Raw genomic sequence first — 70803 nt, forward strand, 5'->3', positions numbered from 1 at the left:
CCAATTCGTTGTAGTTCTCCCAGTTGCTTCTTTAGTTCTGCCAATTCAGAGGCTGCCATCCTATAGGGTCTCTTGGCTATAGGAGAGGTTCCAGGGACAAGATCGATGACAAACTCTATATCCCTATCTGGTGGCATTCCGGGAAGTTCTTCAGGGAAAACATTTGGGTATTCGTTTACTACCGGGACTTCTTCCAAGGACTTGGCTTCCATGCTAAACACCATCGGGTCTGATCCACTTCCCCGGGTATGGCAGGTCACCCGTACTCCTTATGGGTTCGTTAGGTGTACCCCCTTGTCAGCACAACCTATGAGACCATTATGCAGGCTTAACCAGTCCATTCCAAGGACCACGTCTATTCCCTTAGACTTAAGTACTACTAGGTCTGCTAGAAATTCTACCCCACTTAAATTGATCCTTACCCGTAGACAACCTAGTTGATACTTGATGTCACCTCCAGGCGTCCGGGTCAATAGGGGTGTTTTTAGTAGTACTGTAGGTATATTGTGCTTTTCCACAAAACTTGAGTATATGAACGAGTGTGATGCTCCAGAATCAAATAGTACTATTGCAAGAGCTGAGCTGACTAGATACTCACCGAGCACTACGCCCTGAGCTCCTTGAGCCTCCTGCACGTTGATGTGGTTGACGTGGGCTCGTCCAAATGACTACTGGGCCTGCCTCATCTGCTGATTGTTGTTGTTGGTGTTGTTGTTGTTGCGGATGGGCACTCGGTTGGCACCTGACAGAACCTTGGTCCATTCACAGAGTTGCAGAAGGCTGAGGCTGCCGGCTTGTTGTTGGCATATGAGCAGTTAGCAATGAAATGTCCTGTCTCTCGGCAGTTGAAACAGGCACTAGCATTGCTGTTGGTGGTGGTGACTTGGCTGGCATTGCTCTGCGGGGCCTTCATGGTGTTCTGGCTCCTAAACTGTGTGTTAGGGGCTTGGGATCCAGTCACTTGTGATTGGGTCCTATATTGCATTGGGGCCTGAGATCTTGGTGCAGTGTAGCTGAAGATTCTTGGTTTCTGAAAGCGGTCCTGTTGGCGGGCCTTGCTTTCCAGAAATTTGCGCTTGTTATCCTTCCTTTCTTCAGCTTTGGCTCTTTCTGTGAGAATGGCCTTATTCATCAGAGTATTGAAGTCTGGGTATATCTGAGGGGTATGCAAGGTTCGGAGTTCTGGGCTCAATCCCTTCTTGAACATGTCCTGCTTCTTTTTGTCATTGTCCACTTCCTCTGGTGCATATCGGGCCAGCTCCATGAACTGGTAGGTGTACTCTTCTACTGACATGCTTCCTTACTGTAGTGCGTGGAACTCATCCGCCTTGCACTTCATGGTGGCCGAGGGGATATGATAGCGGCGGAACTCCTTCACAAATTTCTTCCAAGTGATGGTGGAGGCATTTTCGGCCGCGGCGCAGTAATTCTCCCACCAGGCTAAGGCAGTCCCGGTGAGTTGGTTGGCTGCCAGAAGAACTTTGTCTCAATCTTGGCATTCGAACGGCTCGAGTATCCTCTGGATCACACGTAGCCAGTCGTCTGCATCCAAGGGGTTGCTGGATCCGGCAAAGGTGGGTGGCTTGGTCCTCAGAAAAGCTGTCAGCTTGTCATTCATGGTCTGCTCTCGTGGCCGCTTGTTGACGAGGCATTGGCCAGTGTTTCCATTATGAGGGTCTGGTTGTGTATTATCTGTGCCAGGTCCCCGAGAGGTGGTGGTGGTGGCAGTGGCACTTCTCCTTGATTTTCTCCTCCGTTCTGGCTCACTTCCTGTTCTTCCTAAGGAGGGTTCTGCCCATTAGACTGTACTCCTGCATCAACGGTTGCAGGGGTCCGGTTGCGGGAGGCCCTCGTACCGCTTCGGGAAGCCATCTGTAGATTGAGTAGAGTTTTTGTGAGATTAGAATTAGAATTAAGTGATGTTTAAGTTGTCTAATTTGTATTTTTGAAAAGGCAGAATCTACCTTCTGCCGAAAAGCACACAAACTAACAACAAGCACACAAGCTAGCAAGCAACAAGCACAAACAACTTTATTACTACGAGGGGGTACAACACGGGGCAAGGCCAAACGCATACTACACGTCTGGGTATAGGGTCACATTTAAGGGTACAACTTAAGCCAGAGGGGCTGGGAGGGTACAACACTAGGGTGGCGTCAAGCATTCTACTCGCGGGGCGAGCCTTCTTCTGGGGCGTAGTGTGCGAGTAGTCCTTGCTCGCTATCCTCTAGGTTTCCATTTTCCCGGGGTTGCGTAGTAGCCTCTCTTTCAACGGCGGCAGTAGACCCTTCAGGGTTCTCAAGTGGGGCTTGTGGGGTTCTCAAGAGTGGTCCCCATCCTATGATGGGCGTCCCGAGTAGAACATGGTTTTCCCCAATTGCCGGAACTGGTGTCCCACTTCTGGTCTATTTTTGCATACGCCGGTCCCGGGCCTGCCTGAGGCTCTCCTAGGCAACCGCTTCGCTGCTGACCGCGGCTGCGGCTCTTGCCTCGGCTTGGGCTGCCCGTATCTGTTGCAGTCTCACTGCGAGCTCTGCTTGTTCGGCTCGATGGGTCTGCTCCCACAGGATGCTGGCTTGCTCGTCAAAGAGCTGATCCAAGGAGGCTAGGTAGGTAGCCACTTGGTATAGGGGGTCTTCTTCATGGCGGCGCCGTTCCAGGCTTGTCATACGAGCTTCCCAAACTGGGGTTCTGATGGTCGGCGGGAAGAACCTCATTGGTGTGGGGGCGAGGTGCCTTTCAAAAATCCGGCATAGATAACGGAGCACCTTCCTGACGGCCAAGGGATAGGTGTCTTGGTGCCTAAACCCTGTGGCGGTCACTCGCCATGGCTGGATGTCGGGGTAGCGGTCACTTCTGGCGATGACCAGGATCACCCTACAGCGGAGGGTACCATGGTGCTCATACTCTCTGCTGTAGTACCTTGGGCGTTCCGTAACACCAAGGCTTTCCAGGGCATTGATCAAGAGGCTGGGGAAGCCAGGTGCAGCTTGGCAATTGCCCTGGGTCCAACCTTCCTCAGCCATCTGAAAACAAAGATAGGGTGAATAAATTTTGCACAAGTATTTGGGTACAAAGGGGACAGATGGTACTTATTATTACAACATGGAGGGGTACAGTTTCCATGGATACATGATTATTAGGATAGGGTTCTAGCTTGGAGTGCTACTCCTATCAAGGGGACTCTTCCTAGATTTGGATAGGGCGCTTCTTTGGTGGAAGACACTGATCCATCTCATCATCTTCGGTCTGAGTACCTCTATCCCAATGGGTTTCTTCGGGTTCTTCCTCTATCCACCCACCTATTCCTCTGCGAGCCTCGTATTCTTGCCATTGGGCTTGGAGAGCGGCTAGGGAATACTCGGCGCGTGCGGCTCTTGTCCGTTGTTCCTCCAGTTCTTGGGTTGCCTTTTCTGCCCTGTGAATTTGGTGCTTCAGTTGTGCTGCCTGTTCGCGGTAAAATTCATCCAAGCCGGTGAGGTAGATGGATAGGTGGGAGACCGTATCTTCTAGGTCTTCTTCTTCTCTTCCAAGTCCTCTCATTCGAGCAATCCATGAGCGTCCTCTTCCTCCAGTAGGCGGAAAAAATCCCATAGAAGTCCGCTGAAGATGATGCTTATAGACCACATGCAGACATCGCAGGGCTTTACGGGCGGCCTTTCGGTAGGTGTTAGGGAAGCAAAAGCCAGTGGTGGAGATGAACCAGGGGTCCACGTCAAGGTAGCGGGTGCTCTTTCCCACGAAAATCATCATGTCGCACCGAAGAGTGCCCCTGGAGTCGTACTCCCAGTAGACGTACTCTGGTGGGTCCACAACTCCGACGCGTTCCAGGCTGAGTATCAATAACTTAGGAAAGCCGGACTCTGCGTGGCAGATTCCGCCACTCCATTTATTGTCAGCCATCTGGAACAGGGCAAAAATCAGCGGTGAGTGTTTGTGTGAAAGAAGGAATAAGAAAGGAAAAGCCCTATTGTGGAAAGACTCGAAAACGGGGTCTCGGTCCTAGGGTCACGTCCTACGGCCAACCTACGGCTCTGATACCACCTGAAGCGTCCCCTCATAAGAGAGGACCTAAAAGTGATACAATATCAGTCCCAGGAGGCTGATAACACTTTTATTACATCAGATGGTACATCACCGTACAACTCTACGCGGAAGTGGGCAGTGAAGCGCCACTATCGCGAGGATAACAACTAACACCCACACAACGATATTAACTACGAAGAGGGAGTCATCAGAGTCTTGCGCCATACGGAACTTCCTACGGGTGACCCTATCCACAGGCAAGGTTGGGTGCAGGACGGACTCCTACTCAACGTCTTCGGGAACAAAGTCGGGATCTTCCTCTGTAAAAATTAAGAATGGGGTGAGTACAAATGTACTCAGCAAGTCCAACCACACCCACGGAGGGGGTATAAATAGAATATAATGCGCAGGATAAATCAAGGATAAGGCTAGGGTTTAATTTGCGGAAAGCTAATTTTTATGCAACGGTTTATTTGAAAGAAACGGGTTTTCAAAGCCATTATCTTGCACTGAGTAGCATGTAGGGTTGATCCACACAGGATCTCAGTTTTAAGTTGCTATCGGACTCCTCATCCGCCGTAGCACACGGCACAGCTGCCGGACACTTTTCCAAAACAACTCACGCCAACCCATCCAATCCCAGAAGAAACACTAGTTATGTGACCACACCGTAACTCGCCCAGTATCGTGGGCACGGCTATTTGAATAGATTCTTAACTCTGCAGAGGTGTGCAACTTTACCCACAAGCGGGGTACCGCAACTCGATCACCTTAGTGTCGACGCAGATCCCAACAAAGCCATTACCCACCTTAGCTAGACCTGACTAGCCATCACGGGATCCACGAAGGGGTCATTGACCTATCACAGAGGTTTTAACCGGGGCATAAGTCACACAGAGCTAATCCCTTCTCCTTGATCACCCATTGCTCTCAGCTCTCCTGATGGCTATCAGACTAACTAGTGGGGTTTATGCTAAGCTGTTGCCCATACAACGGTCGAGTGGTTTGCACGATAGTGGAGTTAGGTGAGATGACACACCAACTCGGTCCTTAATTGTGATAAGATGGATATCTCTCTTTCTTGCTCAACCACACAGGCACGAGCACACCATTTGGCAATTCACACAGAAGTGCCATCCATCCTGTCTAAACTTATCTTTCGAAAATTCCACATTTTGCCTTTTCCACACACACTCACGCATTTTCTTTATAAAACAAGTTGTACCGTGTATAAGGTCCTAAGCGTTCTAGCAGCGATTAACGTCCAAACAAATCACATTCAGACATTAATCTAGGTGGTCAAGGAATGGTTATAACAAATCAAAGGGTGGCTATCCAACCATGTTTTCAGCAGGCAAAACATATGCAATTTTATAAAACAGGCCAATAGGTTGTGTTTATAAAAACTAGGACAAAATATGCATTAAAGGGCGGGATTGAACTTGTCGTTTTCAAATCCTTCCGGGAAGTCCTGATCGATGTACTGTCCTTCGGGATCGGGGTCGCGGAACTGGTCCTCGTTCACTTGCTGCTCGTCGACGGGCTCTTCCTCGTCCACACCGTGATCTACGACGTATACAAACAAACACACAATCAAGAAAAAGAAATAAAGGTTTTATCGTTGAGCTCGAATCAGAGAAAATTAAGATATGGAGATAGGAATAATATTTTTGGGAGATTTTCTAATGGCATGGCCGAAACTATTTTAGAAATGGCGTGGTAAAGTTTCGGAGTGATTGGAGGATTTTTGGCGCATGAAATGATAAGTCAAAAAGGTATTTAAGGGTTAAACCGGGGTTCAAGGAGAGGTGAAAATAGGATGAATGGATAGTATATGATTTTAGAAGAATTTAGGAAAAAGAATCAATGAAATCGGAATTTGGATGGGTGAGATATTGTAGTTGTAATATTGGATGTTTAATTAATCCTGAAAATGACTTAACATAAATAGAAGGAGCTTCACGTGATTGGCTGAGGTGTTTTGGTGCTCTGCGTGTGCTATTGGGCTGCGGTCAACAATTTTGAGGCCCACGGGCCCACTAGCAATTAACAGAGAGAAGGGAATAATGAACTGGCAACCGCCGGAGCTCTGCCGGAACGGCGCTCTCGGCTTTTGTTCGAGAATCTGAGGGCATGGGGGGAGAGAGGAGGATGAGGGGGTTCAGTTTTGGGGACTCCAGTCATGAGAAACGAAGGGGAAAGGGGTCCGCCCGGAGCAGCCATGGCTGCGGCCATTGGAGCTCGTGGGGAGCTCGGCTCAGGCAGGGAGAGCGAAGGCCGCCATTTGGGGCTAGTGGAGGAGGGTACAGAGGTGCTTACCTCGAGAGGAATTGGCTTGAGATGGGCTGGTGAGGGAGATCGACGGTGGCGTTCGTGGCTCTGTTCTTGCTCGAGGAACAGAGAAGGGGAAATCGGAGCAGGAGGAAGATGAGCTGGGCGGTTCAGCGAGCTTGGGATGGTGGCAGAGAGCAGGCTGGGGCTATTTATAGGCGAGGAGAGGCGGTGGAGCGCGGTGGAGGCCGGCCGGCGAGCTCGGCGGCCATTAATGGCGCTTGGACTCGTCGGGGCGTCGCGAAGCGGCGGCGCGATTCGTGGCGGCGGTGCAGACGACGGGACGGCTCGGGCAGAGGCCGAGCGGCGCGCCGGGCATCCCGGATGCGTAGTGTGCGTGGGGGCACAGTGGCGCGCGCGTGGCGTGTAGCGGCAGCGTGCTGCGCGTGGTGGAGGCACGGCAAGGGGGCCCTGGTTTGGCGAGCTGCACACGGAGTTGTGCAATGACGCGCGGCAAGGACAACGAGTGTGTGCTGCAGAAGCTCGGCGTCAACGAGCTCGTAGCTGAGACGACGGCAGCGTTGATGGTGCATGGCGAGCCATGGCATGTGAGCTTGCATGCGGTGTTCGTGTGTGCTGCTAGAGCTTGGAGATGAGAGGTGACAAAGGGAGGTGGCGTTTGTGCATTGCAGCACTGCCGTTAATTAGCGAGGAAGCACCAGCAGCAATATGGTTTGCATGAACGCGCTTGCATGCTGAATCGTGCATTACTCTGATGCTAGTGTGTGTGTGTGTGCGCATGCTGCTTGGCTTGCTGGCTCTCAAGTGTATTTTGCTTGAGGTCTGAACGTGGGAATAGACAGAAAGGAGAGATAGCAAGAGAGATTGTATTAGGAGGAAGAGGATTGGTGCATCGATAGATTGAAGGGAGAAAATAATTAGATGGATATTAGATACAAGATGGAGCTTAAATGGTAAGAGAGTCGAGCTCAAGAGATAAATTTTGTAATATGTTTTGAAAATAAATTTTTTTTAGCGAGAGATTTTGGTTAGTGAATTTTAAAGATGTTACAAAACCACTCTAAATGGGTCTAAAACAGCCTGCCGCCGGGGGGGGGGGGTTCTGCACGGTTTACAAACATTAGGGTACGGAACATTCCTGGTTTTCAAGTTCAGGGGGGGTTATTCGAACTCGGACATAAGTTCAGGGGGGGGTCAAACGGACTTTTTCCTTGAAAAAACATCGGCTAATTCTGTTGATCAGATTGTCCCCAATGGAGACCACACTTCAAAGAATATAGCTGAACAAAAATTGAGTTTGGCTGGGGGCCAAGATGATCTCAAAATGACTGGTTCTGGCAGATCTCAAAATGTCATGCCCAGAAGCAAAGAGATGAAAAAGAAGCCAAGCTCTACTGAATTGCTCCACAAATATCAGAAAATATCCGAGCAAAATAAAAACAATCGGTTAGGAGTTGATCAAAGTAGGGATTCTTCATCACCAAGGGAAAAAGGGCATCACTGGTCATTACATTGGTCTTCATCATTTATTTTCTTGATGCATATGCCATGGAACGCATATTCAAGTATAACCAATTATAATCCATGGTTTTGGTATAATGCTTGGTTTTCATCTTACAATTATCAATATTATACTTGTGATTTACCAAGGAGCAGTAATTGGCCACATTGGACATATCAAAGTTTCAGTTGCTAGATATGCTTATGTATTCAAAGCCGAAAATAGTAGTTTCATGCATGTTGTACCTGCTAGGATTTTGTTTTGGCTACTATAGCATACATCATATGGGCGATGTATTGTTCGTCATCGTCCATGAGTAATTCTGACCATTTAGAATGTTTTATGGCACACTTTTCCATAGAACAGGGGGCATATGTTCGCACCCAAATATGGCATGACTGGGACAACTGATCAGATGTGTCCCCTAAACCGGTCAGACCAGTTTGTTCAAGTTGCTCAAAAGGCAAAATAGACCTCACCATTATACAGCTGTCTAAATGCATATGTGTAACATCCAATTTAGACTTCGGATGCGAGAGATATGGCTTTGGGAAGTTCTGCACCCCATGTAGACCAGTTCGTAGGGGCGGTCAGACCAGTTTTTGCTGTGTAATCCAAGTTGAAAGTTGTATTTTGACACAAATTTTTTTAGGATTTTGACTCCTAATGGGGAAAGACCTCCCTCTCTATAAATATAAAGTGCTATGGTCGATTGAGTGAATCCAACTCAATCGAATCTATCAAATCAATCTATCTTTATTGTTTTTACCTTTCTTCATTATTACCCTACTTTTCCAACCCTATGTGATGTTCTTATCTCGTCTCCATGGTGTGAGGGGGAGCCCTAGCTAGCCTGCAGAGCCAAGGGCAATCCAGCGTGCACTTGCCCTGACGGGGTCCCTACCGGACGAGCGTTCATTGGATCTTCATCGAGCTCCTCGGCGAAACCGGTCTGGTCAGCTTACCAAACAGGTCTGACCGGATCTTGTGGAGGCTCTGCAAGGAGCCCTCCACAAGGTGCACGTGACGTGCTTGTGTGACGGCGCGTTTTATCATGAACACACTTGTTAAACCGAACTGACCGGATCTCGTGGAGGCGCTGCAGGGAGCCCTATGCGAGGTGCACGTGGTGCGCTCTGGTGATGTAGCGTTTTAACATTAACACACTTTTTGGTGATTCCGCTGGGGAAGAAGAAGTCATCATCGACAGACATGGCCGAAGACAGATCCAAGGTCGACCCCAAGAACATCATTGATGCTCAGTACGATGACGTTCTGGAGGATCAGCGTCAAGTTTTCGAGATCAAGCTCAAGGAATTAGAAGCTGACTCTAGAAAGAGGCAGATCTCTTGTTATGGGAAGACTCAACAAGGTGTGATCGAGAAGGAGAAATTCGTCATGCCGACTTTCTCATCTACTGCTTCCTTTACTTCCACGGATGCATCTACTGAGGTAACACACAATGTGAGCGATTCATCTTCTAGTGTTATCCTCGAACAAGTTAAGAATTTGCTAGCTGAGAGGGATGTGCATTTGGTTAAATTGCTTAGTTCTAGAGAACAGGAAGCAGCAGGTAAACAACCAAAAATAACCAATGATTCCCCATCTGTTGCTAATATTGTTACATCTGAGGTTCCTATATCTCTCAACCATTGGCAGCATTACCCGTAAGCCAATCATAGTTTGGAATATTGTTGAATTATTTCGGTAGTCAAACAGTAACACCTACTAATGCACTAGTAGCTCATCCTTCATAACTTCATTTTGATCCTATTACAAGCATCCCTAGTTCGGCCAACATTCACCGAACAAATGAACTTGCCAATATTGTACCTTCATACAATCAACCGCCTGTACCCCTAGAGGTACCATAGCACCTATCGGTCCTATCATAGATGAGATGTTTGACCGATATGTTCAAAGATGGCAAGATAGACAAAGACCGGTCGGGCCGATTTATCAATCCGGTCAGACAAGTGTAGCCCAATCGGTCCGACAAGTCTCAGTGACCAGTCAGACCGGTTCCCCCCACTATTTAGTTACAAACCAACACACTGCATCTACATCCGCACAGCCAAATTCTTCAAATGATTTTCATAAAGTACTTGCTGAGTATAAGAACGATTTGGCTAAACTGATTATAGAGAATCTTAGAGTAGATGTTAGAGATAAAACTCGTACTTATCAAAAACCGTATCATATTTCTTTTGGTCGATTCAGTACCCTGCTGGAACTGCTTTTTCATGGTTTAGTTCATTATCATGGTTTAGTTCATTAGCACCTAATTCTATTAGCTCATGGGAATAATTAGAGCAGAAGTTTCTTGACCATTTCTTTTGTGGAAATTATGAGCTTAAGTTGTATCACATAACATCGGTTAAACATATACGTGATGAATCTGTTAATGATTATATTAGAAGATTTTGATACAAAAAACTAATACTTTAAATGTGAATATTGCTGGAAAAAAATTAGCAGATGGCTTGCTCTCTCACATTAAAGAAAAATTAGAGGGCTATGACTTCTTTACTGTTACTCAGGTACATCAAAGAGCTTTGGCTGTAGAAAGCCAAATAAAGAGTCTCAAGAAAGTCATAAGCATCATCGTCTTAATATGCATACTCTTGAGTGCAATTCAGATTGTTCAGACAACAAATCTAAAGAGGTTTATGTCGCTGAATTTGTATGGTCACCTAATGATAAGCCAAGCACTTATGCTTCTTTAAAGTCGATTACCACAAATCGGCATGAAGAAATTAAATTTACTTTTGATGTGTCTATGTGTGATAGGATTTTTTATGAGTTAGCAAAGCTTGAGAAGATTAAATTCTCTCACACGATTCCATCAATAGATGAGTTGAAGCGGCGTGCTTATTGTAAATTTCGTAATACTTTTTCTCATGCTACCAATGATTGCAATATTCTCCATAGACAAATACAACCGGCCATAAATGAAGGACAATTGGTTGTCCATGCAATGCAAGTTGACAAAAGTCCTTTTCCTAAAGAATTCCAAAGTGTTAATTCAGCCAAAACAATAAAAGGGAAAAATGTAATCATTGGTGAAAAAAGGCCGGAGAAGAAGGTGCTGCAAAACAAAACCCCTTGAATCACAGCGAAGGCTTTAACGCCTGGGGGGCAAAGCAAGGACGAAAAGACCGGCAACAAGTCAACTGGTCTGACTGATTCTCGGGTCGGTCTGATCGGTGCTCCGATCGGTCTAACCGGTGCAAAGACCGGTCTGACCGGTGTATCCAGACAGCCTGGAAGTTCCTCCAAGAATGCCAAGAATAAGGCAAGCCCAAAGTTTGAGGAGCTCCTGGTCAAATATGAGAAGAAAGAAGCCACTCAGAAGCAGAAGACATGGCTAAACAATGTTAAAAATGCAAACCCATCGTTGGGGCGTCGAGAGTAATCGGACTCTCATCCACATCAAGGTAATTGTGTTGTTGTGCCATATTCATTTAATGGACTGGTTGCTCCATGGTTTGGTAGTATCCTTGCTACTATGCGCCTATGGATTATAGTAGAATGCATATGCAGTTATATTTCATTCAATATCCTTGTATATATCTAAGTTGTGGTACATCGCAAAGACCGATTGTTGCTAGCAATAATCTGATCAAAAGAGATCCTAATTGCAGCAAGAAGGGTGAGAAGAACATGAAGCAAGATTTAAAGTATTTACAGCCAAGGTGGTGTCCCTTAAGCTTATCTCCCATCCAAAAGAGAAGATTACAATGGATGCGCAAGAAAGAATCAGTGAGCAATACGCGGAGGTTGTGACAGTGAGGTTAGTGACTACGAAGAAGGTATGGCAGCCGAAGCAGGTTGTTTCATCATCAACTTGAATTATATTAAAGTAATTCATGGCCGATAATTTTATTGCCCTTAGCACAAATGGCCGGCGTATTGTTAATCATCGTCCTTAGATAATTTTTGTTCAGAAGATTATTTTTTTACGCAAGCTTTACCAAAAAAAATAGGGAGGCATATGTTGGCACCCGAAAATGGCACCAAGCTAGATCAGGCTGAACAAGCCGATCTGACTGGTATATCCTAGGCAGTCTGACCGGTCTGAGTCCTGTAGCCGGTCCAGCAAGGGCCAACCGGTCAGACCGGTCTACCTAAAGTCTGAGTACAATTAAGGAATTTCATAGATTTAGATCTATAAAAGAATTTTTTGCTGGGCAATACCTTCCCACCCTATAAATATAAAGGGCCACGGCCGAGAGGACATCCTATCAATCAAAAATACATATCAATCTATTACTTTTCCTTACTTTTGTCTTTTCCAAAAGCCTAGATCTTGCAACCCGATTACTTGTTGTTCTTCCTTCGTCTCGATTAGGTTTGAATGCATTCTAGGTGGCCTGCCGATCCTAGAACAACTCTGCATGCGCTTGCCCTGGCGGGGTCCCTTCTAGGCGAGCATTCGTTGGACCTTCGCAAATTTATCCCGGCAAACCGGTCTAACCGGCCTGCTTAGGAGGCACTACAGCAAGCTCCTCATCGCGCAGCATGTTCTAGTACGTTCGTGTGTTGACTCAGAAAGGCGTCAACACTTAGTCAAGCAAGCAGTATGACTAGTGTTTTAACTTTTAAACAGCTGGCTATATTGGAGCCATATATATAGCGCTTGATGACAACTGCTATCACAAGAATATTGCACTAAATAGCGGATTATAGCGGCCAAGCAGTACCCTCCGATCCGCTGAATACTATAGCCGGCCTGCTATTAAAATTAAGTATGGGGCATGCCAACTCTTGATGATTGATGATATTTATTCACCGTGTTCTTTTGCATGGTTTCGTCTATTGAGGATTAGCCTCTAAGTGAACTTTTACAAGAGTAGTGGACTCATGAAGTCTATGATAGAGAACATTCCAGCGGTCAGTGGATTATTAGGTGTAGATCGAGTTTTCATACGAAACTCTGGAGAGATGCACACTCACAATAATGTGGTGCCAATGTCATGGATTTATTTGCTTGGCTGGAAATGTTCATGCACTTCATAGGTAGGGGTTGCAACGGTGTGCCAGGAGAACACAAGGTGCTGCAGGAACACTACTAGACATTTTCTCCTCTGACAGAGTGACGACCATGCTGCATTTGTCTATGCTCTTAAGGGACTTGGACACTTGCGATTCTACTCGTCCACCTAAGACCATTGCAATGAAATAAGTTATAAGAAACGTTAAGCTGGCCAATTCAAAGTCAGAGCTTACAATAAACTAATAACGATCAATGTTGACATCCCACGTACGAAAAAAAACAATTTTATTAGACATTTGATAAGCGGGGCTATAACACCAAGTTGCAGGAATAGCTAGTATTATTTGTTCATGCAAGTTGAGACTCTGGATGCATGTTTTCTTGTTCAATGTTCATCAGATTGTAGGATGGCTCCTCGGTCAGACCAAGGGGGGCTCATGCTATGTGTGAGTAGACAATGGAAACAGCAACTAGCTAGGTAGACATGGCGTCTCCATCTAAAACCATCTCGATCATGTCTTGGATATACATGAATAGGACATGTAAGGACGCAGATTTAGCCACGGTTTTCTCAGTCAAACTCGGTTGGTGGAGACTAGCTACGTCGCCCTCAGATATACTATTAGAATAGAAAGGTCTCGGAGCGATTGTCTCCGCACGCGATGAATTGAAGGATGTACATAGGGGAGGGGAGGGGGAGGGGGGGATGCCACATAGGGATAATATATGCATACTACTGCCTCCGTTCCAAAATATAGGTTATTTTAACTTTTCTAGATTCGTATATTTTGCTATGCAACTAGACATATGTTATATCTAGATACATAGCACACACTATGAATCTAAAAATGCCAAAACGACATACATTTTGGAACGGAGGGAGTAATTCAGAGTCCAATTTCTCCTTAAGAAAAACAACATCAGAATTTTTTTTGCAGAGATAAACAACATCAGATTTTTTTTTGCAGAGATAAACAACATGATCAGAATTTTACTACAGGTTATTACTATTGAACGTCAATTGCCAAGAATCTGATGCAATGGTCCTTCTCTTTGATGAAAAGGATCCGTCTTCCATGGTTACTGGATTACTCTCGCTGTATGTACGCACCATTATTATTACAACAGGACATGCATTGAGATTTAGGATATGTGTGGCTTTTCTTTTGCGGTTTGGAAATTCTTGCCGGTGTTGAGGAACACAAGGCTCGGTCGATTCACACGAAAGAACTTTTTTGCTGTCGTCGCAAAGGCTAAGTTTCTCACCCAAGACATCAAATCATTTGCTAAACCGTGCATGCATGGCTGAACGGTTCAGCCTTTGAACGAACGCGGGGGGGTTGCTGCTGCTACCGTTTTCATCAGAAGACAATGCAAGAGGTCAAAAAAAATCATATCTTCTCGCATGCGCGACGCAATGATATGATAACATTGGGTTTACACTTCGAGGATTGTTACGGTGCTTGAGAGGAACCAGTGGTTCCTCCCCATCAAAAATATCTGGATCGTTGATTTTAACAGCATGTGTTTTATTTTAATTAGAGATAATTTAGTCATTAGTCATCAGCGAAGATCGTACCGAGGCCGGGTACGGCCGAAACCCGTCGACCCCGTAGACCCGTCGGCCATGGCGCTGCGGCTTCGTCTCGCCCACCAGCACCCTCATCAACACTCCGCGCTGCACGGGGGCACATAGCGCAAGTGCTGCTGTCGGACTGGAACAGTGAAGCGGAGCGGACTAAGGCATGGGGGATAAGGGGCAGACCTGTGCGCAGTGCTGGAGAAGAGCAGCAGCGCCGGGACGAGGAGGACGACCCGGCCGCCGCATGGCGAGGCGGGCGGCCGCTGCGGAGTTGGCATGCCGATGGCTTCGGCGGCGGAGGTCAGCTGCCCCGACGCGGCAGCGGAATCCTCATGTCACTTGCTCTGCGCCTCCTCGGTCTCGCCCCTGTCCGTCTTATCGTCATTGATGTTGTTGTGCGGTCGAATGGCGACGACGAGCTCGCCATGGGCGCGGACGTGGGCGCAGGCGTGGCCTGCTGCGGCTGCGGCGGCGGCGGCACAAACCATCGTTTTTACTCTCCAAACATCCTCTTTAATGATTGAAAGGATATGAAAAGTACTAAAATATTTTTAAGATAATTTTTCATAAGTGGTTCCTGGCCCACCAAAAAATAGCTCTTGGTCCACATATTTAATTCTTCGTAATTGGTTCCTCCTATTTTTTAATCATTGGATTTAGATCCATCAACGGTTCATAAAATCTCCAAGCACCGTAAAATTTCTCTTACACTTTACTCTGTATGTACACTTCTCGATGGCTATTCTAGACATCGTTCTTGACTATTGACCGGTTCCGGCTTTCGGCTTTCGGCTTGTTTGATGAGATCAGTGAGTGTTTATCTGTAGGATTTTCTGATCTAGCTTGTGATCCTCTGATTCAGCTTAGGCGCGTAGAGAGTAGTCCATACATGTTTGAGAAAAGATAGAAATCTCACTGAACAGGCCAAGGGAAAATTTATCATCATGTTTCTGCAAATGTTTGAGAAAAAGAAATCGCAAATAAAGACCTAGTCCGGATGCAGACCGTCGAAACAGTCCACCGGCTGCTACTGCCGTCGTCAGGTCTGCTGCGGACGTGAAGGATCGACCGCGCCTACCACGGACCCCACGTGCTGCCGTGTCGCCAGAGCAGGAAAAACAAATCTGAACTTGTTCTGGTCTCCACGAGTCGGGTTACTGGATCGGACAATAGCTAGCCGCTGCCGCTTTCATTGAACAATTGACGCAGCTGGTGAAAGGGCACAGGCATGCATCGATGTCGACACTGAAAAAAAAAAAAGAATACTGGCCTTGCTAGTTTTCCACACTGATGTGTGATGGACTTATCGTCCAAAATCCTGCAGTCCTGGTTAGAAAGCTCGTTCGTTCCCATGTGTAGAATTTTGATCTCCTCTTTGCTGATCACTGATCAGTATACCTTTGGGTACAAATTTTCCTCTCTTGTGATTTGTGACCGCGAACTCACCAAATAGGGAGGGCAAGTCGCCCGGCCGGGCATGATGAAGGCTGGAACTGAGAAATTTTGACTCGGAAAAAAACTGAACAGGGAGACCGGAGACAGGAGGGGCCCTGTTAGCTATCTAGCTAGGCTATTGTTATTTGTTTGTTGGCAACTTTACCCAATCAGCCAATAGTCCGGCCTGTCAGGGTACCCGAGAAAATCGACCGAATTAGCAAAAATATCTTCGGTCATCTAGGACTATAGGGCAAATCAAATGAATATTCCAACGAGATCGGCAGCAGTTTGTACATTCCCTCTATCCCAAAATACAAGTTATTCTAGAAATTCTAGAATGGATTAACAAGAAGATAGAATAATCATATTTATCCCTATTTATTACCCATATTTGGTAGGAGTTGATTCTTACACTACTGGAAAAAGGCCCTTAGGCACTGGTTGAATAGGGCCTTAGGTACCGGTTGGAAACAACCGGTACCCCGCAACCGAGACCAAAGGCTCTTGGCTTTAGCACCGGGTAACACAACCGGTACCAATGGCATTCATTTTTGTCAAAAATATGCATGCGGTGGTGGCTGGGATTCGAACTTGTGACTTCTTGCGTCACGTGCACCTTTCTTACCATCTCACATATACATCACTTGTGATGAGAAGAGAGATATTTTCCTTTTGAAGTAACCCTTGGATGAGCCTTAGGTATCGGTTGGTAATACCAACCGGTACATAAGGCTCTTAAGATACCGGTTGGTGTTACCAACCGGTACCTAAGGCTCATCCATAGATACCGGTTGATGGTACCACCCGGTACTAATGTAAAAGTTACCACCCGGTACCTATGGTGAGCCTTAGGTACCGGTTGGTGTTACTAACCGGTACCTAAGGCTCATTCATAGATTCCATCAACCCCAAAAGTACCGGTATGAAGATGAACCGGTACCTATGCTAGCATAGGTACCGGTTCATTTTCATACCGGTACTTTTAGAGTGGACATTTGGCTTGTTTTCTACTAGTGTTACATGCACAAGCACTTTCTAAATAGAGTAAAATAACTTATTTTTAGAACAAATTTTGAATCATAGAATGATTTTTTTTTGGAACAGAGTAAAGTAAATTATTTTTTGAATAAATTTTGAATCATAGAATGATTTTTTAAAAAAAACGGAGCGAGGAACTGGGACAGCTGAGTAATGCTTATTGCCCGGCACGGCGGCACCTGCATTTCCCAGTACCCTCACCACAGCAAGCATTACTAGACAGTAGACACAAGCATAGACCATGGAAAATTATTGAACACCTCGAAGCCCTTGGAATTCACCACATTTTCCCTTCTTCCATGGGCAGCACGTCCAACATGTACAGCTAATTGGAAGCACTGCAGGTTTCGAGCTGCCTGAGGAACCCAAGGGAGGCATCCTCAGCATTCTCCGGCTGTGGGGTGGTGGAGGACGTCGGATCAAACTCGGCCTTCCATCCAGCGATGCACGACTTCCCCTCTTTCCCCGGACAGGGACGAAGAAGAAGGTGACGTGGTATGAAATAGGTATCATACATCTTCAGCTCACCGCGAATGGCCTCGTAGCCGATGCACCGGCCCGGCTCAACCTTCTCAGTCTTCTGAACCGATTCCTTCACAAAGTGATGGAGTAATGCAGTTAGCAGGGGTAACAGCGTGATCAGACATATGCTCTCAGTTACATGTCATTGGAAACACCTCTGAATCATTTGTGATTATTGACCTACAAGGTAGCAACTGTAACACAACTGTGTCATGTGTATTTACTCACTGAATGTTACAGGTGAAAACATATAACCCATGTACTGAAGCCTTACCAGGTCCTAGCCTGAAGAGCCTGAGGCTGCCCGGGCTGCCATCGCCTTCGAGGTACTCTGCGCCGGCGAGGCATCTCGGGGTTCACCTTGCTCAAAATCTCATTGCTGGTGTGGTGAACATCTCCCATGCCTGGCTTGCAAGGATGTTCTTTTTCCATACCGGGCGAACCCGAAATTTCATTACCCAAAAACAACGAACTTACAGCATGTCGGGGTTCACCTTGCTGACAATCTCATTGCTGGTGAACATCTCCCATGCCTGGCTTGCAGGGATGTTCAGCTGGACCTCACCCTGCAGGCTCTTCACCCTTTCTGCTCTGAGTCTCAGTGACACTCACCTGATAACTGCTAGACTAGCTGCCACTTGCTATGTCAATGCTCTGCCTGCATTCCGCTGTGCCATTCGCCTGCTCTTTTATAGTGGCACCTGAGCTGCCATTTGGCAATCGCAGAGGCTAGAGGTCTGTTCTTCTTACTGAAGAATCCATTGTTATTCAACGTCTCGAACTACACCCAAGATTTTTAGCGTCTCCTTTTATTTTCCACCATGTTCAAAGGCTACTGTGAAGAAACCTAGTATAAACAAGTAGGGGACTCGGACCCTATTTGGTTCCCAACAGTCCCTGAGCTAATTGTAGTCCCTGGACTAAAACAAAAAGTCCCTCCCTGTTTGGTTGAGGGACTAAAAGGGACTAAATATCATTAATTACAGTGATAAAAGGATCCAAATACCCTTTGCATGCATGCACTTGCATGGCCCGCATGCGCCCAGCTGCATGCGCCTCGCAATGGATGGGGTGGGGGTCGCGTTGGAATGTGTGTGTGGACCTAGGGGCATGGTGGAATAAGTCCCAAAAAAAACTCCTCTTGAGGGATTTCTCAAGTTTTAGCGTCTAACATACTTTTGGTCCCAAAAAATCCCCCCGTTTGGTTGTTTAGCCCCAAAAGTCCCAGGGACTTATGCAAAAGTTCCTCAAACCAAACAGGATCTCAAGATTTCTCTGTGCTGGCTTTGACAAGGAAAATGATTCCTGGCGGTAGTCCTTGGCTAAGTGGCTCATGTGATTTAAGACATCGAGTTGTTTTATCAAGTGAACTTGTGGCCAATTTTACAACAATGACACGATTGACACAAATACATATGAATCTCTTGACCAAATCTACCATTGTTGCAATCATATCTGTAGTCCTAGATATGGAAGACAATTAATTAATTCACGGAATGTTTTCTAATGTGGTTTTATGATTTATTAATAGTCTTATTGTGCCAACACTTCTCTGCTACATGATCTTATTTGTGCCAAAACTTCTCTGCTGCATATATGATAATTCAAAAGCTTTTTTTTTCTTCATGACTTTCCTACCCTGCTTGAAAAATTAAACTTCACACATTTTCCATGTGAACAGATTCAAGGTCATACATGCAAAGAAAGTTGCTGTTAAAATACATAAGGTACTGCTACAGCGAGATATACTCTAGATTAAACAAAAGTTCAGACCAGTTAGACATCATGAGGGAATTGTTAGATATCAAGACGTAATCAAATCTTGGTGCAAATATTATGAAACAAAAAGGAAAATCTAACAATAAGAAAGGAGCATTAAGTATATGCTCTGACCTTACTTTAAATAGGCATCAGCACTGATATCAATCCAATTTCTCATTGTACCACGGCTAATCGCCCGTGACATTTGTCAAAGTCCGGCTGATCACCCGTGACATTTGTCGAAGTCCAGCTGATCTAGATAAATAGATTTATTACCTCCTTGCAGATTAATGTTCCCTGTACAATTCTCAAATAGAATATCTCCTTTTTATTTACATGTCATATTAGTTTTTTTTTTGAAAGAAGTGAGTATGTTTGACTGCATCTATAATACCATGTAACCAAATTTATTACCTCCTTGAAGATTAATGTTCCATGTACAATTCTCAAATAGAATCTCCTTTTTATTTACATGTCATATTAGTTTTTTTTTGGAAAGAAGTGAGTATGTTTGACTGCATCTATAATACCATGTAACCAAATTTATTACCTCCTTGCAGATTAATGTTCCATGTACAATTCTCAAATAGAATATCTCCTTTTTATTTACATGTCATATTAGTTTTTTTTGGAAAGAAGTGAGTATGTTTGACTGCATCTATAATACCATGTAACCTACCAACATTAACCAAATTTATTTAAAAAATATAACATCTATAATACCATGTAACATGTAAAAAAAATATGTTTTTTTTGGAAAGAAGTGAGTATGTTTGACTGCAGATATTGGTGCAAGCTATGCGCAAATATTTAGAGTTTTGTCCGGAGCATCACATCAGCTTTTCTGAAAAGCAAGAACAGATCCAAAGTTCATTCACTTTTATAAAGTACACATAAAAAAAACGGTGATCCTGCCCAAGCTTGCTGCTTCTAACATGCAACTAGTGCAAGCCATGCGCCATATTTAGAATTTTATCCGGAGCAGACAGAAGATAGCCATGATCCATTATTGTGATCCATCATTGTGATATGTGAATCCCGATCAACCCTGCTAACGGACAGAAGATGGCATTTGTCACGACAGTTCATTGCGGATTCGCCTGATTAGGTTCTGAACATCTGTTTAGCAACTGTCACATCCACTTATATTACATGACCGCAGTACTTAAATCTAGCATTTTTCTTCAGCATCACACGTTTCCCATAGCACACAAGCTAGGATCAATTACAGTTGCTACAGTCAGGTACCGGTCACCAGCTTCAGGCTTACATACACCTAGGGAAGTGGGTTTCACCAACATAGCCCCCAGCCATTGCCCTGTGGACATTTTTCTCAAACTTGTTCGGGTCATCACGAAGAACAGCTGCTGCTTCATGGTTGAGGGGGTCCTCGTCATTAGGTTGCTGCAAGATATCCACATGATGAAAAAAAATAGTACAATTAGCTTCTGCTCCATAAAAAAAGTGCGGGAGAAACAATATCAAGAAGCAATAATACAGTCGACATAAATCATATAAGTGAAATAAACACAAACCAGCTCTCAAAATGATGCATCATATGAGATAATTATGAGTAGAAATCACAGTAACTCACCGAGAAAAGAAGATTCAAACCATACACAATGGTGTTGATGTTCAGAACAGGCTTCCAATCTTCACGCAGAATGTTCAGGCAGACATTTCCTTCCAAGTCAATATTGGGATGGTAAACCTCATATGTGATACAAATACGAAAATTAGTACAAAGAACTGTTACTCCTACAACTTAGAAGGGTGGGAAGGTAAGCAGGAATTAAGAGTGAAATATCAATAGAAATAGCCTAGTTACCTTGGTCTTACACTTGACTTTGGGAGGTTCATGAGGGTAGGCTGGAGGAACTTGGAAGGTAAAAACAAATTTACCACCTCTGAGAAAAGAATTTGTGCATTAGATGTGCACTTTAAAAGATTTATACTACAGGAAGGCAATATTGAATCCATACTGAAACTAGGGGAAAACAACAATGTTTAGAACAAAAAAAAAATATAGTACTAAGTTCACCTCCCAAAATTCTGCTTCAATTTTTGAGTAATTGCTAATCTAAGGATCAAACATCCTCCAATCCAACAAAAAACAAACTGACAGAAACAATTGCGCATAAGAGATCCTCAGTTTGCTTTGGCAGGAAACTAGGAATGCTTTGCGACTATAGGCAAAAATTAGGAGGTGTTGTGAACAGGCAAAAGATTTACATTTTACACTCACATTTATTTGCAAAACAAAGTCATACCAGAACCTATCAGCACAGCATATCATTTATCCTATTTTCTGAGTTATTTGCTCCCATGCGGAAAGGGAAAATATTCAGTGCAAACCACATCTTCAGTGGAAACGTGAAAACCCTCTACATACATATTTAGAAGTTCCCAGAAAAATACCCTGGCATCCATTTAGAAGTACCTCTCAATGCCAGCAAACCATCCATTTCCTACTTAAAAATACATACAATGCAGATTCAGATCTATCACAATTGAATCTTTGATTGAAATCTGTGTGCCAAATTAAGATAAAATGGGTAGAGTATTTCTTAATTTCCTTTTTTTCTCGAATTCACAGGAGATCTGTGCATTACTGCATTAAGGAGAAAATATTTAGAATACATACTACCCACGCACGAATCGAAAAAATCAGATCACCCTTGCCATTCAGACAAGAGATTATATGAGAAAATTATGTCAAATACAAATTCTCAGAACCACTTACACATAGTACCCTTCGTCGGGCTTAATAGTGGCCTCAAAGTTCATCAGATCATCCTTGCCATTCGGAAAAGAGATCTTGGTGGTCATGGGAAGGTTGAGTTCGGCAATATCTAACAAAAACAATGTAAAAATGACAGTAGTTAGCAACATAGTACAACAGTGTACAGCACAGCGAGTATGAATCACATGATAGATGCATGCAAGCTAAGAAGAATAAATAGATAAATTATGCAGAACCACATCACCATCATGGCGCCGTGTATGTAGGAACAAATCATACATAATACACATAACAAACTGCAGAACAAGATTGCGTCCAAGATGACAAACCTTTATGGAGACGCAGCTCCCCTGGACTTTGCTTCTTGGCAGCAGGTTTTCCATTTGCAGTCGCTGCATCATCCTTCTTCTGGCCCTTAATCTTAAAAAGATTTATCATTTTCTCTACAAAAGAAACTAAATCAGTTATGACATTCCACACCTATAAATAAGCATGGCCCTGCTTCATCTTGATTCTCCTATAAATGCCTATATTGATGTACTGAAATGATAACTCAAGCATCATAATTAGTGGTTCCAAGGTTGCAAGCATGGTTCTTGAATCATCATTCTTATCATTTAGAATGTACTGAAATAATCAAATAGCTTCTCTTAAAATATGGACTGATACAAAAGAAACTTAATTTAGGTGAAACCTGACAAATGTTCATACAAGCAGGAAGCAGCATAACAAGAAAAGGTTATTCAACACACAGAATCCTTTTATCTATTTATATGGAACTGCAGAAACAATTGTCCCCTTGACCCCGCCACTGTCCAGGCAGAACTCCAAAATCATGTGTTAATCATGATCAGCAAGTGAGGCTCAGCCAGGAAAGTACTGGGCCAGACAAAACAATGCACAGCAATCAATAGTTCAATAGTATAACAGATAATAGGCCCTATCAACTCACGCACAAAGCCGTAACTCACAATTTAACAAACACCACATTTACCTCAGCCCTAACAAATTTTTTCCCCATATTGTTCTCCTTCAGCTCAGCCCAACAGCATGATTTCCCTCCCTAATAAGATGGCCGGTACTTGCAACGTGATCACATCAAGTAATCGTTTCGTATACACAAAAGGTAAGGACAATCAGACAACATGCGATTTCTAAGTGTCCAAAGAAATCTTGGAATGTCAAGCGCCTGGCCTTCTAAAGCCCAGAACCCCACTCCAAGAATCCAACCGAGCCACCGCAACAAAACACACTCTACGCTACCGCTAGATCGGACCCAACGCAGAGCGTGAAGATTCAATCGAGCAACCCCTAATCTGCTTTAGGTGGAGAGGGGAATTCAACTGTGTAACCTTCTTCCACGCACAGCGGCCCCTAACCCCCAACAAACACAAATCCGCCGCCGCAGACAAGACGGATCGGGGCGCCCACAGGAGAAACAAAGATACGCGCTCGACCAGTGCTCGCGGAAAACAAACAATTCCGCGCAAAAAAGAAAAGAAAAAAAAAAGAAACAAACAAAACCAATCATACGAGCAGGATAAGGTAGGTATTCCTCACCTCGGGATCGATCGACGCCCGGACGGGTCTCCGCCGAGGAAAGCGAGAAGGAACAACCCCTGGGGAGTAGGCGGGCGGCGGGAGGAGGCGGCGCGCGAGCGCGTGGTCGGCGGCGAGGAGGCCCGGCGGAGGGGATTAGCAGAAGGAAAGGCCGGGGGCTTTGGACTCGGGGGTGCGGGGGCGGCTATTCATGACGGTGGTAATGTCGCTTTTGGCCTTTTCGTTTTCGAATTTCGAATACGGGTGAGGTGAAGTTCCCTTCGACCGCGGCCAAGCCTTGAACCGAGTTCGTCTACGGCGCTTTTTTTTTTTTTGCAAACTAGGAGTACTAGTTTGAGGGAGCGTTTAGTTCCCAAAATCAAAAATTTTTGGGTGTCTCGTCGTTGTTTGACCAGATGTCGGGATGACTTTTCGAACACTAATTAAAAAACTAATTTCAGAACTCACTTGGAAACCGCGAGACGAATATTTTGAGGCCTTTGACCGCATCATTAGCACATGTGGGTTACTGTAGCACTTATGGCTAATCATGCCCTAATTAGGCTCAAAAGATTCGTCTCGTCGTGTACATCCAAACTGTGTAATTAGTTTTATTATTTAATTACATTTAGTGCTTCATACATGTGTTTTAAAGGGGAGGTGAAAATTTTTGGGTGAAAATTTTTGGGAACTAAACGGGGCCTGAGTCTCTTTTTCTTCCCCTTTTCAAATACATCCGGACCGTGTTATAAATCGCCTCCTTTTTCTTTGAGTATTTTCTTTTTGAAAGGCTGCTCTCAGAGGTTTGGTATTGATAGGGTGTGAAAATACATACTCCTTCCGTCTTGGAAAGACCGTTCGTTTAGCCTTCAAATTTTGTCCCACAAAAATTATTCATCTAGATTGTAGTAAAGTCCATTTAATTAAAATAATATCAAATATCAAGAAAGAATTGCATTGGGAAGGGCATGAAGCCAATCAAATGTTTAAGTAGATGTTATTTTTTTAGTTTCCAGTACATTTGCATTTATTGAAAATCTAGGAAATCAAATAAGCAGCACGGTCTTCAATCATAACTCTATAGTTAATTAGGGGTAACATTGTCATTTTCTAGTACTAGTAACATGTCTGAAAATTTCTAAACGAACAGTCTTTTCGGGGCGGGAGTATGAATTTAGATGAGTTCTGTCACGTGTATTAAATCTTCCATATGATTGCTTTTCTAGCTAGCGTGCAACTATGCATGAATCATTTCACCCGTGTATACTTTCTCTGCCTACCATACAGTCTCTACAAACATACACATGTTGTTTGCATAGCAGCTTTTAGGATGAAGTCAGAGGAGGTTATCCAAATGGGAAAAATCCAATTTTCACTCCCGAACTATCGCAAAAGTCTGATTTTTAACCTTCAACTACGAAATCGGACAACATAGGCCATCCAACTGTCAAAACCGGCAAATTTGGCCCTTACGATGGTTTTGAAGGTGGTTTTGTATTTTCTAAAAAATTAAATAAATCTAATTAGATTTAAATTAAAAATCAAAACTAATTTACTTTAAATCAGAAAAATATGAAACTAGTACCAAAATTTTTCTAAAAATGTAACCTATCTATTATTGCTCCATTTGAATCTTAGTTATTAAAAATAATAGTCATAACTGCAAGCAACCAAATATTATGAACATAAAAAATTAGATTCGAATAGCTCACAAGTCATGTGACAATAGATAAGTTACATTTTTAGAAAACTTTTGATATCCATTTCATAATTTTTGACTTAAAATTAATTACTTATAAATTTTATAGTGTAAAATTAAATATTTTTTATTCTCACAAAATAGAAAACCACCCCACGGGCCAAATTTTGCCCGGTTTTGACAGTTGGATGGCCTATGTTGTCCGGTTTTGTAATTGAAGGTTGAAAATCGGACTTTTGCGATAGTTGGAGGATGTAAACCGGAATTTTCCTTTTAATAGCATTTTTTATTGCAAATAAATTATTTTAGCCTGACTCTATGAAGTGGTTGGCCCTATAAAATTAACAAAGAAGTTGTGAGTTGAAAAGATCACTTTCGGGTCAGAATCACTTATACTTAAACTTCAATACAGAGAATCACTTCTCAAAATATAAGCAGGAATTCCACCATTCAAGCCTGTGATTTCTTATTTGAATTCCCTACAATATCACCCTCCCCCAAGCCACACTCCTCATCTTCCCTCTACCTCTTTTCTTACACTTATACAGATCTCAATGTGGTTTCATCAGAGTTTATGGGCATTTATTAAATTATATAACACACAAACAATTCTCTACTTGGCAAGCTACACTTTTCTCTCTTCCAGAAACATCTGTGGCTGGTTATGTCAACTGGTAGCCGGGGTGGCGCAGAAGTACAATTATACTGTACCTTCTATTTCTATCACACGCGTATAAATTTCTTGGGCCTTTCTTTCGTATACTCAGAGCTTCTACTAGTTGGGTGACTATACTTCTTGACTTTCGTCCTGCTCGCAACCTAAAAGATATGGCCAGAATCTCTAAAATTATCAATTTATTCCATAGCAAAATATAGTCAAAAGTTTTCAGAAAGATAGATTCGAACAATTTTTTATTTTCTTTTATTCAATGATGAATTGACCTTTTTTTGATGAACAAAACGAAGGAATTTGTACTGCCTGGAGAAGAGTATCCCTATCTATGTAGCAAGGTATACGTATACAACCTGCAAAAAAAAAGGTATACGTATACATGTACCATCAACTGTTCCTCGAGGCTCCTGCAAAAATTCAAACTTTGGACACCAGTTCTCAATCTTCTATTTAATTCAATGCTTTTTCTTTCACAGTTCTGTAGGTGTTTTGGAGCGCTAGGTTACCATACTATTTGTAGAAGTGGTAGACAAATGAGAATCTTATTCCCTTCTCTTTCATGCCCACGCAACACGTGTAAAGTGCAGAAAAAAGAAATTATTCTAAACAAGAGGACGAATGGACTCTCTGACCATTCATACAAGGCCTACAACTCAAGAACTGTCAAAAATGTAATCAATGAAATAAGAGCAAGAAGCTAACTATATCTCAGGTGCGGCCATGATTAAATTAACAATAGATTGTGCAAGAGCATTCTCTGGACAGAATATTTCTTTTCATCACTACTTGTTATAATAAGCACACTCCTTTTCCAATTCTGCAAGATTGAGCCTCCTGTTGTTACTATAAATGTGAACACAATCCTCACCTCAAACTTAGGTTAGTCTGGTGTGGGGCTGACGGCCCACTATAACTCACTTCGCAAAGGAGCAAAGTATCCCAGACTTCCTATCAGATCATATCATCAAAATGGGAAGTTGGATGCTGTTCCATATTGGATGAACCAAATGAATGTAGCTAATATCTTTGTAGCAACACTATCACTAATGTTTATGGTACTACGTAAATCTAAGTCAGGTTGCCTATTTTGCTACAGCAGTGTAAAGTGAAGAGCATGTGAAGGATAATTCTTCAATGCTTTGCCACATCCATGGTTCTGAACCTGCAAGGATAATTCCATCAGAGTGGGAAAGATCAGATGGGAGAAGATTGATATCAGGAAATGCGCAACATTTAGAAGATGGGACAAAATTGTGTTTTATCCTTTGGAAAATTATTTAACTAGAGGGTGTAAATGAATTTCTTTTATCAAAGGCACAAAATTACTCAAACAAATGGTCGAATGATAATAACAAATTTGGGACTTTTTTTATGACAGTAGAAAATAGCACAGCATGATTTTGTACAGAAGTGTTCCCTTACCAGTTATAAAGGTGCTGAGTCTCCCAATCAACTTACTCTCCCAGACATGGAGCAATCAACTCTCCTAATCCATACACGGCAGCCTTGCTGAAGCTGGGAATATAATAATAATGCCTTTCCTTTTCTGATACCACATTAGTAAGTATTCCTTTTTTGTTTAATCTGGAGTCTGGAGACAGAATTCTTGAACAGATATCTTGAATCTATAGATGTAATTCTTGGACAGAATATCCAGAAGTCAACACTACAAGAATTAAGAGTTGTATTCAGCACAAGAAGCTGATAGATTCATGTAAGGAAAAAGAAAAAGAAGGTTCATAAACAACACCTACTTCTCTATTAATGTTGAAATCTCCAAGATATCTTTGATACCGCATAAGTGATATCAACCAAATTGAACACCATCAATTCAGAAGGTCAACTGTATGTAATACTGCTCAGGCATGGTCATTGACAAAATCCTTTTCTTTTTGGTCCACTTATATCAGTTGTATTCACCAATAATCTTCACAGGAGCACTTTCCACCCTTAAATTTATGCAAACAATTTGAATCCTTGATCAGAATTTGCCGCTCGTATTTTTCTGAAACAAGCTTGGCAAATGTGTGGCAATGGCGACACATCCTTACATTTTTTATTATTCGTATGCTTCTGAAAGGAGGGGAATTTGAAATTGCAAGAGCAATTGCTAGCTTCTCACAATGCATTGCAGATAATTCTTCCTTCTCTTCTTCAACATCTGGAGTCCCACTACTGGTATTCAGCATTGAGATTCCAATCTGAACCATAATAGATTTCAGATCAGCTACTGTGCCCTCTAACACAAAATTATCACCAGTTGATAACAAATAGACCTTGTTCTCAATTTCAACTGAACAGCTATCAACCTCTTCCAACTCTCTTCCTTTGTTGGATACTATCATGTGTGGTACATCAACAGACTTTCCAGCCAGATCCTGCAGATTATAAATCAGTCTTTGAATTCTAGGGTCACTGGGCTCAATCGAAACCAGCTCTCTTGCTGCCAGGTTTGCCAGCCTTACATTTCCATGAATTGTTGCAGCAGTAAGCAATGCCTCCCAGACTGCTAAACTGGGTATGAGTGGCATCTCATCAATAAGCTCATATGCTTCTTCTAATCTCCCTGAGCGGCCAAGAATATCAACCATAGCTGCATAATGATCTACATCTGGAGCAATGTTGTAATCATGCTCCATGTTGTAAAATATTTCTTCCGCTTCAGATACCTTGCCCTTGAGGCCATAGGCCTTGATTACAGCAGTCAAGGTTGTATTATCTGGCAACACACCTTCTTCTTTCATTTGACAGAAGCGATCCAATGCTTCACTTGGAGAGCCATGCAGCAAGTGTGCAAGAATGATACAATTCCAAGTGATAATATTTCTTGACGAGTGCCTATCAAAAACAGCACAAGCACCAGCAAGATCGCCGGATTTTGAATAGGCATTGATGAGTGCATTTGCAATTTTAGCATCCATTTCTAAATTGTAGTGAAAAATGCAGGCATGGATCTCCCGTACTTTCCAAAATGCAACTAAGTTTGCAAATGCTGGAATGATACTTAGGATTGTAATATAATCTGGTCGCACCAGAAGTGCTTGCATCTGCCGGAATATTCTTAGGGCTCTATCAAAATGACCATTATGCACTGAACCCGCAATGAGTATGTTCCAAGAAGCTGTATCCCTTTTTACTCCACAGCTTTCCATCATCTGGAATAGTTCAAAGGCTCTCTCGTCATCCCCATTTCGTATGTATCCTGAGATCATTATATTCCAGGTAATCACATTGCGCCGAACACCAAGGCTCTCCATCTTACAGAAAAGTTCATATGCTTTGCCACAATAGCCTGCTTGTGCATACCCTGCAACCATTGAATTCCAGGAGAATATATCCTTCTCGGGTATATCATTAAATATTCTCTTGGCTGCAACAATTTCTCCACATTTTGCATACATGTCAACCAAGGAGTTCCCTGAGAGCACATTGTTCACACTCCCAACCTTAATTGCATGGCAATGGAGCTCCATTCCCTGACTCAGTAACCTCAAACTTGCACAAGCTGAGATGGCACTTGCAATTGTCATACCATTTGGTTCGATTCCAGCAAGACGCATCCGGATGAAACACTGAAGAGCCTCATCCCCCCTATCACTGTGGACAAACCCAGACACAAGGCTAGTCCAGGTGACAACATCTGGAGCAACTCCAGATTCCTCCATCTGCTCCAGCAGCTCCATGGCCATATCAAGATCCCCAGACCTCGCATAGCTCGAAATCAACGTATTCCATGTGACAACCCCGGGCTCTGTACCTTCATGCCTCATATCAGCAAGCAGCCTCCGTGCCTCGTCCCACTCACCAGACCGGCAACACCCAAAAATCATCGAGTTCCATGTGCCCAAGTCCCGCTGCACCATCTTCCCAAACACCCTACGCGCACGCCCCAATTCTCCACACTTCACATACATCGCCAGCAACGAGTTACCAACTGGCACATCCCTCACTCTCTCCGTGAACCCTTTCCGGATAGCCAAGGAATGCATCGCCATCCCGAGCTTCAATTCCTCAGTGTACGCACATGCCTGTAAAATCCGGGTGATCAAGAACCTGTCTGGAATGACCCCTTCCCTGACCATTGTCACTGCGAGCGCAATGACATCGCTGTACATGCCCCTGATGGCGTAGGCCCCGATCATTGCCGACCAGGTGAGCAGATCCCTGCGCGCCATTCCGTCGAAAACCTTGCGGGCGTCGACCAGGCGCTCGGCGCAGGAGTGCATCGTGATAAGCTTCGTATCCGAGACCATCCGGGGCTCGCTGCGAAGCGAAGGACCAGGCCGCGGGTGGATTCTTGGCTCTTGGGCAGGGGGGCGGGTGCTGTGGCGAGGGGCTTGGAAGCTACTTCTTGCTTCTTGGAATGGCAGCGCGAGGGGAGGAGCTTGCGCGAACGCCATGATGGGTTCTTGGATGCGGCCATGGCTGGGCCTGGAGGCGGGTTGGGGCGGGAATTGGTGGGGCCTGGGGAGGATGGAGGGTAGGGGAGCCAGGAGGAGCTCCATGGGAGGGTGGAAGGAGGAGAGGAAAGGTTCTTGGCAGGCTTGGGTTTTTGCATGTTATCCTTTCGTTTTTCTTTGTCGTCTTCTGTTTTTCTGACTTTTCCAGCAGACTCACGTAGGCCCAAACGCTTTGCCCTTAAAAGCGTGAGTTTTGTACTTCTATTTTCGCATAGGATGAAAATGGAAAAATTGTAAATGCTTGTTCTAAAAATAGTTAATAAATGGCTCCCGAATCAACATGTATAAGCATTTTAGTCAAATGTCAAAATTTTAAACATTAACCAATAAATATTCATTCTAAATATAGTAAGCTTTAACTTAGAATGAATCTAGAAGTACTTATATTTAAGGGTGGAGAGATTACCGAATCTCTCTTGAAAAGTTCAATTACAATTACATGTAAAGTTTGGTTGATTTATTTTTATTTTAATGCACAGACCCATTGCATACACATATTACAATATTGCTACTTCCAAATACATGCATAGAGGTTCTACATGTCATGGACTTCACACAGATATGGCAATGCATACTCATTGTTATTGAATGAATGTGAATATGTGATGATGGTTACCTGTTCAGGTACTTCATACAAAAAGGTAAAAATTAGCCACCCTTAACAAGAAAAGAAGATACTGCCCACAGAATAGAAGTCAACATCTTGAAGAGAAAAAAGAAGAAGTTAATCTATTCATCAGAAGATAAATGAAAATTACTAGAAAACTTTGGACCGCCGTCCTCTCCACCATTGTTTTTTTCATTGCTGCTTCCACTCCTATCTTCTGCGTCACACTAATCTAACTTGATACGGAACATACCCATCTGGGTTGAGTCTCACTCACGACAAGCCGTCGCAATTTAGATTTATTCTAGTCTAGATATTAACGATCCCAAATTCATCTAAACGTTATCTGATCCGTTTAGAGCATCTCCAAGAGTCTAGCTTAAAATCCAAGCTAAAAAGAAGAGAAAAGACTAGGTAAAAAAATAAAAAGATTTCTAAAGATAGTGAACCAACAGCCTCTCCAAATTGACTATCAAATCACCTTCAACCTCTCCCTCGGACTCCCTTCCATATCTGCCTATGCGATCCCCCCTACCCCCACCCCCACCCCCACCCCCGCATCGTCGCCTTGTTGCGAGCCCCAAGCCTTGTCCCCCTACTACCCTCTTTGCCGCGCGCTCGTCCGCCCTTCACCCGCCACGAGGGGGCTCATCGGCCGCCGCGCCACCACGAGGGGGACCCACCGCGAGGGGACGGACGGTGGTGAGGTGAGGCGATGTCATGCCGGACAGATCGAAAGGCTCGGTTGCCGAACCAGAAAGAGTCTCTAGGATCCAATTTTCACGGAGATATTTTTCATTGTTACCTAACCTAAAGGCGATTTACAGACTGTTGGAGTTGCTCTTATAGAGATTATGGACCCGTTTGGGAGCACTCCAGCTCCAGAAAAATTGCTCTCGAGGACCAACTCCACGTTTTTTCCGCTACACTCCACTAACTCCACAAAAATATAGAGCTATTGTACATGTTTGGCTTATTTCAGTGCTCCAATTCCAGAAATCAACTGACTTGTTATGAATAGTCTATTTTAACATTTGTGAATGAGCCCACATATCACTATCTCTTCTCCCCTCGTCCTCTCTCTCTACACACTTAGCAGCGGTAGCTAGAGATGTGTGGGGGCGGTGGCGGCGGCAGGCAGCAGGCGTGCACGCAAGGCGGTGGTGGGAGGCAGGGGCTGCGGGTAGCAGGCGCGGTAGGCAAGTAGACGGTAGGCGCAGCAGGCAAGGGCGGCGGCGGTAGGCAGGCTGCAGCGGCTGCGGGAGGCCAGCGTGGCAGGCAGGGGCAGCGGCGGGAGGCGCGACAGGTAGGGTGGCGGCGGGAGGTAGGGGCGCCGACGGCGGTGGCAAGCAGGGGCTGCAGCCGTGGTGGCTGTGAGGAAGAAGGTTGGGTGGAGGCTAGAGAAAATAGAAACGAAGGGATATGTTATGTAATCAGTGGTAATGGTGGGTAAATAACCCTTAACTCCACAAGTTGATGTGTAACTAGAGTTTTTGGAGCACCCCTTTACGAGCTCCAAGAAAAACATGGAGTTGACACCAAACTCCAGGTTTTTTTTGGAGTTACGTGTTTGGCATAATATATTGGTGGAGTTGGTGGAATTCTTGGAGCGAAACTCTCCCAAACACATGTTCATAGAGATTAGTGTAGTTGCATTTATGTGAATGTGTACCAAAATATTTTTCCAAGCTTTAAATACAACTGACGAATGCCAGGCAAGATTTGTCTCGCCATTTGTTTGGCGCAGCCAGACCGTATGCATACCCATCTCCAAATCCTTGCCGCGTGAGCTTTGAAACAGTAGAAAATCTTTCAGTAATGGTATTTTTCAGATTTATACAAGGTATAACGGACGAATTAATTATTTGAAAAAAAAGAAGATAAGGTACCTAATCAGTTGAACTAACAAAATTTGACACATAGTCTAGCACTAAAATAATTTCCATACATTATGTTGGTCATTATACATGCTGAAACGGAAGCAGCAACTAGAAAAGTGCATACAAGCTTCACTTAATTTCTGTCCAAATGCTTCCGATAACTAAAATATGCGAAACAAACGCAACCAAGTTAGATTTCCAGGGGGGTTCGTCCTTTCTTCCAAGAAACCAGTGAAACCCTTGTTTCGGCACCGCTGACGAAGCCCAACCAATTCATTGGTTGCCAACATTACGGCCACCATATCCTCTGCCTCGCCTCTGCTGCTGCTGCTGCTGCTGAACACGTCGCTGGGGGTTGAACTGATGCCCAGGGGCAGGGTTTGCCTGCTGCTGTGGCACGGTCCTCATGCGTTGAGCCTTCATCTGTGCAAAGAGCGCATCCATTGTTCTTGGTGCTGCCTGGTTCTGCATCTCTTTGGCCTACAAATAGATTAAAGGTATATTAAGTAATCAGCTGTGATGACAACAGAAGGGCAAGAATAATTCAACAAACATTAAACAAGTCAATTTCATGTATCATGCAAATTGAAAATCGAATATGAATCCAAAGATGCACTAGTCATGCAAGTTCCCAGGTCCGGAAACTAGTATGGATGGCTATGAAGAGGCATTGGAACAATACTACCAGGAAAATATGGATAAAGCTATGCAAAAAAAATAGTATAGTCAATATACATAGAACGTATCACTGAAGTGAAAAGAACTAAATTACAATAGAAATGGTCGTCCAAGAGAAGTCACCAAATTGGTAAATGAAGTGATTATGATCACCTACTGTACATCTTAAATCGATTATGCATCAGATACAAGTATACAACACATTGGGTAACAATTTACTTTTCCTAATCAGTTTATCTTATTTACTCCGCACCAAGGTCAACATTTGACATAGTACATACCTTCCCATTCTGAAAAGCATCACCTACAGGCCTCCTCTGCACTAAGGTACTCGTACTGCATCAAAATCAAAATATTAGTCATGAGCAGGAGTGCTCAGTATCAAGAATCATATGCACCAGAGGATCAACAGCTATTGTTTTCCGAGCATGTCTGCTGATAACTCACCACATCCCCTCAAGACAAGGATATACTTTTGAGGCAAGTCAGGATGTACATACCATACCATAATTTGAAATAAAATCAAACATAAATAAGAGTGTGATCATTGCAAATATACAGTGCATCCTCTTGGTTTATGGCCCTCAACATTCTAGACTGTTTACTTCCACCCAAATTTGAATGCACAAGGTTCAACGATGTCCCAAAGTTGACACAATTTATTGATCGATTGGACAGATAAAACCATTCATCCAGAAAAACAAGGCCACATATGGAATCAATGAAAATAGATTCCATCACTTGACCTTGAAAAGATAGCATCCATACAGCTCAGCATACCAGGATAACTCTTTAACAAAAATCATGAGATACCATGATTTGCTCTTATCCAGTTTAAATGCAGGTAGGCATTGCAAATATCTTTGTGGGCACCCGTGATTCCGTGAACACTGGGAAGTATATAGCACTTGATGATAGGGCGGTCAAAATTGGCATGCTGCTACAGATATGACCAACTTGAATAAGAGGAAGCAGCAGACTTTACTCCCCAGAGGCCCAGATGCATACCACAAATTGGCTTGTGACCAGCACTACACTATTCACACTGCATTCATGCAAACAGATAAATGCTGAGCAACTGTGCCAGGGAGCAGGTCAAAACCAGTTCCTTCTCAGGCATATACCATCCCAGCATCTGGATGACCAGTGGCATAAGATACTAGTGATTATCACATCTCCTTCCTACCGAAGTTGACAAACAAAACTAAGGTACCCTCACAACAGTTAATGCCAGTCTCCAAAAAATAGCATTAGTCCAGCAGCTATAGCGTGGATGGCATTGCAAATTTGCAATGTCTGGAAGCAGCAGATACATATCCAGGGTGCTCCAGCAGGTTCACAAATTTAACCAGCTCAACCAGAATAAAGGCAATTGCCATAACTCTTAGTGAAGCTTTAACGCTCTTAAGTAACCATGCAATGAACTATGATCAGCCCAAATTACTTCCAACTTCTATTCACCATATATTTGTAACAGTTCAACCAAGAAGACAGGCCTTGTGCCTCACGATTTTGACATTGATTTTTCTTTAAACTTGCGCATGCGTATATACCAATGGGATACCAATAGCAGGGAGGTTAAGGCAGTTCCATGCAAACATCAGCATCATAATCATTCTCGGCCAATATAACCCAAGGTGAATGAGTCAACAAATATAACAAGCCCTTGAATGCAGTAAACCTTCTCATAAGCATTAAGAGAACCATTGTTTACCTGTACATAACAATTTCTTGAGATGAAAACATGGCTACAAAAGGAACAAGAAAACAACATCGTGATTTGTTGTTACCTTGGCTTGTTCCATCTGCCAGCCTTGTTGCGCATTGGCATAGCAGCAGCCTTCTTCGCAGCCTGCTTTGTAACAGGGAACTGATTTCCACCAAGATTTGACCTCCTTTGTGCAAGAACACCCTAAACACCCACAAGGGAACATTAGAAAATGCAATGTGAAACAAGCTGGAAGACACAATCTAGATTGGCATTGCAACATACTTGTCTGATGGTCGATCTAGATTCCATGAACCGTTGAACTTTGGCATTCCCTTGAGTAGAGTTGCCATTCTGGAATGGGCGTTTTTTGATCTGTGTAAAAATGAAGGGTAATTAACAAACTTCCACATGGAACACAAATGCAACAGAGTACTCCAACAGGTTAATATGTTTACCGGCTGTCTAGGGGGTTTCTTGCCTCCAGCATTCTTTTTCTTTGACATCTTGATTATATCCTCTGCGTAAACAAAGAAAATAGCTGAGATAAATGAACCCTGAAATATGAATTAATGTAATTAAACAAGAAAAAAAAATGGTCAAATAGCATACCCAAAGTCATGTCCATCTTTTTCTCGGTAAAAGCAATAGCTTCAGCTGTTAGGGGTAGTGACTCCATCTATATATAAACAAATGATATAATTAGCGCAAGAAAACCCTACCACGATTTGGAGCAGAAAGTATAAAAATCTGACACAAAATACAGCATGTCATTTAACTAAATAGGTAAACTGAACACATGCAAAAGTTAAACAAAGAATGGTAAATCCCAGGCAATCCCAGGTAAATATAGGCACTTCCAATCCAATATTCCAAATAAAAAGACGCAACAACACAACAGCAGACATGAAATTACAAGCAAATCCAGCTTCAGTAATTTTAAATATAGACACAACAATAACCGGAATGGCAATGGCCTCATACATGACAACAGCAATGGATAAGGTATGGATGAGAAACAAAAATGAGATAAACAAGCAGCAAAGATCTTTTTTGTCCAAATCTGAACTATGCTCGGAAGGGAAATTTATTGGGAGCACACCTGACTAAACTAATTACAATACCAAAACCAGGCGCCAACTGCTAGCTTCCAGTTAATCATTGGCCAAAGCAAAAGCTCTAGGGAGTCTGTTGGCTCAGATAGTTAACAGGGCAGCTTGGTAGTCTTAGTCTCTAACCCCCACCATGGAATTAGAATGTAACTTGGACTGTTTCTATCATTTAATACAGTGACGCGCAGTTCTTCTGCATGTTAAAGAAAAGAAAAGCTAAATAGCCCCCTTCTTATGCACAACAACATTGACACCAACAAGTTTGCACGACAGGACATGCTCTCCAAAACTGAAGAACTAAGTGATACAGACAAAGGAGCAAATGTATCTATCTATTCATTCCAAACCTAAGCGACTTGCCAATGAATAAGCAACCACAAATACCAACAAAACAAGCTGATCCACAAGGACCGCGGACAAGGCACAACCCTCTAACTCTGGTAGGGCCACAATATCCTAATTGAATCCAAGAACCAGCAACCTAAGCCAAATGTGACACAGAGAACCTTACAAAAGAAGGAACCTATCCGACAAAAATTCCACAAAATTCCACCATGGGAGCTAATCATCCCCAGCCCAATCACAGTACCAATACCTAAAGCACGCAGGTTTAACTAATACGGAGTAATAGGCTACAAACGATATCACCAACGACAACCGTGTGGAACGCCGAACGCATCAATTGCACAAAACCAACCACCCCCGGCCGCAATCGATTTCCCCGCCCCCGCGCCCCTAGACGAAACACGGCGGGCAGCAGCAACCGAGAGCGCCAGCGCGACCCTACGCCACAAAGCCCCCCCACGTCGAGGACCCGTCGATTCGAGAAGGGGGGAGGGGGGAGGGAGGGCAGGGCTCACCGGATCCGAGCGGCGGCGCGACAGGGGGCCCGCGCGGCTGCGGCGAGCGATCCCGCGGGCGGGCGGGCGGCCTAGGGTTCGGTGGCCGGAGCGTCGCGGGGAGCTGACGGCGCCGGCCGGATGCGTACGGCCGCGATGAGGTGGAGGCGGGGATTTTTCGTCGAGGAAGGTGTGTGGGTGGGTGGATATACGCTGGGCGGCGGTTTGGTGACGAGGCAAAGGAGAGGGTCGGTTCACGGTTGTTGTGCGCGGAGGCCGGGCTTGGTGGGCCGGGCTGGCTTACCACTCCACCGTGGTTGTTTGATTACGGAAAATATTTACTCAAAAAGAAACTGGGCTGGGTCGTGAAGGAGCATTTCTCCATTTGGTGGCTAAGCGTCGTAGCGTGTGATTTCTCCTCATAGATCATTTCATTTTGAGTGAATATTTTCGTATCCATGCCTGAGAGCCATGAGGAGCAAAAGTGCAAAATAATGTAGCTCTGATCCGATCTTCCGACAAGTATTTTGATGAGTATGATAGATTCGATTCGTGGAGAACTCGATGTTGGCGATCCATACTTTTAATTAAACATAATTCAAACTCTTTCAACTATTACACCGATGTTTCGTTGGTTATCGACCAAGCACAACTCGATTAACAACAACAACATAGCTTTTTTTCCCAAGCAAGTTGGGGTAGGTAGAGATGAAACCCGAAAGAAATAAGTTCAAGGTTCAGGCACATTGATAGCTAGTCTATAAGCGCTCCTATCCAAAGCTATCTCTTTAGAGATATTCCAATCCTTAAGGTCTCTCTTAACCGACTCATCCCACGTCAGTTTAGGTCTACCTCTACCCCTCTTTACATTATCGACCCGCTCAAGAACCCCATTACGCACCGGCGCCTCAGGAGGCCTTCGTTGGACATGTCCAAACCATCTCAGCCGATGCTGGGTAAGTTTCTCTTCAATTGGTGCCACCCCGACCCTATCCCGAATAACTTCGTTCCGGACTCTATCCCTCCTTGTGTGCCCGCAAAACTACCGCAACATCCGCATCTCTGCTACACTCAGTTGCTTGACATGTTGCCCGCAAAAGCACAACTCGATTAACATCGCCAAGAATCTTTTCCCTGCAAGTGAATCGAGGAACACAGATAAGAAAGAATAAAAAAGGACTGACCGCCACAATGGTGTAAAACAAGAACGTGAGCCCTGGTTCATAGCAAAAGAACTCGACTTCACAGTTAAAATAAAAGATGTTTGTTTCTCGATGGCGAACTAAACTAAATAAAACCCAAACCCTAATCGCTGCAAACCAGCCACTAGTACTTTTCTCTAATAGCTCTAATAGCAAATCAGCACCAGCCCCAACCGAACAGAGTGAATGTGGCGACGAGTACCGGCCTTCTTACAAAACCCAAACCCTAAAATAACGGTGACTACTGAATATATGGGGGAGTCCTCCGTATATATCACACAAGGGGTGTGTGGCGAGGCGACCATGACTCCACGAGCGTTCTTCTTTTGCTTGCTTCAACTGGGTTACGACAACTCTAATCTTTAAGTTGTACTTCTTCCACCTAAAGAAACAGCATGGGACTAAAATCTCACACCATAATATAGTTACCCGCAAAATAAACAAGAATGACTGAGCCTTTTGAGATTCACCATCAATTTTATTCGAGACAAAAGTATAAAACTAATAATCCCCCACCAGATTCTAGAGGAACATCTAGTCTGCCCAATGGTAAAAAGCACAGTAATTTCTTTATGAAAACAGTTGACGCGAAAACGTGTCACACAAACACATTATGTGCACCTCGCGGAGGGCTCCTTGCAGCGCCCTCGTGAGATCCGGTGAGACCGATCCAAAAAGTGTGTTGATGCAATAATATATCATGCTTTGTGACATGAGCACGTCAGGTGCACCTAGCGATTTTGCAAGTGGCATAACGTGTGACGTGCCAACGAAATTGGTCTTGCCAATTTTGCAACCAGGTCAAACCGAATTCAAAATCCAAAGAAACGCCCCATAGGAGGGACTCGTCAGAGTAGGCCCATCTTAGGTTGCGTTAAATTCGGCACGCCAGCTTAGGTTGCCTTAAATTCGGCACGCCAGCTAGGATGCACGCCAGCTAGGACGCCTCCTCAAGCTATAGAGATGCAGAAAGAACAACACATAAGGTTTGAAAAGTAGGGTAAATAAGATAAAAAGATGAAAATAGTAAAAGGATAGATTGATTGATCGATTAGATAACCTCAATCGACTGTGACTTCTATATTTATTGGGAGAGGAGGTCTTATCCAATTAGGAATCGAAATTTATACAAATCTCGTGTTAAAATGCAAGTTCTAACTCGGACTGTATTGCTAGAACCGGTTCGACCGATCCGATCTAGGTCAAGTCTTCTCAAGTAATCTAAGTTAGGAGTTGTATTTTGATACGAAATTTGTATAGGTTGCGACATCTAATAGTGTAAGACTTCCTCTCCATATAAATATAAAGGGCCACAGTGATTGAAAATATCCAATCGATCAATCAATCTACCTTGTATCATTTTCATCTTTTATCCATTTCACCCTATTTTTTCTACCCTATATGTTGTTCTTCTAGTCTCCATGACATAAGGAAGAGTCCTAGTTGGCTTGCTGTAGGGCATCTCAAAATGTGCCTGCCGAGATGGCCCCCTCCTCGACGACAAGCATTCATTGGATCTTGCGGTGTGACTGAGTTGCAAAACGGGTCTCACTGGATCTTGCGCCGAGGGCACTACAAGGAGCCCTCAGCGAAGTGCACGTGATGTGCCGGTGTGACGGCGCGTGGCACATTTTCTGCCACTTTCATGTCAACATAGAAACGTTGCCTCTCAATTTTGAACAAGAAGGAAACACAATGCTGCCAAACAAATAAAAAAGACCAATTCAGTAATTCCTGTTCCTATTTTTTTTCAAGCCCAAAGAAAACGTGCTCATATTTATACGTGTTCTCTACTATCCTTATTTTACCGTGCATGCCAAATAAAGAAGAGAGCAGATCTCAAATCTCAAAGGAGAAAAAAAAGAAATAGAAAAACAGGGCAGATAGGAACGTTAGCTCTCGATCCGCCTTTTCCCTTGCTAGAGAAGAATTACTATTGGCTTATTATTGCAACCAGAAGAAGCGTTCTTCCATCTCTCTTGATCGATCCCCTTTCAACTCGATCTGATGTTGTGCACTTTCAAGCTGAGGAGCCTCCTCTTCGTGTGGCGAGCTTTGACGCTGGCGCTGGTCTCGTTCATCTCCCATTTCCTCTGGTGATCGATCCGTGGCTGGGAAACGCCTGGCTATTAATTAATTAGCCGCTGGGATTAGCTAGCTAGGGTCCTTGGTTCTTGTCATGCATCTTCGTCGACGATGGGATCAAGGGACTACTACGAGATCCTCAACGTCGGCCGTGACGCCACCGACGACGACCTCCGCAGGGCCTACCGCCGGCTGGCCATGCGGTGGCACCCCGACAAGAACCCCGGCGGCAAGGCCGACGCCGAGGCCAGGTTCAAGGAGATCACCGAGGCATACAACGTTCGTACGCTCGAATTGCTTTCGATTCCATGCACGCATCCTTGCTCATCATCATTCTAATATGAGGGAGTAATCGATCGACCCTTTTTGCTCCCATGGTTGGATTATTGGATGATGATCATCAGGTGCTCACCGACGCAGACAAGAGGGCGGTGTACGACCAGTACGGGGAGGAGGGCCTCCGCGGGGAGGTGCCGCAGCCCGGCGGTGGCCGCGGCAGCGATGACATCTTCGCCGAGTTCTTCGGGAGCACGCCGTTCACGTACTGCAGCAGGGGCGGCGGCGGCAACGCGCGCGGCGGGACGCAGCCCCCGCCGCCCCCGGCGTGGGACGGCGGGTTCGGCCGGTCGTACCGCCGCAGACAGGGTGGCGGCGGCGGCGCGGCGCCCTCGATGGCGCCGCCACCACCGCCCGTGGAGAGCAGGCTGGCCTGCACCCTGGAGGAGCTCTACGTGGGCGTCACCAAGAAGATGAGGATCTCCCGGAACGTCGTGGACGCCAATGGGTAATAAGATTTCTGCTAATCGATCAATTAGCTTGTTCTTCGTTCCTTACATTATTGATTCAAAATAAAAAAAATTCGAATTTTTCATCTCGTGAAAGCTAAATGGCTCCTAAATTAAATAGATTGAAACCTGCCTGTATGTGAGGACAGGAGGATGAAGACGGAGTCGGAGGTCCTGTCGATCGAGGTGAAGCCCGGGTGGAAGAAGGGCACCAAGATCACGTTCCCGGGCAAGGGCAACCAGCAGTGGAACCAGCTCCCCGCCGACCTGGTCTTCGTGGTCGACGAGAAGCCCCACCCCGTGTACCGGCGCGACGGCAACGACCTGGTGGCCGAGGCCCGGGTGACGCTCGCCGAGGCGCTGGGCGGCACGGTCGTCGTCCTCGCCGCGCTCGACGGCCGCGAGCTGGCCGTGGACGTGGGCGGCGGCGAGGAGGACGACGCCCCCGTGGTGTGCCCCGGGTACGAGCTGGTGGTGCCGGCGGAGGGCATGCCCATCGCGCGCGAGCCCGGGCGCTGCGGCAGCCTCCGCATCCGGTTCGACGTCGCGTTCCCGGAGCGGCTCACCCGCCGGCAGCGCGCGCAGATCAAGCGCGTCCTCGAGGCCGGCTGCTAGTTACCGACCGGCCGGCCGGCCACCTAACCGGCGGCCAACGGCCGGGCTGCTTGTGCTTGGTCGTGCTACCCATGCACCTCATGTGGAACTAGCTTCTGAAGGAGATGATCAATGCTCACAGATAGGTCAGGCACTCAGGCAACACGCTCACCATTGTACTAACTGAGACATTTCTTTCCACGTTCCTGACACGCATGTGTGTTCGCCAATGGCCTCACCAACCCATCCATCGTCTAAGCCTGCCTAACTAGATCCTCGCTCGATTAATCCCCTTCTCTAGGAGAATTAGTGCCTCTCAAGTCTCAATCCTCTTCAATTCCTCCAATCTAAGATTAGCTGAACAATTAAGCTCTAAATAAAGAGAAATTTCCACAGCCAAGTTCCCCGCAACTTCCACTGCCATCCATCGACTGTGAGCTTGTGTTGTCGACCGAAACCCACCGGCGAGCAACGACGGGCAACACGAAGAGCCGGGAGATTGCTAGGGCGCTAGAGGCACTGCTCCCTCGTCGACGGCCCGCAATTTCCGTCACGCGCCCGGAGGTTTTGTGGAAAACCGGGCGTGCCACCTGACCTATACCCGATCAGGAGAGGTGTAGACGTGCTCCGAACAGTTTCCTGCATGCATAAACTCGTGTAAACATTAGTCCGAGCCGTGGGATCGGCTCCCCGGGACGACTCTTGCCTCGGCTTTTAAAGAGCCGATCGAGTCCCGGTGTCAGATCAGATCTGTGTATCTGATTTTAGTGATTAAAGCACGTGATTATGGAAACTGCTTCAATTAAATCTAACTAATCCAATCTACGATGGTAAAGCTTCACTGCTAGATCGGAACATCCTACACGTGACTAGGCCTAATGAACATAACAAATAACTAAACCCAAACCCAAAACAGAGGCCTAAGAACTAGCAAGAGCCGATTCCCGGAACAATCCCTATCAAGGCCAAGATAAAGCATCTACTACGCCACCGGATCATCCAACCCGTTTGTAAGGCCTAACCTAGCAGATATTAAGCTAATTCTCGAGTATGAGAACAACTATAACAGATCGGATCTACTAGATAGAAAAGAAGCAGGGTGTTATCTCTACGCGACTAACTCTATGCAACGAGAGCTAGCTTGAGATTAAGACATGATCGCGTAGAGATAACATGATATTCGTAGACAATAAGCAACGAAAGCATGATGAATCTACTAAAAGACATGCTACGAACATCAAGATAACTAGTACTACTCGCCATCAAAAACGCTTCAGTACGAGTAATACCAAGGTAAAAGCAAGAACAATGCTGCCCTGATCGCAAGAAGCGATCAGGGCAGCATAGGCGCTTACTTGGTTGAAACCCTAGGATTAGGGGTGGCGGTGCGCCGAGGTTTGTTGTGGTGGAGACACCCGCCGTGTGTAAACGAATGCCGTCCCCCCCTATTCAATAGGATATGGGTACATATTTATAGTCTGGAGACTTCTTGTCGTGCAAGACAACTTCAAACACTTCCTAAAATAATGGATTACAAATTGATAAGGATTTCTAAGACTAAATAATGTGATCTGGACTCTTTCCTCCACCGGTCCAAATCTTCATGAAGCTTCCAAATATTAACCGAAACATGCTGTATAATTGTGGCAGATTCTGGTCGTCCTATTGTTTCGGCAATTCCCGTCGACTCCGAGCGAATCTGGACGTGATTCCTGTGGCATTGGAAAGCTTATCTCCTTAGCTTTCTATCCATATATAGAACGCTCCAAACGGAGTCCGTATGTGGCCTGGGCGTCCATTTTCGTCCGGTCTCTTCCTGCAGTCCGAACCAGCCTCGCGAATAGACTGGGCTTCAACATGGATTAGGCCCGTGACCCCATCTCAACTTGACCCTTGAGTGCCCAATTATCATTGTATTTGGCCAAACTTATGATATAAGCCTGGCTAAGTGGACTCCTTTACCGTGGGCTTCTTCTGACATTTGGCATACCAATCCTAGTCAAATTCTGGCGATAACACATGCCCCCCAAGTTTGGCCAAATATGACAGAATCTTCTAAACGCCAGCCATAAACCAAATAAAAACATCATATCCTTAAATTGTCTTCTCATGCCACTGATGGTCTTGCCCCCCGAGCCGATAGATCGGCTATTAGCCAACTGACTTTGTGACCTGATTGCTTGAACCGGCCTCACGCCTTCCTTGACCAATCTCAATGTTGTTGCAGACCGGTTCTAGTTTTCATATTCCATGGATGGCACTGACTTATGTGATCATCCTCGTGCTTCATCAGCTCAGCATCAACACATACGGCCTCTCCTGCAAAACAATCACTTGCCGAACCGACGCTACAAAGATCATTGTGAATCGGCTAAAAGCTGATGAATCATATTCGGTTAGCCAAACAGTCCACATAAACCAAACCAACATCATTGATAAAAATTTCTTCCCCCCACAAAAATATGCTATGTCATGCAAAGAGTGAGTGTGAGCTTCCAGGTATGTCTCAAAGCATTTACAAGTGCTAGCATGTATATACAGTGAGGGTATAGCATAAAGACACCGCATAGAAAAGCTCAAAAGAATATATCTATATTAGAACATGAGCAAGCAATTTTTAGGATTTTCAAAATAAAAAACATCACCACTTAGCCCAACCAACTAGTACATTAAAGCATGACAAGCAAAAACCAGCAAGTACCTACACCAGTGAGCTCTTTCCGATAGAAGGATCTTTTAACAAGCTTGATTACTCATGCCCTCAGGTCTTGCAGGTTAAAACATATTACATTTGAAACTCAAACAAGCCTTTTGTTATGTGCCAGGGGTTATTTGCTTATCAGGCCACTTCTTACCAACCAATGCTAAGCCTAGGTCCGTTGAACCATCAGAAGCTTAAAGCAAGGTTTTGGTCATTCACAGCCTAGTCCAAGTTCATGCTAAAGTGCAATAGCAAGCAGTCCCGAACTAGATCAGTGAGACAAAACAAACCCACCTGGATCTTTTCATTATAGCACAGCACGGACATCATTCAGATATTAATGTAATTTAGAACAAGATTATCATATAAGCATTGGGACTTGAGCTGCATAAATGATTCCAAGAAAAGGATATAGCTACCAGGCATGTACAAGATAGTAAAAGCAAAGTCAGCCTACACATACTAGTAGCCAAGTAAAGCGGTGACCATATTTCAGATTTTCAAAAGAATAAAAGCCATGCTCGGTATCAGATATTCAACATATTCAAATGAGCCTAACCACACATGGTCACCAGCATCCACACCCCAAAATATATACACGAAACACAAGTAGAAGCTACTAAGCATACAAGGAAGCTAGTGCAAGTGATAAACACATATACTGTATGATGATGCAATGGTGGGTTTGAATATTACCAATCAAATTGGCTGTTGACGAGCCGATGATTAAAATCCCGCCTGGTCCGTACTTGCCATAATATATTCTCATCACAACTATCGGCTGTTATAAAGCCGAACATCTGTGGCCTAAAGTCCAATCAGCACATCTGTTGTCGTAGAGAGCTCTTCAAATGCTTTATCGACGTGGATGAAGTAACCAATGTTGATCGCATCGAAGGAGCACAGAAGCTGAATCAGCCGGCTGATGTGACGAATGTCCTGACCCTCTATCCGCGAGGGTCGAGCGAGACGGACCCCGTCCGCAGGGGTCGGGCGAGGCGGACCCGTCCATAGGCGACGAATGCCCTGACCCCGTAGGAGCCGAATTCGCCGATGTCGATGGTGTCGCAGGAACGGGAATAGCCGATGACGATGACGATGCAGAAGTACTATTGGCCGGATCGATCGGCTAATGTATCAGACACTCCCGCACCCACATGGGAGCAGAAGTAGCCGATGTCGATGGCCGAAACTGCGAAGGAGCGGAAGTAGCCGATGGCGAACAAGCTGTAGGAGCACCGGCGGTAGTTCTTCATCCGGACAAATTTTTTTGTATGGGTCTCCATATTTCATCACCAAATCTCCGCTTATGTGTTGTCAAAATGTGTTTATTCTGCGAGGCCAGTGGATAAGACCGGCCTCAACTCATTTTTTGTCGCTTCGATCCGATCACAGTTTTCCGACGCGATCCCTGAAATCGGCTCTTGTCCTTCCGCGTCCCAAGCGTTCATTTCTGCGAGCGAAACCTCGCTGGAGTCATCTGCACGGACTACCTCCACTTCGTCGCCATCCCATTGAACCAAACACTGGTGCATTGTGGAAGGTACACAACAATTTGCGTGAATCCAATCCCTCCCAAGCAGCACTGTGTACGTACTCTTACTGTTGACGCTGAAGAACGAGGTTGGAAAGGTCTTGCGGCCAACTGTCAACTCCACATTGAGGACACCCTGTGCCTCCGACGGTTGACCGTTGAAATCATTGAGCATCACATTGGTCTTGATAAGATCAGCAGTGGAACGACCCAACCGGCGCAGCACTGAGTACGGCATCAGGTTGACTGCGGCACCAGTGTCGACCAACATCCTGTTCACAGGCTTGCCGTCGATGAAGCCCTTGAGATATAACCCCTTCAAGTGTTTGTAGCTCTTCTCCTTGGGCTTCTCGAAAATGATTGGCCGTGGGCCAAGATCCAGCTGCGCGATGGCCAATTCCTCCGGTTGGGGTGCTCGAAACTCCGAGGGGAGCACGAACACCATGTTCACGTCAGCCGATGGCCTTTCATCGGCTTTTGTCTGCTTGGGGCGCCACTCCATCTTCGGGGGGCACCTCTCTTCCCTCTGCGGTCGCCTAACTTGCTCCGCGAGATTCCGGACGCGCTTTCCTCAGCACGTCAAGATACTTTGCTTCTGCGTCTTCGAGGTTGCGCAAGCGCTTGTACTCTGCGCTTCTGCGACCGATTGAGCCCGTCAGGACACCACCGTGGGTGATGGTACCTGTCTTCTTTCTCTAGTTCTGAATCACCTCCGGATGGGCGCCCCACATGGCCGTCCTGACGTGTCCTGGGCCCCAAACGCCGGAACACCGATGTCTTGTCCTGTTGGTGCCCTCGAGGCCTGCACTCCAAGCAATCATCTATAGTAGGTAATCGGCTCATGCCGGAATTCCAACAGTACCTGAAGAACGGGCAATGCCAGTGGTCACGTATAGCATGGTGCCTTCCCAATGTCCTTCCTGTGCGGTGCTCGTACTCGTCTTCTTCCGATTCGTATCGGCGGCGTAGCTGGTACTGGTACTGGTATTTTTCCAGAAGCCGATTAGAAGCTGGAAGCTGATTGCGGATGTGACGCACTTGCTCTTCAGTCACATGCTGCTGTTCCAACTTGTGTTCATTCTGCGGCCGCTTGCCAGAAGCGGCCTCTCTCCTCTGCTTGTCATGGCGGCCCATGCATCCCACCATGTTGATCTGGAATGCTAGATCCTGGCCCTCGGATCTGAAGTCTGACAGTTCCACCACTGTTAGCTTGTGGGAAGGGCTTCGTGTCCACCTTCAGTAGTGTGTTGAGCCAGGATTAATCGGCCTTGCTCGATAGCCGATTGGATCTGGTGACGCAGCTGCTTACATTCACCAGTGGCATGAGTAAACGAGGGGTGCCACTTGCAGTATAGCCTTCCCTGCAACTCTTGTGACGTCGACAGCTTGTGATTTTCTGGGAGCTTCAGCTATTTTTCTTTGAGGAGCAGGTTCGAATATCTGCTCTATTTTGGTTACTGTCGAAGTCGAAGCCCTTCACAAGCCCCTGCTGCTTGATCCACTTGCATGGGACATGATTTGCCCCCCGAGTCCACTCTGCCACGGCCACTTCTTGCTCTTCACTCGAGTCGTCAGATTCTTCAGCTTGTGCCATGTTTACATGGCGCTTGAACTTGTCCTGGTACAGCTCGGGATGATAATGCTCGTATGCGGTAAGCTTCTGCACAAGGTGCAGCCAGAGACGTAAGCTCCAACTGAAAAGCCGCATCCTTGATCGGCTTAGCAAGTCCCAGGACAGCCAGATCGACTGCCTCTTTCTCTGTGATGCGTGACGAGTAGCATCGGTTCTTGACCTCCCTGAAGCACTGTATGTACTCTGACACAGTCTCTCCTCGCTTCTGCCTGACTTGGGCGAGGTCGGCAATTCCGGCTTCTGCAGCTTCCGAGTGGTACTGGGTGTGGAATTGATCTTCAAGCTGCCTCCAAGTCCGAATCGAATCCGGAGCTAGCGACGCGTACCATCCAAAGGCTGGACCTGTAAGGGATTGGCCAAAGAACCGGACCCTCAATGGATCCGACACTGAGATCATCCCAAGCTGCGTTAAGTATCGGCTCACATGCTCGATGGAGCTGGCTCCCTCTGATCCGTTAAACTTGGTGAACTCAGGAAGCCGATACTTGGGTGGCAGTGGAATCAAGTCATAATCACTTGGATATGGCTTGGAATAGCCGATCGCTTTCCTCCTTGGGCAGGATGCCGAACTGGTCTCTCAGTATTGCACTGACCTGCTCCACACTAAGAACTCCTGGGGCCGATGGCTCAACACTCGGCCCAGTAGCGTACTTTGCCAGCCACGCTTGTTTTTCTGCGTCTGCTCCAGGAGCTCCTGGGTTCACCATCTGCACCGAGCGTGCTGGACTGACGCTGTCAGGGATGTAGGTGCACGTGTAGCCGCGTGGGATCTCCTTGGGTGGCTCGGTGAGGAATTGGCCTTCTCCAGGATCACCGCCGATCTTGTGGACGATGTAGATCGGCGAGCTCTGTGGTCTGGGAGCTGCAAATGAGAATGGCAGTTGCGGCCTAGAATGAAGTGCAGCTTCCTCTGTGTGACTCCCCAGGGTTGGCCCCGATGGAGAGTACTGGTTCTTGATTATCTCCTGGATGACGCGGTGCGCCATGCGCTCAAGCTCGTTCATCAAGCTCTGAGAGTGCCGATGAAGTGCATGGGCCACCATGTAGTTCATCTCCTGACGCAGGGCCCTGGTGCGCTCCTCTGATGGTACAAGACAGGTCCACGTTGTCGAGAGCGCCTTCCGGCGAGAACCCCTTCCACCTGATGCCATGGTTGCGGGTCCTCTCAAAAGAGCCGATGAGATCGGCTTCCAGCAGAGCTTTGATCTCATCATACTTCTTCTTGTGTTCAGGAGAGAGCTCTTCATATGTGACGGGCTTGGGAGCGGGTTCTTGATCTTGAGCTCCGGTCATCATTGCGGTGGATGTTGTTGCCGAGGGTCCCACCGGGCGTGCCAGAATGTGTTGTCGACCGAAACCCACCAGCGAGCAACGACAGGCAACACGAAGAGCCAGGAGGTTGCTAGGGCGCTAGAGGCACTGCTCCCTCGTCGACGGCCCGCAATTTCCGTCACGCGCCCGGAGGTTTTGTGGAAAACCAGGGCTTGCCACCTGACCTATACCCGATCAGGAGGGTGTAGACGTGCTCCGAACAGTTTCCTGCATGCATAAACTCGTGTAAACATTAGTCCGAGCCGTGGGATCGGCTCCCCGGGACGACTCTTGCCTCGGCTTTTAAAGAGCCGATCGAGTCCCAGTGTCAGATCAGATCTGTGTATATGATTTTAGTGATTAAAGCACGTGATTATGGAAACTGCTTCAATTAAATCTAACTAATCCAATCTACGATGGTAAAGCTTCACTGCTAGATCGGAACATCCTACACGTGACTAGGCCTAATGAACATAACAAATAACTAAACCCAAACCCAAAACAGAGGCCTAAGAACTAGCAAGAGCCGATTCCCGGAACAATCCCTATCAAGGCCAAGATAAAGCATCTACTACGCCACCGGATCATCCAACCCGTTTGCAAGGCCTAACCTAGCAGATATTAAGCTAATTCTCGAGTATGAGAACAACCATAACAGATCGGATCTACTAGATAGAAAAGAAGCAGGGTGTTATCTCTATGCGACTAACTCTATGCAACGAGAGCTAGCTTGAGATTAAGACATGATCGCGTAGAGATAACATGATATTCGTAGACAATAAGCAACGAAAGCATGATGAATCTACTAAAAGACATGCTACGAACATCAAGATAACTAGTACTTACTCGCCATCAAAAACGCTTCAGTACGAGTAATACCAAGGTAAAAACAAGAACAATGCTGCCCTGATCGCAAGAAGCGATCAGGGCAGCATGGCGCTTACTTGGTTGAAACCCTAGGATTAGAGGTGGCGGTGCTCCGAGGTTTGTTGTGGTGGAGACACCCGCCGTGTGTAAACGAATGCCATCCCCCCTATTCAATAGCATATGGGTACATATTTATAGTCCGGAGACTTCTTGTCGTGCAAGACAACTTCAAACACTTCCTAAAATAATGGATTACAAATTGATAAGGATTTCTAAGACTAAATAATGTGATCTGGACTCTTTCCTCCACCGGTCCAAATCTTCATGAAGCTTCCAAATATTAACCGAAACATGCTGTATAATTGTGGCAGATTCTGGTCGTCCTATTGTTTCGGCAATTCCCGTCGACTCCGAGCGAATCTGGACGTGATTCCTATGGCATTGGAAAGCTTATCTCCTTAGCTTTCCATCCATATATAGAACGCTCCAAACGGAGTCCGTATGTGGCCTGGGCGTCCATTTTCGTCCGGTCTCTTCCTGCAGTCCGAACCAGCCTCGCGAATAGACTGGGCTTCAACATGGATTAGGCCCGTGACCCCATCTTAGCTTGACCCTTGAGTGCCCAATTATCATTGTATTTGGTCAAACTTATGATATAAGCCTGGCTAAGTGGACTCCTTTACCGTGGGCTTCTTCTGACATTTGGCCTACCAATCCTGGTCAAATTCTGGCGATAACAGCTTGCTAAAACGATCAAGAGATTGTTGTGTAGGAAATGTTTTGCCTTTCTAACTAATTAACACACGATCAGGAGATTGCTATTTTGTGGATTCCAATTTCTCAATTCTGTTATGTTTTATTTGAAAGATGGAAGAATTTAACACCCTTGTCCATTGGTGTTTTTAGCCTAGATGTTCGATCAGGTGGTGTATGTACCGAGATCCGCTTCTCAGACTTACACGGCTGGAACATCACAGAATACTCCCAAATGACAACAGACACTATCGGAAACTCGGAGTTTGCCGTGTGCAATAACTCGTAGTTCACTTTTGAAATGGCCAAAGAAGGTTCCAATATATATATTAGGCAATTATGCCCGTGCGTTACTATAGACAAAGTTGGTGTAAGTATCGAATACGTATCGGTGCCCGTGTATTAATTTATAGAGATCTACATGATCAAGTCGTGGACAGAGGGGTTGGTTCGACTCGCATACGGGATGGACTAAGACCGACTTATCAATAATACAGGCGGACCAAACCAACGTACCAAACCAAAAATTTGGGTGGAAACTTTACTCGCTTTAGTAAGAGGTATATAGATATGTGAACACCCTAGTTGAGTTTCTTGGACAATATTAAGAAATTTGGATAAGCGTTTGAATATTTATTTTAGCAATTGTGTCTTTGGTACAAGTCAATACAGTTGAATATCTGTTGACGCCAAAACGTGCCATACCAAATATTGACAAACCAACTAGTGCAGCGCCAAGGGGTGCATCCAGGGTTCACCTAACCGGTGGGAACCGGTCCGGTTTGACCGGTTACCGGTCAAACCGGTCCGGACCGGTTCCGGTTTATGCCGGTACCAAATCGGCACAAATTCAAAATTTAAATTTAAATTAAAAAAAATGAAAAATTACCAAAAAATTGCTAAAAATACTTCAAGGTGCGACAAATCTAATAGTGTCAAATTTTCTCAAAAATTCGTTCATTTAGTATAGTTTGCGGGGATTTGAAGTTAAACAAAAAAACGTGCATACAAAAGTATACAAATACAATGTAAAAATAGTACAAAAGAGAGTTGGAGGGTTCATTTAGACTAAAATATGTTATACAAACATTTATTTAGTATACTTTGCGGGCATTTGAATTTAAACCAAAAAATAAAAAAAATTGAATTTGACCGGTTACCAGCCAAACCGGCCGGTATACCGGTCTAACCGACCGGTATACCGGTACGAACCGATTGAACGGGGAAGTTTGAATTCAAATTTGAATTTGACCGGTTCCGACCGGTAACCGGCCAAACCGGACCGGTCTACCGGAACCGGACTCCTCTGGTTTGGTCGGACCGGTCGGGAAGGTAAACCCTGGGCGCATCTCGCAACGCCTCTCTGCAAACCGGTTAGTCCAGGTTGGTAGCCGGTTAGAGCATCTCCAAGAACTCTTGTCTATTGGATGAGTTTTCTAAAAAAAGAAAAGAAAGACAAAAAATCTCAATCCAACAGAAACTCTATCTAACTCGTCTTCTATCCTCGTTTTCTATCTAGGGGGTGCTGTTGGGCATCTTTGCCTAGCGCTGAGCACTAGCCATTCCTTTTTAGATTTTGGTGAAGCTTTTGGATTTCATCCCCTTTAGCTAGCTATTTCATTTTACATAATAGCTATATCAAAATTTTAGCTATTTATAGATACAATAGCTCTTGGAGATGCTCTTAGATCGGTATCATTAGGGTAGCCAAATGAAAATCCAAAGAATGTCTGCCTGGTAGGGATCTTGTTGGGTAGGCGTACCTTGGGTTGTTTTAGGGTTGGCCGGCCACGTAGAACATTCTCAAATTGGTTCAGTAGCACTGAAAGATCATGGCTTCCGTAAAATACCGCCGAAAGCATGAGCTCTCATAAAATACCAATGCAAGGCTGAAACGTTACCCAAATATAGCATTCAGTTCATAAAAGGGTTTCTTTCATCTGTTTTCGGCACAAAAGCTATACATAAAATGACTCATATGCCCTTAGGCCATACATACCTTATACTCTGCCTGGGATCCCCTTCTACTTTGACCGCCCCTGCTCCCACTCTTCTGCGCATCGGCGCCGCCCCACCCCTCTTCTGCGCAGGCGCCGCCCCGCCCCCCTCTCGGGTCGCTGTTGCCCTGCCTCTCCCTCGCTGGCACAACCCCACTCCCGGACGCATCTGGGTGGGTACAAGGGCGCGCCTGAGTGTCCCCGATGGGGCTGCCCTCCAGGCTAGAGCACGGGAGGCATTGCGATTTGGTTCCCTCCTATTGACAGCCAAATTTGGCATCTGCTGAGGCCGACCGGTCTGACCGGTCGGGTCGGCCGGTCAGACCGGTCGGGTCTGTACAGTTCGAGTAGAATTAGGTTTTTTGTAAAGAGTCCTCATGTAATTCTACTCGTGAAGGGATACGTCTTCCCCGGCCTATAAATATAAAGGCTAAGGCCGATTGAGGTTATTCCCAATCGAATCAATCAAAATATCGCATTACTTTTACCTCTCAAACCCTAGCCTTTTCCAACCCTAGATTGCTTTCTTCCTTCGTCCCGGCGGCGTTTGAAGACGTTCTGAGTGGCCTGCCCACCTCAGAGCAACCCTATGATCACGAGCTCCGACGGGGTCCCTCCCGAGCTCGCTGTTCTAGGTTTCCAGCGAGCCCCTACCTGCACCGGTCAGACCAGTCGGTGGTACCGGTCAGACCGGTCCGCCCAGGGTTTCGCGGGTGTTGATCGTTTTGACGATCGTTCGCGCGTTCTAGCGCATTCGAGTGTGTTTGCGTGATTTTGTGTCAACACACTTTTTGGCGACTCCGCTGGGGAAAGATTAATCTGGTTTTTAAAACCGATCTAATCTACTCCTAGAAGAAGATGGGCTCTTCAGAAATCAACAAGGAGAACATCATCACAGCTACCATGGAGGAGCTCACCGAGGAGGAACGCAAGGCCTACCTTCTTGTGGAGGAGCACGTCAAGGCACAATTCTTGAAGGGACTCAAGAAGAATCGTGGTGGCCTCGTCAAAAGGGTGGAGGAGTTCGTGCTGCTGTCTCTCAAGCTTAACCAGGATAAGATTGAAGAGATCCCCAATGTAAGCCTTTCTCCATCTGATATGTTTGATAGGATGTCATCTTTAATGGATCAGAAGATCATTGCTGCACAAGCTGCCATAGGTGACATGTTAGTTAAATTGAGTAGTGATGTTGATACCCTTAAAGGTAAACAACCTATGTTAGATCCTAACTCATCAGATCCGAGTTCGGTCACCCCTGAGTTCACATCTGAACCACTTTATGGTATGCCGCCGAACTCGTTCCCGGGCCAAACCCCACCACCGTCGACCGTGCACACAGCATCGGTCAGACCGGTCCCACAGATTGGTCAGACCGGTCCGACCGGTCAGACCGGCTATCCGACCGGTCAGACCAGTTACTCAGTGCTGTCGCCAATGCCTCTCGAGACAATTCCAGGTTCGGCTGCCCCTAGCCGAACTAATGAATTGTCACTTTATACACCGTCCCGCACTACTGCTGTAGCGGGAGGATCATAGGGATCTGGACCTAATCAAGGACCGATCCCGACTTCGTTACAGACGATGGCACATGGAAATCCTAATGCACATCGGTTTTTTGAGTTTTATACCAACCAGCACTATCAAGCCGATCTTCTTAAGTTCAAAGAGGATCTGGCAAATGCGATTAAGAGTAAGCTTGGGGTGGATATGTGTACTACACGTTTATATCAAAAACCTTATCCCACTGAGTTTGAGTTCACTCCTTTTCCTGCTGGTTGGCGTATTCCTGAGTTTACTAAATTTAATGGTGATGATTCTCGTACAACTTGGGAACACGTTAGTCAATACATATTGCAATTAGGAGAAGCTGGTTTTAATGATGCTTTACGTGTGCGTCTATTTTCTTTATCTCTGACTGGAACAACTTTCTCTTGGTTTTCCTCACTTGCTCCTAATTCTATTCGCAATTGGGCTCAATTGGAGCATAAATTTCATGATCATTTCTTTAGTGGGGAAACCGAAGCGAAATTGTTGGATTGAACATCGATTAGGCAAGGATGTGATGAATCTTTTTCGGATTATTTCAAAAGATTTAAAGAAATTAAAAATTGGTGTTTTAGTTTGACAATTTCTGAAAAAGATTTGGCGGATTTGGCATTTAATGGTTTACGTTCTTATTTGAAAGAGAAACTTGAAGGCTTTGAATATCATACCGTGAATTTCTTGCAAGTCAAAGTCATGGGTTTAGAATTTAAACATAAAAATGCCAAAGATACTTTCAAGCCTCATCGGTCCAACACACACATTCTTGATCTTGATTCGGATGGTTCGGACGATGATGGTAAAGAAGTATATGCCGCTGAATTTGTTTGGCCATCAAAGGCCAAACCCGGTTCGGTTCCATCTCTCAAGCCGATTCAAAAGAATCGGCAAGAGGAGCCGAAGTTTACTTTTGATGTTTCTAAGTGTGATCGGATTTTTGATGAATTGCTTAAGAATGGTAACATCCGATTATCGCATGCTATTCCATCTCCCGAAGAGCTTAAACGACATGCATATTGTAAGTGGCATAACTCTACATCTCATGCTACTAATGATTGTAATGTTTTTCGTCGACAGGTACAATCGGCCATTAATGAAGGACAATTAGTACTTTCTGAGATGCAGATTGACAAAGCTCCTTTCCCTGTTCATACGCTGGAATTGAACAATCCAAAGGTGCTCATTCGGCCGGAACAAGCCGAAGGAGCCAAGGGAAAGCTTGTTGTCATCGGTGATCCAAGACCGATGAATACAAGTGACAAAATCCTTGCCCGAGAAGTTATCAAAGAGAAAACTGATGATGGCAAGAGTACTCTGAAGATCATTGTCAGGAATCCCAGACTCGGGGGGCAAGGAAGTTCTCCACCAGAAAATCGGTCTGCTGATCATGCACGACCGGTGAGACCGGTCAGACCGGTCCGACCGGTCAGACCGGTCCGACCGGTCAGACCGGTTCCTCCAACTAGTCAGACCGCCCTTGTGACCGTCCCCGGACTTTCAAGCCAAAACGTCTGGAAGTGGGTACTTGGAAGACCAATGAGGTGAAGGTGCAGGGAAGAGCTACTAATCAGAAGCCCACCTTCAACCAGTTGTTGAACAAGTACACAAAGGCCGTTCAAAACGATCGGCCGCTAAAAAAGAGACCATGATCACCACTGCGCCAAGATCGTCCAGCGTCCCCGAGGAGGGAGTTCAGCAGGCGCAGAGGTGATGTTGCCACATTGTATCCTCCTCAGAAGATGTATGCTACCATGCTATGGATGCCACCGGCGTCGAATGCAACAAATCCGGTGTGGGAGCATGAAGGGATATGGATGCAGTGTTTTCCGTTGCCTTATCCTCCACATTATCAGGGGGAAAGCTCCAGAGTACCAGTACATGACCGATTGGGATCACGCCAATCTGGTCCAGTGCAGCAGGCTGCACCGGTCAGACCGGTCACCTCCGACCGGTCAGACCGGTCTCATCAGAGGCCGGGCCAAGCTGCTGTTCCAAGGTTCGAGTATCGCGTCAAGGATAAGAAAGGGGAGCAAAAGCCTATGGCCGACCCAGAGAAGTTTAGAGCCTATGTTGTGGTTCAGATCGGTGAAATCAAAGTGCCCATAAAAGATACGGGCAAGAAACCGATGGATATAGATACATCGGTTGATGTTCCTTCACAAAAGCCGGTCATGGCCAATGATCATGAGGCTGGTAGCAGCAAGGGTGCAGCAGATAAGTACCATCAGCCTAGATGGTGCCCTTCGGGATTAACTCATACTCAAAAAAAGGAAATTGCAGCGCCTCCGCAACAAAGAAAAGAAGGAACAGGAGAAGGAGAAGATGAGGGATGAGGAATTCAACAGATACAGGCCTATGTTCCCTCAAAGCAAGGTGTGGAAAGCTAAGACAGCTGACCAGCCAGACAGACCGGTCGGATCACCACAGCCGACCGGTCAGACCGGTCAGGAGGACCGGTCAGACCACTCTGACCAACGGGTCAGACCGGTCGAGCCCAGTGCAGAGGCAACAGCCGAATCGGTGCCACCCGTTTCGGTTCCTTCTGTTGATGAAGCCCCAGCAGTTCCTCCGACAGCTGAAGACGAGGAATTGGTAGACTACGAAGCGTCTCCAGAGCACACCAATATGGAGATCAATGTGGTGCACTTATCTTCGGATTACTTCATGGTTCCGGAGGAAGATTTGGCTCATCTTCAGTTCGGGCCTCGTGAAGCTGTGTTCCAGAAGCCAAGCGAGAAAGACAATCATCTGAAGGCTCTTTATATGAGGGGGCACATCAACGGGAAGCCGGTGACTCGCATGCTGGTGGATAGTGGGGCAATTGTAAATCTTATGCCCTACTCGCTGTACAAGAAGCTCGGTGGCCAAGACGAAGATTTGATCAAAACGAACATGACCGTCAGTGGTGTTGGAGGGAGCGAGCCCCTTAGCGCCAAAGGAGTTGCTTCCATGGAGCTCACCATTGGAAGTAAGACGCTTGCTACGACTTTCTTCGTCGCGGAAGTGCAAGGTAACTACAATTTGATTCTTGGGAGGGATTGGATTCATGCAAATCAGTGTGTTCCTTCCACCTTGCATCAGTTTCTTGTTCAGTGGATCGGCGATGAGGTTGAGATTGTCCATGGGGATACTTCATCCTTTGTTGCTTTAGCCGATTCGGATTCCATTAGTGCACATGACAACGTCAAGTGTTTATCGGGCGTGGGCCTGTCCGATTATGATTTGATCAGTTGCACTAAGGATGGTTTTGTTTCTGCTGTACTAAAGCCGATGGATAATCGGCTAAATCATTTAATGTAAATCAGATGAGTACAACAGACACTCCAGAGGAGACCGGTCAGACCGCCAGTGCCGACCGGTCAGACCGGTCCTGTCCCGTTCGGCGCACAGGGCCGACCGGTCAGACCGAACACCCCGACCGGTCAGACCGGTCCAACGCAGAATGGCTGCAGCAGAGGCTAGATCAATATCGGGCGCGTACGAACGATATGTGTGAAGCCATTGAAGATTCTGGTGATTTAGATAAGTTGGGCCAAGGGTTTACATCGGCTGATCCTTTAGAAAAGGTAGATATTGGTGATGGAACTATTCCTAGGCCGACTTTTGTAAACAAAAATTTATCGGCTGAATATAAAGCCGATTTGATTAATTTATTTAAGGAATATGTTGATTGTTTTGCTTGGGAGTATCATGAAATGCCTGGTTTGAGTCGTGATCTTGTTGAGCATCGTTTACCAATTAAAGCCGGTTTTAGACCATATAAACAACCGGTTAGGCGTTTCAATCCCGTTATTTATGACCGAATTAAAACTAAAATTAATCGTTTACTTGATGCTGGATTTATTCGGTCTTGTCGTTATGCTGATTGGATCTCTAATATTGTGCCCGTTGAGAAAAAGGATTCGGGAAAAATTAGAGTATGCATTGATTTTAGAGATCTTAATAAAGCTACTCCCAAGGATGAATATCCTATGCCTATGGCCGATATGTTGATTAATGAGCCTTCTGGACATCGTGTCATTAGTTTTCTTGATGGTAATGCCAGTTACAATCAAATATTTATGGCCGAAGAATATATATCTAAAACGGCCTTTAGATGTCCGGGATTTGTCGGCTTATTTGAGTGGGTGGTTATGACTTTTGGTTTGAAAAATGCGGGTGCTACTTATCAAAGGGCTATGAATTTAATCTTCCATGATTTGATTGGTGTCATCTTGGAAGTGTATATTGATGATATTGTCATTAAATCGGCCGGTTTAGATCATCATTTAGCCGATTTAAGGATTGCTCTTGAAAGGATGCGCCGGTATGGTTTAAAGATGAATCCACTCAAATGTGCTTTTGGTGTATCGGCTGGAAAGTTTCTTGGCTTCATTATTCATGAGAAGGGAATAGAGATTGATCCTAAGAGAGTTGAAGCCATGAAGAAGGTTGAAGCCCCTACATGCAAGAAGGATTTACAGAAGTTCTTGGGCAAGGTAAATTTCTTGAGAAGATTTATATCTAATTTGTCCGGGAAGATCGATGCTTTTACTCATATTCTTCGGTTAAAAGATGAAACCGAATTTACTTGGGGGGCAAAACAGCAAGAAGCATTTGGGAAGATCAAGATTTATTTGTCTTCACCACCTGTACTCAAAGCACCTAGGTGAGGAGTACCTTTCAAACTTTATGTGGCTGCTGAAGACAAGGTTATTGGAGCTGTTTTGACTCAAGAGACCGAAGGGAAGAATATATTATTACATATTTAAGCCGACAACTTATTGATGCGGAGACGAGGTATACATTTATTGAGAAGTTATGTTTGTCTCTTTATTATGCTTGTACCAAATTGAGACATTATCTATTATCTAGTACTTGCATAGTAGTATGTCAAACCGATGTGATCAAACATATGTTACAGAAACCGATTTTCAGTGGTAAAATCGGTAAGTGGGCTTATGCTTTGGTTGAGTATGATTTGGCTTGTGAATCTTTAAAATCTATGAGAGGCCAAATTGTAGCGGATTTTATTATCGAGCATCGGATTAATGACAAGCATGATTTAGAAGTCGGCTATATTACTTGCACACCATGGAAGTTGTACTTTGATGGATCGGTTTGTGATAATGGTCAATGGATTGGTGCTGTTCTTATTTCTCCGAATGGTGCTGTTTTTGAATTTTCAAACCGATTGGAAGAAGAGTGCACAAATAACCAAGTTGAATATGAGGCTCTTTTATTTGGTTTGGAATTCTTGCAATCCATGGGCGTGAAGCATGTTGAAGCCTTTGGAGATTCTCTTCTGGTGGTGCAGCAAGTCTCCAAGGTATGCCAATGCTATAACGGTTCTCTAAATGCATATCTTCATATATGCCTTGATATTATTTCCTCCTTCGATGAATTTATTATTAAACATATACCGAGGGAAGAAAATGAAAAGGCAAATACTCTGGCTCAGCAAGCATCTGGTTTTAATGTTACGAAAAAATATTTCAACATTCGCAAGCCGATGCAAACGAAAGCCGAGTTTCTGGTTCTGGACACACCGGTCCGACCGGTCGGCGATACCGGTCTGACCGCTCAGACCAGTCTGACCGGTCCAGAGACCGATCTCACCGGTGATGCAGCTGCTAATTCGGATTCGGCCAAAAAAGTTGATTCAATTGTTTCGGCCGAAGCTCAGGATTGGAGGGTCCCTCTTATATCATATTTGAGAGATCCTGGTCATGGTGCAGAGAGAAATATTCGGCGTTTGGCTTTCAAGTATATTTTAATTGATGATGAACTTTATCGTCGAACTGCCGAAGATTTGCTCCTCAAATGTTTAGACTCGGATCAGGCCCGGATTGCTATGGGTGAGGTTCATGAAGGTATTTGTGGTACTCATCAATCGGCTCCTAAGATGAAGTGGTTACTTAGAAGAGCCGGTTTTTATTGGCCCACTATGCTATCCGATTGTTTCAAGTACTACAAAGGATGTGAAGAATGTCAGCGGTTTGGTGATTTGCAATTGGTGCCTGCTGCGTTGATGCATCCTATTATTAAACCATGGCCGTTCCGAGGTTGGGGGTTGGATTTCATTGGACAAATTAATCCTCCATCCTCAAAGGGGCATCGCTTCGTGTTGGTTGCTACGAATTATTTCACTAAATGGACCGAAGCGGTTCCTTTGAAGAATATGACGCATAAAGAGGTAATTGAGTTTATTACTGAGCATATTATTCATAGATTCGGCATTCCACAAACTTTGACAACGGATCAAGATACTTCATTTATATCAAAATAGGTGCGTGCCTTTGCCGAATCTTACAAGATTAAATTGCTCAATTCATCTCCATACTGTGATCAGGCCAATGGGTAGGCCGAGTCTAGTAATAAGACTTTGATCAAACTTGTCAAGAAAAAGATAGAAGAAAATCCTAGGAGGTGGCATGAAGTGTTATCCAAAGCATTATGGGCTCACCGTATATCTAGACATGGTGCTACTAAGGTTACTCCTTTTGAGCTTGTGTATGGTCAAGAGGCCGTTTTACCCGTTGAGGTGAATCTGGACGCATATAGATTAGCAAAACAAAATGACTTATCCGCTGTTGATTATCATGATATGATGATGGATAATATTGATGAGGTGACCGATAAGCGTTTGAAGGCTTTGAAGGAAATTGAGAAGGACAAGCTTCGGGTGGCTAGAGCCTAAAACAAGAAGGTAAAACTTAAGTCTTTTCAGGTTAGAGATATAGTTTGGAAGACAATTTTGCCTCTTGGGATGAAAAGCAACAAGTTTGGCAAATGGTCGCCAAGTTGGGAGGGTCCCTACAAGATTATCAAGGTTATCTCCGGTAATTCATATATGATGGAGACGTTGCAAGGTGAGCGTCTACCTAGAGCTATCAATGGGAGGTACTTGAAGAAATTTTATCCTAGCATATGGCAAAGTGCATGAAGACAAAGACGGCCGGTATTGTATATCGCCCTTAGTTTTGTTTTTAGACTTGTATGCTCTGTGTAAAACATGTACATCAGGATAGTTCTTACTTTTTGGCTTGTGAAACTCACCAAAAAGCAGGGGGGCATATGTTGGCAGCCAAATTTGGCATCTGCTGAGGCCGGCCGGTCTGACCGGTCGGGCCGGCCGGTCAGACTGGTCGGGTCTGTACAGTCCGAGTAGAATTAGGTTTTTTGTAAAGAGTCCTCATGTAATCCTACTCGTGAAGGGGTACGTCTTCCCCGGCCTATAAATATAAAGGCTAAGGCCGATTGAGGTTATTCCCAATCGAATCAATCAAAATATCGCATTACTTTTACCTCTCAAACCCTAGCCTTTTCCAACCCTAGATTGCTTTCTTCCTTCGTCCCGGCGGCGTTTGAAGACGTTCTGAGTGGCCTGCCCACCTCAGAGCAACCCTACGATCACGAGCTCCGACTGGGTCCCTCCCGAGCTCGCTGTTCTAGGTTTCCAGCGAGCCCCTGCCTGCACCGGTCAGACCGGTCGGTGGTACCGGTCAGACCGGTCCGCCCAGGGTTTCGCGGGTGTTGATCGTTTTGACGATCGTTCGCGCGTTCTAGCGCATTCGAGTGTGTTGGCGCGATTTTGTGTCAACACCTCCTCTCCCTTCCCTGTTTGGATAAACTGCAAAACCAAAAACCCAACAACACACCCAGAAATATCCCATCACACGTCGCTCCTTGCCATCCTTGGACGGTGCGGCGTGGTCTACCTTCCTGCTGATGGCACGCCACTATTCGGAGTATAGCAATTTGCCCTACTCTGACTCCAACGCGTGATCTCGATCCTCTACCACCTTGATCCACCTGGCGATGTTGTTGATGGAGAGGTCCTCGAGGTCAAGAAGGGTCTCAATTGAGAAGACCAGCTACCGTACCTCTTGGGCAAGCACCGGTGGAACTTATCCGTTGTGCGCTCCTCATCTAGGTCGATGTCGCCATTGTGCACCATCTGCTCCATCAGCTTGGTGAGGCACACAGCAAAATTCTTGACTTGCTTGTCGGGGCGAAACGTGAGACCTTCCCACTCTTCCCATAGATGCTGGAGCGCGGCTGCGGTGCCTCCTCCCTCCACTCTCGAGGTCGCGTCTGCCGGGTTCGAGCCCGTCCTTCTCTGCCTCCGTGGTGACCTGCCGTGTAGATTCCTGATCGGAAGTTTAGATCTCCAGAACGCTCAGGAGTTCATCATTTGTGAAGCACGGCAAGAGTGCTTGTGCAGTTGTGCTTGTGCTCTATTTTTTCCCTAAAGATCGTGCTTGTGCTCTGCTTAAAGTATGCAAATCAAAGCCGTATCATGCCATTGCTTTTGGCTTACTTTTCATCTTCTCTGTTCTCTCTCTCTCTCTCTCTGATTGTATTCCTTTTTTTGTGTGTGTTGCGTTGGAGTGGATTTTTTTCAGTTGTTGGAAAAGCCCCTTGTTAATTTAGATTTGGATGGTTTCTCCAATTGGATGGTTACTACTGAAAATTTGCACAGAGAAACTGAACTCTGTCCTGAAAATCAGAAGGTGCTCTTGAACACAAGAAAGAACAGGTTGCTTGCAGCTAGATCAATGAGGAACTGGACAGAACTAATGATTCTTCTTATCTGAAGAGATGATTATTGGTACACATGAAGCCGTGACTGCATCAAGCATCAATCTATGCAATTCAGGTGATGCATGCTCAATTGGACAAAGAACAGCTGTTCGGTTACATCAACAAAAATCGGCAGGATCCGAACACTTTCACGAAACCACGAGAATGAACATAGCATGTCGCTGCCTTTCCCTCTCTTTTTCTGAAGTCTGAACATCTTCAGCTACACGTGATCCACGAGAAGGAACTGCTTGGAGGCAGTGTCGCGACAGCTGCTGCGACGGCCGCGTCGAAGTCCGTCATGGAGGCTGCCATTCTGATCTCCGGGCTGCAGTCCCCACTCACGCGGCTACAGCCCCCACTCGCCGGTCTCGTGCTCACGGCGGCAGCCCCGGTGGCCACCTTGCTCCACGCGCTGGGCGGCCGCCCTGCTCCACGCGCCACGGCGGCGGCGGCGGCGGGGCGGAGGGCTGGGGCGCACGCGCGCGCAGAGGCGAGGAGGGCAGGGGCGCGCGCGGCCGGCCCGGAGCGCCGCGGCGGCGACGGCGGCGCGGAAGGCCGGGGCGCACACGGCAGGGGGGTTTGATGGGGGTGTTGACAGCCAAATTTGGCACTTGCCGAGGCCGACCGGTCTGTGCAGTCCGAGTAGAATTAGGGATTTTGTAAAGAGTCCTCATGTAATCCTACTCGTGAAGGGGTATGTCTTCCCTGGCATATAAATATAAATGCTAAGGCCGATTGAGGTTATTCCCAATCGAATCAATACAAAAATCGCATTACTTTTTATCTCTCAAACCTTAGCCTTTTCCAACCCTAAATTACTTTCTTCCTTCGTCTCGACGGCGTTTGAAGACGTTCTGAGTGGCCTGCCAACCTCAGAGCAACCCTAACGTGACGAGCTCCGATGGGGTCCCTCCTGAGCTCGCCGTTTTAGGTTTTCAGCGAAGCCCTACCTGAACCGGTCAGACCGGTCGGCGGCACCGGTTAGACCGGCCTGCCCAGGGGTTCGTGGGTGTTGATCGTTTTGATGATCGTTTGCGTGTACTAGCGCATTCGAGTGTGTTGGCGCGATTCTGTGTCAACATACTTTTTGACGACTTTGCTGGGGAACAGATTAATCTTGTTTAAAACCGATCTAATCTAGCTTCTCCGAGAAGATGGGTACTCATGGTGAAATCCACAACGACAACGTCATCAAGGCGACCATGGAGGAGCTCACCGAAGAGGAGCGCAAGGCCTACCTCATCGCTGAAGAGCACATGAGGGAGCACTTCCTTCAGGGATTCAAGAAGGAGCGAGGAGACCTATTCAAGAGGGTCGGGGAGTTCGTGATGCCATCATTCAAGTTAAACCAAGACAAGGTCGAGGTACTTCCTAATGATCCCTCCGAATTAGTTAAGCACTTCTCTCTCATGGTAGATTTGAAAATATCTGCTGCACAAGTAGCCAGGAGAGATACTTTTGCTGGGCTTAATGATGAGATTGCAGCGCTAAAAAAGGGTAAAACTGTCGAGGGTGGAGCTCAATTCTCAGAAGCAGATTCGGCTGGCACATCTGTTACCCAAGATCAATTCTATGGGATGCCGCCGAATTCGTTTCTATGGCAAACACCACTGCCATCTACTACTGTTCACGCGCCACCGGTCCCACCGGTCTCGTCGACCGGACAGACCGGTGCAGGCGGTCAGACTGGTTATATGACCGGTCAGACCGGTCTGACTGGGCATTACCCAGGACCCTCTGCACCACACGCTTCTATCCCTAGTTCGGCTGCCCCTAGCTGAACTAATGAGATAGTAATCCACACAGGGCCCCATGCTACATCACAGCAGGGATCTGGACCTCACCAAGGACCGATTCCTAATACTTACATGGCTTACACCGGACCTACCGCACAACGTGTTTTGTCCTCTTCGTATGCTTCGGCCAGTGGTGTTTATCAGGCCGATTTCAATAGATTTAAAGAGGATTTGGCCGGTGTACTTAAATCTAAACTTGGGATTGATATGGGTGGGTCGCGTTTATATCAAAAGCCATATCCTCCTGAGTTTGATTTTATTTCATATCCTGCTGCTTGGCGCATTCCCGAGTTTGTTAAATTCAATGGTGAAGATTCTCGTACGACTTGGGAGCATGTTAGCCAATATGTCTTGCAATTGGGAGAAGCGGGTTTTAATGATGCATTGCGGGTTCGCTTGTTTTCTTTGTCTTTGACCGGAACCGCTTTCTCTTGGTTTTCCTCGTTTGCGCCGGGATCTATTTTAAATTAGAATCAGTTAGAGCGCAAATTTCATGATCACTTCTATAGTGGGGAAGCCGAAGTTCGATTGCTAGATTTGACATCGGTTAAACAAAACCGAGATGAATCGGTTTTGGATTACTTCCAAAGATTTAAACCTTTGAAAAATCGGTGTTTTAATTCATCTCTTTCGGAAAAGGATTTGGCGGATTTGGCATTTAATGGCTTGCGTTCTTATTTGAAGGAGAAACTTGAAGGTTTTGATTTCATTACGGTTAATCATTTGCAAATGCGAGCTATTGGCACCGAATTTATGTACAAGAATTCTAAAGATTCCATTAAGCCTCATCGGTCCAACACGCATGTTGTTGAGAATGATTCCGACTGTTTGGACGATGAGGTAAAGGGGGTGTACGCCGCTGAATTTGTTTGGCCATCAAAGGACAAACCTTTTACGTGTCCTTCGCTTAAGCCGGTTCAAAAGAATCGGCAAAATAAGATGAAATTTACTTTTGATGTTTCCAAGTGCGATAGGATTTTTGATGAATTACTTAAACATGGTAACATTCGTTTGTCTCAAGCTATACCACCGCCGGAAGAGCTAAAAAGGCATGCATATTGTAAATGGCATAATTCTTTCTCGCATGCTACTAATGATTGTAATGTTTTCCGTCGACAGATCTAATCGGCTGTAGATGAAAGACGATTGGTGATTTCTGAGATGCAAGTAGACAAGACTCCCTTCCTTGTCCACACTTTGGAACTGAATAATCCAAAGGCTCTCCTTCGACCGGAGCAAGCCGAAGGGGCTCAAGGGAAGAATGTGGTGATTGGAGATCCGAGGCCGATGAATGCAAATGACAAGATTCTGGCCCGAGATGTCGTTACTGAGAAGGCTCCTGATGGGAAGCCGACTTTGAGGATTTTCGTTAATGCTCCTAAGCCCAGGGGCAAGCAAGTTCATCCAGTCAGCCTGCTGTCTAGGCGCAACCGGTCAGACCGGGTCCAACGACCGGTCAGACTGGCCCAGGGAGCAGCCCCGGACTTTCAAGCCGAAACGTCCGGAAGAGGGTACTTGGAAAACAAATGTGCCAAAACTGCAGGGGAGGCGTACAAATCAGGGACCTACCTTTGGGCAGTTATTGAACAAGTACACTAAGGCCGTTCAACAAGATCGGCCATTAAAAAAGAGACATCATGCATCACCGCGTCGGGGCAATGCTTCGCCTCCAAGGAGGGAATTCATCAGGCGCAGGGGTGATTATCCTTAGTTTCCTCCACAGAAGGTGTATGCTACTATGCCTTGGTCTCTACCAGCGTCAAATGCAGTTAATCCGGTGTGGGAACATGAGGGGATTTGGCTCCAGTGCTTTCCAATGCCATACCCACCACCATCTCAGAGGGAGGAAAGATCCAAGACGCTAGTACACGACCGATTGGGAGCACACCAATATGGGCCAGCTCAGCAGGCGCCACCGGTCAAACCGGTCCCCTATGACCTGTCAGACTGGTCTCAGTAGAGGCCAGCGCGATTTGTTCCTCCGCGGGTTGAGTACTGTGTGAAGGAAAAGAAGTCAGAGGTGCAATCAGAAGCTACTCCAGAGAAGGCTAAAGCCGATACTGTTGTCCAGATCGGCGAGATTAAAGTGGTTGTGCAAGATAAGGGTAAGGAGCCAATAGTGATTGATAAATTGGCTACTTCTTCTGCTCCTCCTGTCCAGAAACCTTTTACTGCTAACAATCATGAGGCTGGTGGTAGTAAGGTGGCGGACAAATACCATCAACCCCGTTGGTGTCCCGAGGGATTGACGCATACCCAAAAGAGGAAGCTCCAACGTCTTCGCAATAAGGAAAAGAGGGAGCAGGAGGCAGAGAAGCCGAGGGATGAATACTTCAACAAATACATGCCCATGATCCCTCAAAGCAAAGTATGGCAGGCTAAGACAATTGACCAGCCATCAGAAAGACCGGTCGAACCGACCCTGGCGACCGGTCAGACCGGTTCTCTCGATCGGTCAGACTGCCCTGAGCCACCGGTCAGACCGGTTGAGCCCAGTGCAGAGAGTACAGTCGAATCAGTGGTGCCTGTTTCGGTTTCTCGAGTTGATGAAGTGGAACCAGCTCCTCCAGCAGAAGAAGAGGAACTGGTGGATTATGAGGCGTCCCCGAAGCACAACAATTTGGAGATTAACATTGTGCATATGTCTTCGGATTACCTCATAATTCCCAAAGAGGAGGTGGCTCATCTTCAATTTGGACCTCGTGATGCTGTGTTCCAGAAGCCCAAGGAATCGGATAACTACTTGAAAGCTCTCTAAATGAGGAGACATCTTAATGGAAAGCCGATTTCTCGCATGTTAGTGGATGGTGGGGCCATTGTAAATCTTTTGCCCTACTCATTGTACAAGAAGCTTGGCGGGAAGGACAAGGAGCTGATCAAGACCAACATGATGGTTAGCGGCATGGGTGGAGGTGGTCCCATTGGTGCCAAAGGGGTTGCGTCCATGGAATTGACCGTTGGAAGCAAGACGCTCGCTACAGCCTTCTTTGTCTCCGAGGTGTAAGGTAACTTCAGCTTAATACTTGGGCGTGATTGGATTCATGCCAATCAATGTGTTCCATCCACCTTGCATTAATTTCTTATTCAGTGGATCGACGATGAAGTTGAGATTGTACCTGGTGATACTTCCTCCTTTATTGCTACTGCCGATTCCAACTCCATTGGTGCCAATGACAACGTCAAGTGCTTATCGGGCTTGGATCTGTCCGATTATGAGCTTATCAGCTGCACCAAGGAGGGTTTCGTTCCTGCAACTCTAAAGCCAATGGAAAATCAGCTAAATCACTTAATGATGTAAAGATGAGTCCAGCAGGTGACTCAGGTGCAACCGGTCAGACCAGGTCCCACGACCGGTCAGACCGGTCTTCTTCGGATCGGCCATCGGAGCCGATAGGTCAGACCGGTGGGTCAGACCGGTCCAACGCAGAGTGGCTCCAGCAGCGCATTGAGCAATATCGGGCGCGTACGAACGATATGTGCGAAACTATTAAAGAATCAGAAGACATGGACAAGCTGGGCCAAGGTTTTACGTCGGCTGATCCTTTAGAAAAGGTAGATCTAGGTGATGGTACTATTCCTAGGCCGACTTTTGTAAACAAGAATTTATCGGTTGAGTTTAAAACTAATTTAATAAAGTTATTGAAAAAATATATTGATTGTTTTGCTTGGGAGTATTCTGAAATGCCGGGATTGAGTCGTGATCTTGTTGAGCATCGTTTACCAATCAAAGCCGGTTTTAAACCTTATAAACAACCGGCTAGACATTTCAATCCTAGTATTTACGACCGAATTAAAGAGGAGATTAATTGATTATTAGATGCTAGTTTTATTCGGTCTTGTCGCTATGCGGATTGGATCTCTAATATTGTGCCCGTTGAAAAGAAAGATTCAGGCAAGATTCGTGTTTGCATTGATTTTAGATATCTCAATAAAGCTACTCCCAAAGATGAGTATCCTATGCCCATAGCCGATATGCTAATTAATGAAGCATCGGGACATCGTGTTATTAGCTTTCTTGATGGTAACGCGGGTTACAATCAAATATTCATGGCCGAAGAAGATACGTCTAAAACGGCTTTTGTATGTCCCGGATTTGTTGGTTTGTTTAAGTGGGTGGTTATGACTTTTGGTTTGAAGAATGCTGGTGCAACTTATCAAAGAGCTATGAATTTAATCTTTCATGATTTGCTTGGTGTCATCTTGGAAGTGTACATTGATGATATTGTCATTAAATCGGCCGGTTTGGATCCTCATTTAGCCGATTTAAGACTTGCTCTTGAAAAGATGCGTCGGTATGGTTTGAAGATGAATCCACTCAAATGTGCTTTTGGAGTATCGGCAGGAAAATTCCTTGGTTTCATTATTCATGAGAAGGGCATAGAGATTGATCCTAAAAGAATTGAGGCTATGAGGAAAGTTGAGGCTCCTACTTGCAAGAAAGACTTACAAAAGTTTCTGGGCAAAGTAAATTATTTGAGAAGATTTATTTCTAATTTGTCCGAAAAGATTGATGGTTTTACTCCTATTCTTCAGTTAAAGAATGAAGCCGAATTTACTTGGGGGACAAAATAGCAAGAGGCATTTGAGAAAATTAAATACTACTTGTCTTCGCCGCCGGTTCTTAAAGCACCTAGGAGATGTGTTCCTTTTAAACTTTATATAGCGGCCGAAGATAAATTTATTGGAGCTGTTTTGACTCAAGAAACCGAAGGAAAAGAGTATGTTGTTACTTATATAGGCCGACGACTTATTGATACAGAAACAAAGTATACTTTTATTGAAAAGTTGTGCTTGTCTTTATTTCATGCTTGTACCAAATTGCGACACTATCTACTATCTAGTACATGCATAGTAGTATGTCAAACCGATGTGATAAAATATATGTTGCAAAAGCCGATTTTGAGTGGTAGAATCGGCAAGTGGGCATATGCTTTGATTGAATATGATTTGGCTTGTGAACCTTTGAAATCTATGAAAGGCCAAATCGTAGCAGACTTCATTGTTGGGCATCGAATTAATGATGAGCATGATTTAAAAATCAGCCATATTTTTTGCACACCATGGAAGCTTTATTTTGATGGATCGGTTTGTGATGATGGGAGAGGAATTGGTGCTGTTCTTATATCTCCAAGTGGTGCTATTTTGAGTTCTCAAACCGATTAGAAGAGTATTGCACAAATAACCAAGTTGAGTATGAAGCATTATTATTTGGTTTGGAGATTTTACAATTCATGGTCGTGAAGCATGTTGAGGTTTTTGGTGATTCACTTCTCGTTGTGCAGCAAGTATCCAAGGTATGCCAATGCTATAATGGTTCATTAAATGCATATCTTGATAAATGCCTCGATATTATTTCTTCTTTTGATGAATTTGTTATAAGACATTTGCCAAGAGAAGAAAATGGACAGGCTAACGCTCTGGCTCAGCAAGCATTTGGTTATAATATTAGAAAAGGAAAATTCAACATTAGAAAATCGATGCAAATTGAAACCGAGCTGCAGGTTCTGGACGAACCTTTCCGAGGTTGGGGGTTGGATTTTATTGGACAAATTAATCCTCCATCTTTAAAAGGACATCGCTTCGTGTTGGTTGCTACGGATTATTTTACTAAGTGGACCGAAGCAGTTACTTTGAAGAATATGACACATAGAGAGGTGATTGAGTTTATAACTGAGCATATTATTCATAGATTCGGTATTCCTCAAACTTTGACTACGGATCAAGATTCTTCATTCATATCAAATGAGGTACGTGCATTCATCGAATCTTACAAGATCAGATTGCTCAATTCATCTCCATATTATGCTTAGGCCAATGGACAGGCCGAGTCAAGTAATAAGATTTTGATCAAGCTTATCGAGAAGAAAATAGAGGAAAATCCTAAGAGGTGGCATGAAGTGTTATCTGAAGCATTTTGAGCTCATCGTATATCTCGTCATGGTGCTACCAAGGTTACTCCTTTTGAGCTTGTGTATGGTCAAGAGGCAGTTTTACCCGTTGAGGTAAATCTAGACGCTTATAGATTGGCTAAGCAAAGTGATCTTTCTGCCGTTGATTATTATAATTTAATGATGGATAATATTGATGAGGTGACCGACAAGCGGATGAAGGCCTTAAAAGAGATTGAGAAGGATAAGTTTCGGGTTGCTAGAGCTTACAACAAGAAGGTAAAAGATAAATCTTTCCAGGTTGGAGATCTAGTTTGGAAGACAATATTGCCTCTTGGGATGAAAAGCAATAAGTTTGGTAAGTGGTCACCGAGTTGGGAGGGTCCATATAGGGTTGTTAAAGTTATCTTCGGAAATTCCTACATGATGGAGACACTGCAAGGAGATCGACTAC

The 70803-nt window shown here is 45.3% G+C and overlaps 5 protein-coding genes across 5 annotated transcripts; 1 reads left to right on the forward strand and 4 right to left on the reverse strand.

Moving 5' to 3' along the window:
• Nucleotides 1-17180: 17180 nt before the first annotated feature.
• Nucleotides 17181-18729, reverse strand: LOC120713388. Its single transcript, XM_039999365.1, has 4 exons — nucleotides 18648-18729; nucleotides 17872-18001; nucleotides 17669-17742; nucleotides 17181-17484 (listed from the first exon to the last, which is right to left on the reverse strand). Exons 1-4 carry the CDS (start codon nucleotides 18727-18729, stop codon nucleotides 17198-17200), a joined length of 573 nt encoding a protein of 190 aa, XP_039855299.1. The 3' UTR covers nucleotides 17181-17197.
• Nucleotides 18730-20221: 1492 nt separating this feature from the next.
• Nucleotides 20222-23707, reverse strand: LOC120713620 (NEDD8-conjugating enzyme Ubc12-like). Its single transcript, XM_039999549.1, has 6 exons — nucleotides 23459-23707; nucleotides 22228-22341; nucleotides 21899-22007; nucleotides 20984-21062; nucleotides 20750-20866; nucleotides 20222-20559 (listed from the first exon to the last, which is right to left on the reverse strand). Exons 2-6 carry the CDS (start codon nucleotides 22334-22336, stop codon nucleotides 20422-20424), a joined length of 552 nt encoding a protein of 183 aa, XP_039855483.1. The 5' UTR covers nucleotides 22337-22341; nucleotides 23459-23707; the 3' UTR covers nucleotides 20222-20421.
• A 2763-nt stretch (nucleotides 23708-26470) lies between these two features.
• On the reverse strand, nucleotides 26471-30389 carry LOC120713621 (pentatricopeptide repeat-containing protein At1g19720-like). The gene is made up of 3 exons (XM_039999550.1): nucleotides 27564-30389; nucleotides 27232-27475; nucleotides 26471-26971 (listed from the first exon to the last, which is right to left on the reverse strand). The coding sequence occupies exon 1, from the start codon at nucleotides 30312-30314 to the stop codon at nucleotides 27726-27728; it is 2589 nt and encodes an 862-aa protein (XP_039855484.1). The 5' UTR covers nucleotides 30315-30389; the 3' UTR covers nucleotides 26471-26971; nucleotides 27232-27475; nucleotides 27564-27725.
• A 2320-nt stretch (nucleotides 30390-32709) lies between these two features.
• Nucleotides 32710-37323, reverse strand: LOC120713623 (UAP56-interacting factor-like). Its single transcript, XM_039999551.1, has 7 exons — nucleotides 37115-37323; nucleotides 35755-35821; nucleotides 35601-35662; nucleotides 35428-35517; nucleotides 35225-35346; nucleotides 33716-33770; nucleotides 32710-33236 (listed from the first exon to the last, which is right to left on the reverse strand). Exons 2-7 carry the CDS (start codon nucleotides 35819-35821, stop codon nucleotides 33030-33032), a joined length of 603 nt encoding a protein of 200 aa, XP_039855485.1. The 5' UTR covers nucleotides 37115-37323; the 3' UTR covers nucleotides 32710-33029.
• Nucleotides 37324-40491: 3168 nt separating this feature from the next.
• LOC120713389 (dnaJ homolog subfamily B member 1-like) lies at nucleotides 40492-41780 on the forward strand. Its single transcript, XM_039999367.1, has 3 exons — nucleotides 40492-40659; nucleotides 40785-41164; nucleotides 41315-41780. The coding sequence occupies exons 1-3, from the start codon at nucleotides 40492-40494 to the stop codon at nucleotides 41778-41780; spliced, it is 1014 nt and encodes a 337-aa protein (XP_039855301.1).
• The last annotated feature ends 29023 nt before the right edge of the window (nucleotides 41781-70803 follow it).

Source organism: Panicum virgatum, chromosome 6K, assembly GCF_016808335.1.
Source record: "Panicum virgatum strain AP13 chromosome 6K, P.virgatum_v5, whole genome shotgun sequence".
NCBI lineage: Eukaryota > Viridiplantae > Streptophyta > Magnoliopsida > Poales > Poaceae > Panicum > Panicum virgatum.

What these genes read in the sequence shown, in the direction of transcription:
- LOC120713388 (XM_039999365.1), bottom strand. Translation starts at nt 18,729, where the DNA reads ATGAGCCACTTAGCCAAGGACTACCGCCAGGAATCATTTTCCTTGTCA. An exon ending in AAATCTTGAGATCCTGTTTG is followed by an intron (nt 18,002 to 18,647) that starts GTTTGAGGAACT and finishes TTATCAGGTGAG; the next exon opens with TGTCACTGAGACTCAGAGCA. An exon ending in AAGGTGAACCCCGACATGCT is followed by an intron (nt 17,743 to 17,871) that starts GTAAGTTCGTTG and finishes GTGAACCCCGAG; the next exon opens with ATGCCTCGCCGGCGCAGAGT.
- LOC120713620 (XM_039999549.1), bottom strand. Translation starts at nt 22,336, where the DNA reads ATGATAAATCTTTTTAAGATTAAGGGCCAGAAGAAGGATGATGCAGCG. An exon ending in GGAGCTGCGTCTCCATAAAG is followed by an intron (nt 22,008 to 22,227) that starts GTTTGTCATCTT and finishes TGTTTTTGTTAG; the next exon opens with ATATTGCCGAACTCAACCTT. An exon ending in CCCGACGAAGGGTACTATGT is followed by an intron (nt 21,063 to 21,898) that starts GTAAGTGGTTCT and finishes TTCTTTTCTCAG; the next exon opens with AGGTGGTAAATTTGTTTTTA.
- LOC120713621 (XM_039999550.1), bottom strand. Translation starts at nt 30,314, where the DNA reads ATGGAGCTCCTCCTGGCTCCCCTACCCTCCATCCTCCCCAGGCCCCAC.
- LOC120713623 (XM_039999551.1), bottom strand. Translation starts at nt 35,821, where the DNA reads ATGGAGTCACTACCCCTAACAGCTGAAGCTATTGCTTTTACCGAGAAA. An exon ending in GGCAGATGGAACAAGCCAAG is followed by an intron (nt 33,771 to 35,224) that starts GTAACAACAAAT and finishes ATTTTGATGCAG; the next exon opens with TACGAGTACCTTAGTGCAGA. An exon ending in ATGCTTTTCAGAATGGGAAG is followed by an intron (nt 33,237 to 33,715) that starts GTATGTACTATG and finishes ATCTATTTGTAG; the next exon opens with GCCAAAGAGATGCAGAACCA.
- LOC120713389 (XM_039999367.1), top strand. Translation starts at nt 40,492, where the DNA reads ATGGGATCAAGGGACTACTACGAGATCCTCAACGTCGGCCGTGACGCC. An exon ending in AGATCACCGAGGCATACAAC is followed by an intron (nt 40,660 to 40,784) that starts GTTCGTACGCTC and finishes GATGATCATCAG; the next exon opens with GTGCTCACCGACGCAGACAA. An exon ending in AACGTCGTGGACGCCAATGG is followed by an intron (nt 41,165 to 41,314) that starts GTAATAAGATTT and finishes ATGTGAGGACAG; the next exon opens with GAGGATGAAGACGGAGTCGG.